The sequence below is a fragment of the Mauremys reevesii genome, linkage group 6 (genome assembly GCF_016161935.1).
Source record: "Mauremys reevesii isolate NIE-2019 linkage group 6, ASM1616193v1, whole genome shotgun sequence".
In the NCBI taxonomy this organism is placed as follows: domain Eukaryota; kingdom Metazoa; phylum Chordata; order Testudines; family Geoemydidae; genus Mauremys; species Mauremys reevesii.
In genome coordinates, this window is record NC_052628.1 from 59,834,474 (window position 1) to 59,895,421 (window position 60,948).

Below are 60,948 nucleotides of genomic sequence, written 5' to 3' on the forward strand. Positions count from 1 at the left end.
ATAGCTCTCATCACTGTGGTATCCGATTGCATCACACATACTACAGAATTAACCATCACACACTCTCTGTGGTTGGTACGCTCAGTTTTTGGATGGGGATTTGTGACACAGTGTGTACAGCTTTCCCAAGGTCCTACAAGAAGGCCTTGGTAGATCTGAGAATTGATCCCTGATTTCCCAAGCCCCACACTACTACCTAACAAGACCATCTTTTCCCTTTTAGGAGATATTATTGAATGTACTTTCACTGAAACATTTAATGTTTATTAAATATTAAAGTTTTGTCTCTGGGTTGTTAAACCATTATAAAAGTGGGAGCAAAACTGTTACAGTGTGTAAAAAAATGTGTTCTGAAGTCAACAGGACTACTTGCTTGAGTAAGAATTTGTGTTGCATGACCAAAGGTTTACAGGATTATACCTGAAGTCTGTAACTATGTATAGGCTCAGAGGAAAACTAATCAAATTCTGAAGGCCTTTGCCTTAATGATGGTTTTAAGTGAGTGAAGTGATGCATAGGACTCCTATGTGTCCTCTGCACTCATATGAATTTCACCCTGCATTTGTACTGCAGATATAAATGCCTTTTTAAGTACATTGTGATTGTCCAGAATATATTTCACAGTTGGAAAGATCAATAAGGTATGACAGTGAAAGGAAGTGAGAGGTTATCCTACCAGATTCTTGAGCAATATAATCACTAGAAATGGAAATGTTCTAATTTATTGAGGGGAACTTCTTAAAAAAATGACCCAAAATGTGTGTATGCTTTTTTCTATTCAAATTTATCTTCTACCTGCTCATTGCTATACAAGATTATGCCATCTAAGTATGCATTGGTTGAATTTTTAAAACCTCATGTATATCATATTTAATTGTTGTCGTTCTACTTATGTCATAAATCTACAGTCACTCACCATTTTCTTGTATTTTTGCCCTCATTAAATCTTTGCTTTGTACCTCACCAATGAATCATTGGAGCTGCCTTACTTCATTTCAAGTCAATCAGTAAGACCTTTCAGACTTTTATTCCCTAAATTCCAATATGATCTAAAATGAAGAGAAAGTGCTTTGTAAATTATAATGATGTAAAGAGATGGGATCTCATTCCTGCAAAGACCAGATGCTAAAAAATCTTAGCAGTGGGTTCCTGGATTTTTGGGACAAATTAGATGGATAGTTGAAATTGTTATATGAGTGAGGAATATTCAAGAAATCGCTGTTGTGCTTCTTTCTGAAATGACTTTCATCTGTTTCTTTTAGAATACAATAAAATAACAAGTTTTACTATGAAGAATTTCATTCTAGCTCACCCACATACACAAGACAAACTCTATATTTAAAATGGACACCCATTGAACTAGAAATAGATTAATCAGGTAATTTATAATTAGGACCAACCTGGAGATTTCACATAAAACTTAGACCCAGTCCAACTTGAACAAATCTTTTCAAAACAATGTTAAACTTCTGTACACCTTTGCACTTCCTGGTTCTGGCTGAAAGTAGATGTGCTGAACAAAAAAAAAGAGATGCTGTTTTGCAACATTTATAGCCCAGTGGCAAACAGTAAGCCACAGAAAATTCAAGAGAGAACTACTCTTTCAGCCCAAGAACTTACCCTTTCCCATTGAAATCCATGACAAAGTTTCAAGGACTCTAATAGGAGCAGCAATGCATAATCAAGAGGATCAAATAGTTTTGATGAACATTTAAACACATGGGTGTTTACCCAAACCAAAATGTTGAATCATCTAAATATACAGTATTGTTGTAGTAGTGTTGGTTCCAGAATATTATAGAGACAAGATGGGTGATATCTTTTATTGGACAAATTTCTGCTGGTGAGAGAGATAAGTTTTTGAGCTTACAGGAACTCTCTGTTGGTCCAATAAAAGATATTACCTCACCTACTTTGTCTCTCAAATCATCTAAATGTCATTATCATCATCTAAATGTCATCCATCAAAATTAGAATAGAGAGAACATAATGCTTTTTGAACCTCTTAATGCTTTTTAGACATTTACTAATATTGTGCTGTAGATAAGGCTGTACTATTCTCTGTAAGTTACTGAGGCACAGGCGAAGTAATCATCCAGGTCTGCAGAAGGAACCAGAGTGTGATTAGAAATTAGGAGTTCCTGGCTCCCAGGCCTGTGAACCAGCCTCTAGACCATATTTCTTAAAATATTAATTTGTTTGTTTGTTGAATTCACATGATATACTCTACTTAAATCTAGTTCTTCCAGTTTTAAAAGTCAGGCTTGATTTTGAGCACACATCATAGACGGGTTGGTTTCCATGCTCTATCAGTTCTCTCCATCCCCAACCCACACCTTTCAAGTATTCAAATCCTTAATTTTTTCATTTGAAATTCTGACAATTGGTTGTCCACACAATATCACTAATAGCGGCTTCATTTCTCCTTTTGTAGAAGATAAAGATAAAAAACTTCACTGTAGTCACTTTAAAGAGCTGGCAAAATTCAATACAATAAGGCTGGATCTGAAAGGTCTATGAACGTCTGATGAAGGAAGTTGATGCATCTGTTGTGAAGGAGTTTGCCAGTAGGACATAAACATAAATGATAACTTGTTGGTACTGTACATCTCTGTATACAGTATAAATGCAAAGGGCTAAATTCAACCCTTAATGATCCCAAAGTAAATCTAGAATAACTTAATTGAAATCACTGGAGCTATTCCAGATTTACACTGGAATTGCTGAAAACAGAATTTTTGTCCTATAGTTTTCCTTGAGTAGTGTCACTTGCTTGGTACTATCTGAATGTAAAGAATATAAATCTAGAGCTTTCCACTGCATTAACATATAAAAGGCAAAGAGGATGAAATACTCCTCAGGGATGAGTCATGCTGACAGTTACTAGTATTCAATTATTTAATTAGGTAAGTCTTAGCTCAGCTACTGCCTTGCCTAGCTTTACTTTTAGATATATAGAGCATTCAGGTACTTAAGCCTCAGCTGAGAGTTCATGAAATGGATTTACAAAGGGTTGACAGTCACCTTTGACAGGATTACAGTGCAGGAGTTATTTGTGCTGTTTATAATTTAAAAGATCAAACTCTATGGAGGGCATAAAATAGAAGGATAAATGCACTTTCCACAGACCTTGCTGCAAAGAAAAAGCCACAGCTGTCAAAGCAAAGCTGCTATGCACATCCCTGGTCATTTTTTGCCAAAGAGTGACAATTTGTGAAAACCTACAGCAACATATAGAGTAGTTCCTGTGGGGATACCTTGGATTGAGTCTATGTACCAATTCCTTGTTGATTTTATGTTGTAAATTATGCCTTATATAGCAGCTTTAGCACAGTGATTTACTATTGACTACAGTGACAGGATCCCTATATCTTAACTTGTTAGAAAGCCACAATAAAAGCTTTCTCTTGATAGGGAAAAAGAAAATCAAGTACTTGTGGACTTTATTTAAGAAACATGGAATACGCTGCCTGGTGTGAGCCTTCCAACAAAGATGTAAATAATTGCATTGAAATGAAACAGCCAGAAAGCAAAGCACATTCTTTGTCCTGCAGACTTAAATTGAAATCTAACACTATAGATGTAACTTTGGCTTTCCTGACAGTCTTGCAGATGGATTCTCAGATTACCGGCAGCTGAAGTACAAAATTATTTTGAGTGAAACCCCAGTGTTTGAATGTGGTGAAACCCTAGTATAAATCATCTTGTACAAAGACTTTATAAACACAAGACTAGATGTGTAATACTGCTATGCTGAGGGTTGAGTGAAACCTCGTTGACGCTAATGGGAGTAACAATCAACCACCCTTCACTCTGGTTAAGTGTAAAAAGCAGATAAGCTCTTTATGGATATAGATAGCTGAACCAATAGGAGTCACTCCCTGCAGTTTGAGGGAACTTCCCTGGGGTCTGAATGCAAATACAGGGGTTTGGATATTGTTTGATGGAGCTCTGTATGTGTGGGAGAGAAGCAGCAGAAACACACAGAAGCACACACAGCAAGGAAGACCCAGACACATCCAGAGAACCACTTGTAGTGCGACCTTGAGAAAAAGTTAAGGCCTTTGCTATACTACAGAGTTTTGTCAACAAAAAACATCTTTTGTCAACAAAACAGTGGAGGTGTGCACACTACAATGCTCCTGCCACCAACAAAACTCTCCTGCTTTGCCGACAAAATAAAACCACCTTGATGAGAGATCTAGAACTTTTTGCACCAAAGCTGTATTGACAACATATCAGAGTAACAGGTTTCAGAGTAGCAGCCGTGTTAGTCTGTATCCGCAAAAAGAAGAGAAGTACTTGTTGCACCTTAGAGACTATCAAATTTATTTGAGCATAAGCTTTTGTTGGCTACAGCCCACTTCATCAGATGCATAGAATGGAACATATAGTAAGAAGATATATATACATACATACAGAGAATATGAAAAGGTGGGAGTTGCCATACTAACTCTAAGAGGCTAATTAATTAAGATGAGCTATTATCAGCAAGAGAAAAAAAAACGTTGTAGGGATAATCAAGATAGCCCATTTCAGACAGTTGACAAGAAGGTGTGAGGATACTTAACATGGGGAAATAGATTCAATTTGTGTAATGGCCCAGCCACTTGAATAGAGACTTATTCAAGCCCAAGTTAATGGTATCTAGTTTGCAAGTTAATTCCAGTTCAGCAGTTTCTCGTTGCAACAGAAAAGCTTCAAAAACAGACTCCAAAGAGAAACTGCTGAACTGGATCCGCTCCAGCCGTAGGAACTTCGATAACTAAGGTCAGATTTCTCATGGCATGTTAGATAAGAATGGGACACATGTCAGTGCCGTGCAAAGATAAAGGAGCTGAGACAGGCATACCAGAAGGCAAGGGAGGAGTCAAACTGTCATTCTGGTGCTGGGCTAAAGACCTGCTGCTTTTATAAGGAGTTGGATGTCATCCTCAGCAGTGACCCCACTTCCACCATCAAGATCCCCATGGATACTTGTGGAGGCTGGAGACAGCAGATGAAGTCATGGATGAGCAGGTCGAGTTGGAGAACGATGTGGAGCACACAGCAGGGCCATTTGGTGGTTCAGCTAGTGAGGACCTCTTTTCCTCTCTGGAGTGGTCTAGCCAGTGCCAGCAGTTCATTTCTAGTGCACATGATGCAGGGGAGGGGAGCTCTGGTAAGTGATCTTTTTGAATTGTTGCTGCTTGGTTATAGGAGGCAGAGCTGTCCTTTGCTTTGTATTTTCTATAAGTGGATGAAGGGATAGAAATGTACAAGACCAGCTGTGTTTGTGTGTGCTTCACATTCCCCTGTGCAGCTAAGCAGTGTGGCGGAACAGTGTGTTAATGCACTCTGAGATTTCCTGGGAATCCTCCAAAGAGATCTTTAGGAAACTTTCCTGGAGGTACTCACCAATCCTCTGCTGAAGTTTCCTTGGCAGAGCTGCTTTGTTTCTCCCCACATTGTAGTAAACTTTCCAGTGCCAATCGGCAATCACTTGTGCAGGGACTAAAGCAGCACACAGGTGAGCACCTAGTGACCCGGTCTGAAGCCAGACCCATGCAAAAGATGCACCCTTGCATCCTTGCTTACTCTCCAGAGTGAGATATCATCTTCAGTGACTCCTGTCTGTGAAAAATGGTTGAATTTACCATATTGTGACTAGTCACCTCCAGTGATCCCCTTAAAAAAAACTCCAAGACACTTTGCCCCATCTTGAGTGCCTGTCCCCTACAGGCAGAACTCCCCATGTTTGGGGCATTCACCAAGCTGTGTGCTTGCCAAGGGACAGTGAGAAACTGATTTGTATTTTTAAAAGGTTAATTTTACTATGATTATTTGATGCTGTGTGTGCACTAACAATAATGCTTCTGTTTCTTGGGCTTCTGCAGATGTGGCCTTCAGGGGAAACCCCTACTCCCCAGCAGAGTGCACCCACCTGGTGATGATGTTCGTCCATCGTTTTCGAAGAAGACCTTGACATCTAGCAGGTTGTGAGCTGTCCACAGTGTGTCCACAGGTGGCTGATAAGGCCAATACGGGCACGAAATGTTCTGCCACATCTCGGGCAGACATGTGTGGGCACCACTGTTACAACATTTACAGTGCTGGCTTTACGGAGTGCTCGCTTCTCTTGTGCTATAGTTATCCTTCTGGCTTCAGATGTCTGGCAGCCTTGATGGATCAGCATACGCCATGTCAATTGGTCTTGTGCCAGGGTTTCCCAGGAGGTGATGTCAATATCCAGGGACTTAAGAGAGGCTTTCAGCGTGTCTTTGTATCACTTCTTTTGTCCCCCGTGCGATCGCTTTCCTTGAGACAGCTCACCATGAAAGAGCTGTTTGGGGATGGGGTAGTCTGGCATCCTTACAACATGGCCTGCCCAGCGTGTCTGAGCTTTCATAAGCAGAGTATAAACTGACAGCAGGCCTGCTCTGGAGAGGACTTCTGTATCTGGCACCTTATCCTGCCACCGGATCCTCAGAAGTCTGTGGAGGCAAGTCATGTGGAAGTGGTTCAGTTGCCTAGCGTGCCTCCTGTATACAGTCCAAGTCTCACTGGCATACATCAGGGTAGTTAACACTACTGCTCGGTAGACTTTAAGCTTTGTAGCAAGGCTTATTCCACGGCGGTCCCACACGTTGGTCAACAATCTGCCAAATGCAGAACTTGCCTTAGCGATTCTGCAGTTGACCTCGATGTCAATTGTCACTGCACGAGAAAGGGTGCTGCCAAGGTATGCCAACTGCTTGCAGCTTTTGTCCCTTCACTATGATGGTGGGCTCTTGGTGTTGGGCTTTCGGAGCTGGCTGGTGCATCACTTCGGTTTTCTTTATGTTGATGAAGAGGCCAAAGTTATCGCATGCTGCTGCGAATTTATCCATGCTAGCTTGCATTTCCTGCTCTGATCCAGCATTCAGGGCACAGTCGTCAGCAAAAAGAAGGTCTCTTAGCACAGTCTCCTTTATTTTGGTGACAGCCTGGAGTCTTCGCAGGTTGAACAGTTTCCCATCAGTCCTGTATCTCAGGCTGATTCCCAAGGAACTGTTCTGAAAGGCGTCTGACAGCATAGCTGAAAACATTATGCTGAACAGGGTCGGTGCCAACACACACCCTTGCTTGACGCCGTTTGTGACGGGAAAGGCCTCTGAAGCTTCTCTGTCATCCAGAACATGAGCCTTCATGCCATCGTGGAACTGACATACCATCAGGATGAATCTGTCAGGGCACCCAAACTTCGACATGATGCGCCACAGACCTTCGCGACTGACAGTGTCAAAAGCCTTGGTAAGATCCACGAAGATGGTATACAGTTCACGATTCTGCTCTTGACACTTCTCTTGGAGCTGCACCCACCTGGTAAGGAAGCAACAAAGGAGGAGCAAGGAGGACATGTTTTGAGAAGTCTGCCAATTCTCAGAGGCTGAAAAACAAGAATGCAGGGTGTGGAGAGAGACTTTAAAAGAAAATTATAAAATAGATAGGCAGGACAGAAAGGAGAGCCAGGAGTGGATGATAAAGTGATGGAGGAGCAAACGGAGATGTTGAAGTCCCTTATCATGCTGCAGGAAGAATTCATGCATTTTCAGCCCACCCTGCAGCCACTACAGAATTGCTTTCCGTGCTCTCCCCAAACTCCTCCCACACATTCCTTGTAACTTCCCGGCCCGTCTTGGTACCACGTTCACTCCACCCCTTCGTACAGCTTCCAAAATGACAGCTATGAGAGCCTACCTTGCCCTTCATTGGTATCTCCCTTCCCACTAAAACTTTTGTGTGTTGTTAATTGGTATTTAATAAAAGCATATTCTGTGAAAAATAATCAGTCTTTATTTGTCTCACACACAGTGGCAATTTGTTCATTTGTTGAGTACAAATCATGGTCAGGAATCATCTAAATTTTCATGCAAGGTGCCAAGTTAACAAAGCATGGCACAGTGCTGTATAGAAGAACACACTACTGGAGCTCCTTGTCAAAATGGTGCCTCAAAGCCTCCCTGATTCAAATAGCCCCCTCTTGTGCCCCTCTAATAGCCTTGGTATTTGGCTGCTCAAAATCAGCTGCCAGGAGATCCACCTCTGCGCTCCATCCTAGGTGAAGCTTTTCACTTTTCACCCTTATCCTCACAAATATTATGCAGTGTACAGCAGGCTGCTATGACCACAGGAATATTTTCCTCATTTAGGTCTTACCTGCCATGAAGTCAGTACCACTATGCTTTTAATCTGCCAAAGGCACATTCTACAGTCATTCTGAACCTAATCAGCCTATTGTTGAAGCATACCTTGCTGCTATCCAGGTTTCTCATGTAAAACTTCATGAGTGAGGGGTATGCTGGGTCTCCCAGAATCACTGTGCGCCTTTCAGTATCCCCACTGGAATCTTCTGGTTTATTAAGAAAGTCCCTGCTTGCAGATTTCTGTACACACCAGTGTTCCTGAAGATGTGTGTGTCATGCACCTTCCTGGACCACCGCACATTGATGTCAGTGAAACAGCCATGGTGATTCACAAGTACCCTTTTCTATTGATGTACTCTGCCAAAAGATGGTCTGGGGCCAAAATTATATTGTCCCACTGCAGTTAGGAAATCCCACTGCCATAAAGACATCCACTATTTCATGCACATCGCCAAGAGTCACAGTCCTTTTTAAAAAAAAACAGGAGTATTTGTGGCACCTTAAAGACTAACAAATTTATTTAAGCATGAGCTTTTGTGAGCTACAGCTCACTTCTTCGGATCCTTTTTAGCAATTAATGGCCCTGCACACTTGTTTTAACGCAGCCCCAGTGGTCAACTTCCCAAACTGATTCACGATCAACTGATAGCAGTCTGGAGTTGCCAACTTCAACACAGCAATCGCCACGTGCTTCTCTACCAAGAAGGAAGTTCTCATTTTGTTGTCCTTGCGCCGCAGTGCTGAGGCGAGCTCTGCACACAGTTCCAGGAAGGTGGCTTTGCACAACCAAAAGTTCTGCAGCCACTGCTTGTTATCCCAGACTGGCAATAATGATGCGATCCAGCCACTCAGTGCTTGTTTTCCAAACTCAAAAGCGCCGGTCCACCATGTGCAGCTACTCCGTGAATGCCAAAAGTAATCTGGTGTTGTTTCTTTCCATGGCACACAACAGGCCACCTCTGATTCTTGTTCAGATTGGTGCTCATGATATACTGAATGACCACTCATGATGTGTTCATAACAGTGACCACAACAGTAGAGAGCAGTGCAAGCTCTATCCTTTCAGACAGAGATGGTGGGTGCATAGTAAACAGGGGCCATTGAAAAATGCCACAAAATGCAGTCTGAAGCCCATGGAAAAAACTGCATCATGGGATGTTGAGCCCGTACCCGTGATGCACTGTGATCCATTCTGCCTTCGTAGCTGCAGAAGATGGCAAGTAGCACAGTAGATTAGCTATCCACAGTGCACTGTCATTGCTAGAGCACCAACTGTGGATGTGCTGTGCCAACAGGACTGTTGTGTGAACATGCACAAGCAATGCAATTATACCATTTTTTGATAGTCAGCGTAACTTGCATCAACAAAACTCTATAGTGTAGACAAGGCCTAAGAAACACATAACTTTTGAGTAAACTACAGTAAAAAGAGCCTTGAAACTGTGAGCAAAGTAACTGTCTTTTGTTTGATTCCTAGTGTGTTCAGGGATTCAGGACTGTGTGTATGTTCTCTGTAAATAAACAGGATTGCATCAAAGAAATCCCTGACTCCATCAATTTCTCACCTTAATAGAAACAGCCCACAAAACCGGCTAACTTCTTGGGCTGAAAGGAGTAACAATACCTTGAATTTTTCTGTTAAATATTATGGAACCACTGATATCAACTCTAAAGTTAATGTTATATTGAGTTTTTCACTTTAGATCCCTCTATTTCACAATTCATGATTTAGTCTCTAAATTCAAGACAATTAACTATTCAGAGAATTTGGAGATCAAATGCTATCTTTGCCAGAGAAAACTTGTAAAATATCCATGTTGGAAATGATAAATTAAACTTGTAAAGATAGTGTCAGTGTATTTGTACATAATGGGGTCCTGATTCTGAGTTTTGGACCTTTGGTACTACTGTAATACAAATAGTAAATTTGGCTCTGAGTGTATGTCTACACTACGGGATTATTCCGATTTTACAGAAACCGGTTTTTTAAAACAGATTGTATAAAGTCGAGAGCACACGGCCACACTAAGCACATTAATTCGGTGGTGTGCGTCCATGTACCAAGGCTAGCGTCGATTTCCGGAGTGTTGCACTGTGGGTAGATATCCCATAGCTATCCCATAGTTCCCACAGTCTCCCCTGCCCATTGGAATTCTGGGTTGAGATCACAATGCATGATGGAGCAAAAACAGTGTCGCGGGTGATTCTGGGTAAATGTCGTCACTCAATCCTTCCTCCGTGAAAGCAACGGCAGACAATCATTTCACGCCCTTTTTCTCTGGATTGCCCTGGCAGATGCCATAGCATGGTAACCATGGAGCCCGTTTAGCCTTTTATCACTGTCACTGTATGTGTACTGGATGCTGCTGACAGACGCGGTACTGCATGCTACACAGCAGCATTCATTTGCCTTTGCAAGGTAGCAGAGATGGCTACCAGCCCTATTGCACCGTCTGCTGCTTTGGAAATTGTCGATGATGGTTACCAGTCATATTGTACCGTCTGCTGCTGTCATGAGTGCTCCTGGCTGGCCTCGCTGAGGTCGGCCAGGGGTGGAAGGACAAAAATGGGAATGACTTCCCATGTCATTCCCTTCTTTATGTTTTGTCTAAAAATAGTCAGTCCTGCCTAGAATATGGGGCAAGTGTACTAGAGAACCAGAGAGCACAGCCGCTCCGTGTCAGAGCCCCAGAGATCCCGCAGAAATGATGAGCTGCATGCCATTCTAGGGGGTGCCCCTGCAACAACCCCACCCATTGCTTCCCTCCTCCAACACCCCTCCTGGGCTACCGTGGCAGTTATCCCCCCATTTGTGTGATGAAGTAATAAAGAATGCAGGAATAAGAAACACTGACTGTTTAGTGAGATAAAATGAGGGGGAGGCAGCCTCCAGCTGCTATGATATTCCAGGCAGGACATCTCCATTACTCATTAAAAGGGGGCGGGGAGAGGAGCTCAGCCTACAGCTGCTATGAGGATGGTTACCAGCCCTATTGCACCATCTGCCAGGACTGAATCTCCAGGAAAACAAAGCTTAAAGAAGGGAATGACTGGGAGTCATTCCCATTTTGGCCCAGGCGCCCCCGGCCGACTTCACCGAGGCCAGCCAGGAGCACTCACAGGATGATGACGAGGATGGCTATCAACAGTCATATTATATCGTACCGTCTGCCACTGGGGAGGGGATGGGAGAGGATGCTGCTGCTTAGCGCTGCAGCACCCCGTCTACCAGCAGCATCCAGTAGACATATGGTGACATTGAAAAGAGGCGAGAAATGATTTTTTCCCCTTTTCTTTGAGGGGGGGAAGGGGGGCAAATTGACGACATATTCCCTGAACCACTGGCGACAATGTTTTTGACCCTTCAGGCATTGGGAGCTCAGCCAAGAATGCAAATACTTTTTGGAGACTGCAGGAACTGTGGGATAGCTCAAGTCCTCAGTCCCCCCTCCCCTCCTCCATGAGCGTCCATTTGATTCTTTGGCTTTCTGTTACGCTTGTCACACAGCACTGTGTTGAGTCCCTGCTGTGGCCTCTGTCTATCATAGCTTGGAGATTTTTTCAAATGCTTTGGCATTTCGTCTTCTGGAACGGAGCTCTGATAAAACAGATTTGTTTCCCCATACAGCGATCAGATCCAGTATCTCCCGTATGGTCCATGATGGAGCTCTTTTTGGCTTTGGGACTGCATGGTCACCTGTGCTGATGAGCTCTCCACGCTGGGCAAACAGGAAATGAAATTCAAAAGTTTGCGGGGCTTTTCCTGTCTACCTGGCCAGTGCATCCGAGTTCAGATCGCTTTCCAGAGCGGTCACAATGGTGCACTGTGGGATAGCGCCCGGAGGCCAATACCGTCAAATTGCGGCCACATGAACCCTAATCCTACATGCCAATACCAATTTCAGCGCTACTCCCCTCATCGGGGAGGAGTACAGAAATCGGTTTTAAGAGCCCTTTATATTGATATAAAGGGCTTCGTTGTGTGGACGGGTGCAGGGATAAATCGGTTGAACGCTGCTAAATTCAGTATAAACGTGTAGTGTAGACCAGGCCTGACTCTCCATGTAGCTAAATAAACAGTCACCTTCAGCTCAAAGCTTTACACATTCTCACTACTTTTCAAAAAATGGCTATTTTTCAAATGTTTCAGTTAAGCCAAAGAAAGTTATATCCCTTATTCATCAAAGATTGCCATAAAAAAGATGTCAAGTATCAGAGGGGTAGCCGTGTTAGTCTGGATCTGTAAAAAGCAACAAAGAGTCCTGTGGCACCTTATAGACTAACAAACATATTGGAGCATAAGCTTTCATGGGTGAATACCCACTTCGTCAGACGCATGTCACATGCGTCTGATGAAGTGGGTATTCACCAGGGGCGGCTCTAGCTTTTTTGCCGCCCCAAGCATGGCAGGCAAGGTGCACCTGCGGGAGGTCGCCAGTCCTGCGGATTCAGCATCATGCCTGCAGGAGGTCTGCCAGTCCTGTGGCTTCGGCGTACCCGCCACTGAATTGCCGCCAAATCCACAGGACCAGCGGACCTCCCGCAGGCAAGCCGCCAAAGGCAGCCTGACCTTGGAGCGCTGGTGCCTGGAGCCGCCGCTGGGTATTCACCCATGAAAGCTCATGCTCCAATACGTCTGTTAGTCTATAAGATGCCACAGGACTTTTTGTTGCTTTTTATAAAAAAGATCGAGAAAAGTTGTTCTCTCTTGTCACAGAGAGCAAGACAAGAGGCAACAGAATCAAACTACAGCATAGCAAATTTAGATTAAATCTCAGGGAAAATTTCCTAACTGTAAGAACAGGGGCGTCACACTCGGATACTTTCTATGTGAAAGGGGTCACCAGTACAAAAGTTTGAGAACCATTGCGCTAGCCCCATTTCTCACACACAGAACTGCTGCACTCCCTTTGGGTCAGGCTGATGGTGCAAAGGGAGCAGGAAACCCTCTTAACTGTCACAGCGCAGATTCCAGTTTCACCCCTCCTGCAGACCTCAATATAGGGGACATGTTGGGGTAGAGAGGGAGGGTGGCCAAAATATGAGGAGCTCCAGACTACCGTACACCTTTCAGGAGTCTGATTTGTCCTATGTACCCCCAAGTTTCACCTCACTTAAAAACTACTTGCTTACAAAATCAGACATAAAAATACCAAAGTGTCACAGCACACAATCACTGAACAATTGCTTATGTTCTCATTTTACCCTATAATTATAATATAAATCAATTGGAATATAAATATTGTACTTACATTTCAGTGTATAGTATATAGAGCAGTATAAACAAGTCATTGTCTGTATGAAATTTTAGTTTGTACTGACTTTGCTGGGCTTTTTATGTAGCCTGTTGTAAAATTAGGCAAATATCTGAATGATCTGATGTACCTCCTGGAAGACCTCTGCGTACCCCCAGGGGTACACATACCCCTGGTAGAGAGCCACTGCTCTAGCACACCCTAGATGGCCTCGGGTTCCTGGTTGCTCTAATCTCTGCCTAGCATTAGTCTTAGGTAGAGAATCTGGAAGCAGTAACGAGTCTCTCCCCCATACTTTGTTGCTGCATAAGCTTGGCCTAGCTGATTGGCCCAGTGTTTTAGGTATTATTGCAATTATTGCAATTCCTTATGTTTTAATTTTATTTATTTATCTTATTTATTGAAATTAAGTTGGTGCTGGAGGGTGCTTCAACAGTGAAGACAGAATTGATGGAAGTAAATTGTGAGGGGGGATTTGAAAGAGGTCACAATCCTTTTGTTGTGCCTGATAGTGTGTTGCACCTTAGGGTATGTCTACACTACAAGACTATTTCGAATCAACTTAATTCGAATTTGTGGAATCGACCTTATGAAGTCGAAGTTGTGTATCCACACTAAATACACTAGTTCAACTGTGTGAGTCCACAGTAACGGGGCCAGTGTCGACTTTGGAAGCGGTGCACTGTGGGAAGCTATCCCACAGTTCCCGCACTCCCCACTGCCCATTGGAATTCTGGGATTTCCCCCGCAATGCATGCTGGGGGGGAAAATGTGTCAAGGGTGGTTTTGGGTAACTGTCATCATTGAACCGTCAATCACGCCCTCCCTCCCTCCCTGAAAGCGCCTGCGGGCAATCTGTTCGTGCACTTTTCTGCTCAGTGACAGCACGGGCGCCACAGCACTTTGAGCATGGATCCCGCTGCAGTTATGGCCGTTGTCAACTCCTCGCACCTTATCGTCCACCTCTTCCACAGTCAGCTGCTGAGAAATAGGGCTACTTTTCAATGGAGCAGCGAGCACTGGTGGACCATGGGGGATGTTTTACCAACATCAACGTCGGGTGGCCAGGCAAAGTTCATGACGCGCGTGTTTTTAGGAACTCTGGTCTGTTTAGACGCCTGCAGGAAGGTAGTTTCTTCCCGGACCACAAAATAAGTCTTGGGGATGTGCAGATGCCTATAGTGATCGTCGGGGACCCAGCCTACCCGCTAATGCCCTGGCTCGTGAAGCTCTGTGCAGGCGCCTTGCACAGCGACAAGGAACTCTTCAAGTACCAGCGAGCAGTGAGCAGCGTGACCTGTGACTGTTCAGTTTCTTTACAGAGAAGCTGAACCTGCCCCTGTTTCTTTACCAAGTTACTGTTGACTAGCATCTGTAGTTACATACCCCGCCCACCCCGCTTCCCCAACTTCCAACACACGTTTAAAAATAAAATACATGTTCCACTGTAACTTTACAAAGGTTTCTTTATTGATGACTTTGCGTTACAGGGTTGAAACTGGGACACGGACTGTGCTGGGTAGGGTGTGCAGTGATGTAAAGACCGCCTGTAAACTCGAGGAATGACAGGCTCCTGCTCCCAGAGTGGTCTGCAGTGCCGGACTGGATGTTTCAACGGAGCCTGCCATCCCTCCTTTTTGGGACTCTGTGTGCGGGGGCTATGTGGCCTTTTGGCGGGGGAGGACGGATACAGATTCCTCTGCTGCGTGGCTCTGTGGTCCAGGACAGGGACCGTTGCATGAGATCTGTAACCCCCCTCCCCCGCTACAAAGTCACGTACCCCCCCCACCCACACAGAACCTGCAAACCACCTCCCATACCGACCAGGGTGCCTACTGACTGCACTGTGTGTGTGACCTGCTGCTGATCCTGCCCCCATGTCTGTACCCTGGTAAAGGTGATTGTCCTGTCCAATTACCAACCCCCTTCTCCCCCTTCAAACACAATCTCCTCTAAAAGAACATGACGGAAACAGTAATTAACAGAAAAGTATTTTTTATTATCAACTAGACAGTTAGGGGATGAAACTGGGATGGGGCTTGGGTGAGGCGGGAAGGAAAGGACTTCTCAAATTTTAGGGTATGAGAGCTTTTGGGTACTTGAGCACTCTGCTGGGGTGCAGTGACAGTTTTCACGGCCTCTGGCGCCCCTCCTTCTGGTTATTTTGGGTGAGGGTGGTATGGGACTTTGTGGCGGGGGAGGGCGGTTGCAGATACACTGCAGGGGGGCTCTGTCCTCCTGCCTGAGTTCCTGCAGAACATGCACAAGGTGCCGGAGCATGTCCGTTTGCTCCCTCATTAGTCCAAGCAGCGTTTGAGTCGCCTGCTTGTCTTCCTCACACCACCTCTCCTCCCGTTGGCTGTGTGAGCGCTGCTGCTGAGAGAGGGTCTCCCTCCACTGGCTCTGCTGGTCCGCCTCGGCTCGGGAGCACCCCATAACTTCAGCGATCATCTCGTCCCGTGTCTCTCTCTTTCGCCGCCTAATCTTTGCCAGCCTCTGTGAGGGGGATGCTGTGGCAGGTCAGGAGACAGTCGAAGCTGTGTGATGGGAAAAGGAGTGAATTCCTTGCAAAGATACATTTTTGCGAACAATGAACACAGTCTAGTCTGTCTCTGTGAATTCTGGGTTGAGATCCCAGTGCCTGATGGGGCAAAAACCATTTTCGCGGGTGGTTCTGGGTAAATGTCGTCAGTCATCCCTTCCTCCGGGAAAGCTACAGCAGACAATCATTTCAAGCCCGTTTTCCCTGGATTGCCCTGGCAGACGCCACAGCGTGGAAACCATGGAGCCTGTTTTGCCTTTTGTGTCTGTCTCCGTATGTGTACTAGATGCCGCTGACAGAGGCGGTCCAGCAGCGCTACACAGCAGCATGCTTTTGCATGACAGCAGAGATGGTTACCAGCCATACTGTACCATCTACCATACCATAAATTGGTAATAAGATGGTCATGGTTACCAGTCCTTTTGCACTGCACCATTTGCTGCTGACATAAGTGCCCCTGGCTGCTCTTAGCCAGGGGCGCAAAAGCCAAAATTGGGAATGACTCCCTGAGTCAATCCCTCCTTTTTGGTATCTAAAAATAGAATCAGTCCTGCCTAGACTATGGGCAAGTGTACTAGAGAACCACTGTATCAGAGAACCAGAGAGCACAGCTGCTCTGTGTCAGATCCTGCATAGATTATGAGCTGTATGCTATTCACAGGGGGTGCTCCTGCAACAACCCCACCTGTTCATTCCATTCTTCCCCCAGCCTTCCTGGGCTACCATAGCATTGTCCCCCCACTTGTGTGATGAAGTAATAAAGAATGCAGGAATAAGACACAGTGACTTGTTAGTGAGAAATGAGTGGAAGGCAGCCTCCAGTTGCTATGATAGTCCAGATAGGACATTAAGGAGTGTGGAGGAGAGGAGCCCAGCATCCTGCTGCTAGTCCAGGGGCAATTGAATCTTTTCTTTACACATGAAGGGTGGGGGCTGATGAAGCTCAGCCCCCTGTTGCTATGATGAAGACGGTTATCAACCATACTGCACCATCTACCATGAAAAATTAGGTGCACCTGACATTGGGGGACCTGACAGATGCTAGTCAGCATGGTTACCAGTCCTTTTGCACTGCCCCATGTGCCAATAGGCTGATGATGACGATGGATATCAGTCATATTGTACCGTCAGCCACCCATGGCTGGGGGGGGGAGCAAGGATATTGGTGTTGAGTGCTGCAGCATCGCATCTATCTGCAGCATTCAGTAAAGATACGGTGACATGTAAAAGAGTCAGAGGATTGTTTTCCCTTTCACTTCTGGGGGTGGGGGGGGTGCGTAAATTGCCGAGCTATGCCCTGATCCACCGCGGACACTGTGTTTGACCCTAGAAGCATTTGGAGCTCAGCCAAGAATGCAAATGCTTTTCGGAGACAGCAGGAACTGTGGGATACCTTGCGTCCTCAGTCCCCCCTCCCTCCATGAGCGTCCATTTGATTCTTTGGCTTTCCATTACGCTCGTCACGCAGCAGCGTGCTGAGTCTCTGCTATGCCGTCTGTCCGGAGATTTTTTAAAAATACTTTGGACCAGGCATAACATTACAGTAATTCCCCAAATTAGATGCAGGAGTCTCCGAGCGAGATCACCCTGAGGACGGTCACTGAAGGAGATAGAGAGCGCATGCTGCGTGAAAGCCAGCACAAACCAGAGCCCTATGCAGCCGTCCTCAGGGAGGCAATGCTCCCTGAGTACCTCATGAAAGCCTCGCACGGAAAAGTGTGCTACCACGGAGCACCCAATAAGGCAGCTCTCCCCAGGAACCTCCTGCAGAGGCTTTTCGATTACCTCCAGGAGAGCTTCGTGGAGATCTCCCAGGAGGATTTCTGTTCTATCCCCATATATAGAGAGACCTCCTTTTCACATACTTCAGATTCCTGTTATATTAAGAATAAAAGTTTACATGGTTAAAGCACTTACCGACTGCTCCTTCCCCTGATTCAGGATCCGGGTTAATGGCCGGGGAGGATTGGTAGGGGATCTCCGTGATGGTGATGAAGAGATCCTGGCTGTTGGGGAAACCAGCGTTGTAAGCGCTGTCACCTGCCTCGTCCTCCACAAACCCTTCCTCATCTTCCCCGTCCGTGAACATCGCCGAGGAACTGGCCGTCGACACTGTCCCATCGTCAGAGTCCATGGTCACTGGTGGGGCAGTGCTGGCAGGCTCCGTAGCGTCTGTTTGCCGCTTTGATTTTTTGGTAGCCTTGACTGGGGTCCTTGATTTTCACGCGGCGCTGCGTTGCATCCCGGCTGTATCCTCTGTCTCTCATGGCTTTGGAGACCTTCTCGTAGGTCTTTGCATTCCGTTTTTTGGAGCGCAGCTCCGAAAGCACAGACTCCTCGCCCCACACACCGATCAGATCCAAGAGTTCCCGGTCAGTCTATGCTGGGTCCCTCTTTCTATTCAGAGATTACATGAACTCCTCTGCTGGAGAGCTCTGCATTGCTGCCGGTGCTGCTGAGCTCGCCCCGATGTCCAACCACGAAATGAGATTCTAACTGTCCAGACAGGAAAAGAAATTCAAATTTTCCCGGGACTTTTCCTGTGTGGCTGGTCAGAGCATCCAAGCTCGGACTGCTGTCCAGAGCGTCAACAGAGTGGTGCAGTGTGGGATAGCTCCCGGAGCTACTAAGTTCGATTTGCATTCACACCTAGCCTAATTCGACATAGCCATGTCGAATTTAGCACTACTTCCCTCGTCGGGGTGGAGTACCGAATTTGAACTAAAGAGCCCTCTAGGTTGAATTAAATGGCTTCCTGGTGTGGATGGGTGCGCGGTTAATTCGAATTAACGCTGCTAAATTCGAATTAAAGTCCTAGTGTAGACCAGGCCTTAGAGAATGTGCAAAGTTTGAAATGGACAACTGACATGGAACTGGGAAGTCATAAGAACATAAGAATGGCCATACTGGGTCAGACCAAAGGTCCATCTAGCCCAGTATCCTGTCTTCTAACAGTGGCTTGTGACAAGTGCTTCAGGAGGAATGAACAGAATAGGCAATCAAGTGATCCATCCACTGTCGCCCATTCCCAGCTTCTGGCAAACAGAGGCTAGGGACCCCATCCCTGCCCATCCTGGCTAATAGCCATTGATGGACCTATCCTCCGTGAATTTATCTAGTTATTTTTTGAACCCTGTAATAGTTTTGGCCTTCACAACATCCTCCTCTGGCAAAGAGTCAGGAGAAAAGCCACTAGATTTGCTTGGAGCCTCTTTCATACCAGCTTAAAAGCAAGTTTAATTAAGTCTTTAACCATGGTGACTGTGATGGGTTAGATCACAGAAGCCCCCCTTGGGAGCTGCCACCTGATGTGCCAAGACTACATCTACCCCTGCCTTCCCTGCCAGCTCGGGGCCCCAGCACCCTGTCATGCTGAGCCAGACACTCCCGTCTGCTCCAAAGACCCAGGGTCTGAATTACCCCAAAGCTGCAGGTTGACCGGAAAGCAGCTCACAGAAGCGTGCTTGTCTTTAACACTCAGATGCCCAACTCCCAATGGGGTCTAAACCCAAATAAATCCATTTTACCCTGTATAAAGCTTATGCAGGGTAAACTCATAAATTGTTTGCCCTCTATAACACTGATAGAGAGATCTGCACAGTTGTTTGCTCTCCCAGGTATTAATACATATGCTGAGTTAATTAATAAGTAAAACTTTATTTTATTTTGCTTCGTGAATTACTTTGTTCTGTCTGTTACTACTTGGAACCACTTAAATCCTACTTTCTGTATTTAATAAAATCACAGAAAGTAGGATTTAAGTAGTTCCAAGTAGTAACAGACAGAACAAAGTAATTCACGAAGCAAAATAAAATAAAATGTGCAAATCTATGTCTAATCAAACTGAATACAGATAATCTCATCCTCAGTGATACTTCAGTAAGTTTTTTCCTCAGACTGGACACCTTCTAGGCCTGGCATGATTCTTTCCCCGGTACAGCTCTTGTTCCAGCTCAGATGGTAGCTAGGGGATTCTTCATGATGGCTCCTCCACTCCCTTTGTTCTGTTCCACCCCTTTATATATCTTTTGCATAAGGCGGGAATCCTTTGCCCTCTCTGGGTTCCCACCTCCTCCTTCTCAATGGAAAGACACCAGGTTAAAGATGGATTCCAGTTCAGGTGACATGATCACATGTCACTGCAAGACTTCATTACCCACTTGCCAGCACACATGTATACAGGAAGACTTACAGGTAAATACAGCCATCTGCAGACAATTGTCCTGGTTAATGGGAGTCATCAAGATTCCAAACCACCATTAATGGCCCACCTTTTGCATAATTACAATAGGCCTGAGAGTTATATTTCATATTTCTAGTTTCAGATACAAGAGTGGTATATTTATACAAATAGGATGATCACACTCAGTAGATTATAAGCTTAGTAATGATACCTTACAAGAGACCTTTTGCATGAAACATATTCCAGTTACATTATATTCACTCATTAGCATATTTTTATAAAACCATATAGACTGCAACATCACAGTGACTGTCATCCTATCATGATTAGTCTCCAGCTATCCTTCTGCAGGCCTTGAGTACCAAGGACCAGATTCTGTGAGCAGAGGGTAAAAAGCATATTGTGGCTCATTTCTGCCCTTTCCTGAATGTGTCCTAGTTTTCAGTTGATCAGCAATGTCAATTATGGTAATAAACCAATTCAGATAAAATAACTGATCTGAAACTTCCAAAACTGAACCAAATAAAACTATTTTTTCTAAATTCAAGGAAGCATAGAGCTTTTTGTGTTTTGTTTCCCCCTTTTCTACTTCTCAGTTTGGAAATAACCTGAGAAAGAAGTACCAAAACACTGCAAATAGATGGTATTCCCATATTTTTGACCTGGCATGTACCAGGGAACAGATTAAAATCTCACAAAAATGAGGCATCAGCCCAATTTCTAGACCAAAAAGTTTCAGGTAAACCACAGATGAGCTTATCTGAACTGAGCTTGTGAATGTTTCGACATTCACTTATCACTATTAATATAACATTCAAAAATGGAATGAGAAATGGCAAATTCTAAGCTCTGAATGAAGCCTCCTCTTCTCTTATCTTTCCTTTTCATGTAAATCTGATAGCTCTGCTTATGCAAAACAAAATGGATTTTAAGACTGAGCTCGTACTTTGGAAAAATACCACATTTCAGTTAAAAAAGGACATTTTTAATTATTCTCTGCAACCCACTCCGCAGCGACACAATAATATTAACCTGTCCAAACAAATAGCTGTAAGATGCATATTTTTGTCTTTAAAATAGAATTTATGACAAATTGCTAGTACATAAATTTTAACCTACAATTTAATCCCCAAATTAGCCATGTGGGAGAGGCATTTAAGTGCAGGCTAATTTCAAAATTATTAGTAAAGGTGCATAACTATATCTTTTAGTACACTAGATGTATGTAAGTGAATTGAAAATACTCAAATTTCACATTGTATAATAATGCTTTTCTCTAAATTACTATGACCAGATCCTACGATGATAATAGACAGAAGACAATTATAACAATCTCTATAACTCATCAACCATTATTCCATTCTTAGACTAACTAGAGCTCGATTCTATTTCATGGAACCATCTGAACTGAGGCAAGAGATGGAGTTTAAGTTATTTTGATTGATCACAGTTCTGAACAGGACTCCACATGACTCCTTCTGTCTGTGGTGTGCATCCTCAGCTGGGTTCTTCCATCAACTGAAGAGTGGTGGTATGGGAAGCTGAGAGCCAGGGCTCTCATCTCTGTGTAGCTCTCCACCGGGAGCCCAGATGCCCCCTGGGCTTCTCAGCTCCCTGAGCGTGGAGCTGGGAACCAGGCAGGCCCATGCAGCCTGCCTGGGGGCAGGGGGCCAGGGTCAGCTGGCTCTAACTGCCTGGCTTTCTTGTCAATTTCATGGCTCCAGCATGGAGTCCTGAAATTGACAAGACAGCCAACAACTGATGTAAGTAACACAGTGTCTACACAGACACTGCATCACCCTAGCCACACTGACATGAGCCCACTGAATCTCATGAAAGTGGCATTATTATGTTGGTGTAGTAGGGCACTTACATCAGTGGGATAAGGCTGTAGCGTGTACACTGACATTAGGTTGACATAAGCTGCCTTACGTTGACCTAACTGTATGGTGTAAGCCGAGCCTTAGATTTGCTCTTTCATTCCATATAGATGGAGCTGATGGAACTGTTTGTTATGAATTTGGCTCTTTCTTGTTTAGCAAATTATTTATGAATTGGTCCTAACCTTCTTCACATGGATGCACTAGCAGAATAATTTGGACAAATAACTGTCAGAGTTTGAGGTATTTCTGAATTTGTCACTCGCAATATTCATCGTTCATTGTGTATGGATAGTTTTTCTAAATTACATGATTATGTGTGTGTTCCCTAACTGGATAACCACCACTCCTGTTTGAAACCTATAACTGAAAATAAATAGTGAATAGAGAATAATGAATATCAAATCACTTTAAGTATTTTTAGTTAGTTAGTCACAAATAAGTCCTAAAAGTAACCAGGTTTTTAGGATTCTAGAACATTTTCATGAATACCAGGCAATTTTCACCTTTTTAATAATGATTAATATAACCTCATTAATCTCAAGCTGAAGTCGAGCCTTCTAGTTTTTGTTGTTGTTCTTGTTCTACGGTTCAACTAGTTCTAGTCACAGAGGTGAATGGCTTCTGGAGAAAACTTCTTATTTTGACCATTTAGGGACAGATCAACCAATTGAGGAGAAAGTCATTACAATACTACTTCCAAGACACATGTAACTTTCTTGAAGAAACATGGTATAAATAGATTCAATAGATTCTTGCAGCATTTTACAAGAGTCTGTATTATAATAGGTATTGTTCCCTTCGGTGCTTAACGGTTTATGTTGAAAAGGCCAGAAAGAGGTTACATAAACATTTTTTCCTTACCCACTTATTTGGTTCCTTTTAAACGCAATCTATAAATATGGCTATTTTCATTTCACAGGTCAAACAACAGAGCTGCACCTTAGGCCATGTCTGTACTATAGGGTATATAGAGCATAGCTATCGCACCCTACCTATACCAGCATAACCCTGTAGTGTAGGCAGTCTAGAGTGACAGAGTGGGTTTTCAGTCACTGTATGAACTCCACTTTCCTGAGCAATGGTAGCTAGGTTGACAGAGGCATTCTTTCACCAACCTCGCTGCATCTAGGCAGGTATCGCTACTTTGCTCAGGCATGCGGATTTTTCAAACTCTTGAGCTGTGTAGCTATGTCAGCCTAAGTGTTAAGTGTAGACCAGACCTTAGTTACTGGCAGGAGAACTTCAGCCCACACGTTTTTGCATAAATTAATATATTCACAAACCTTCATGAATGTGTGTGAATTTGATCCACTATTTAACTTTCCTCATTTACTCTCAGGGAGTTAATCTAGTTTAAATTTTGTCAATGTGTGAAAGTTGTAAATATTAACCAAAGATGTGAACTGAAATCTATTTAGTTACACCAATACAACCCCCTGAGTGGACATTTTGGTTTAAATCAGATTTATTTCATCTTTCCTTAAATTAGTTATAAAACACTTTTGAACCAAAATAAGAATGTCCACACAGGTTTGTGCTATTATAACTAAATAGGAATAGATTCACACCTTCGATGAAACTGGTGCCACTTTCTCTTGTGGACAAGGCCTAAATGAAAATGGCAACATTCACCCTTCTGGATAAAACCAAATTTTCATGAATTCTTCCTGAGTAGAAATGATTTATTCTTGTTCTCCCCAAAAGTTGTCATTTCCATATTGAAAATAGCTTTTTTTTTACTGCAAGATGAGTTTTTCACATCCACAAACTACCTTTTCATTTTTGTCAACTATGAGACAAAACATTTCTTGCCTATTTTTCCATTCTATTCCCTTCAGCTTCCCTCTTTGTAGTCATTCTCTATAGAACAAAGCTCGCAACAACCCAACATGCACTTTTCTAAATTGAAAGAATAAACTTCTTACTCTTTCTAAAATGCCATCTTTATGTTACACCAATAGTAAAGTCTGGAAGTTGTTTGGATTCAGCTCAGTGTCAAGATTACTTTGTATAGTTTCCACTAATACACATAGCTATTTCACAACAACATTTTTTTTAAAGTACAGTAATTTGATTGTTGTGGGGAAAAAAAAAGTTGCCAAGAGACTAAAATGCTGCTTAGGGTATAGCTATAGTTGGTACTCCCACCAAATGCAAATCAAGAACTTGCAAAATTGAAAATGTCACAGCATTCCCCAATGGGCAGGGTTTTCCACTTGGTTGGCCACACCAATAAAACCTGTCATGGAAACAGTGCAGGAGACCTCAACCCTGTAAATTATTATCGAGCTAGTAAAGAAAGCCTTTGCCTTAACTTATATTTTAAACCACACTGGGCAGATTCCTTAAATGCTCTGTGCTTCCTTAAATTTAGACATTTGCTGATTTTATTCCCCACAGATATATACAGTAGATCAATTTAAGCAGTTTTTTCTATGTTGTTTTTAGTCTTCTATTGCTTGTATCTTAGATATGCTCACCAGTGACTTTCAATGGCTGTCTACAGGGCAGATTTACTATGTATCTTCTGTGCAGAAGCAGCATACAGTAAATTGGGGCATTTAAAGTCAGTCATTGATTTTCATTAGTTTATAGATGGAAGGATTAGTAGTTCCCCATTCATTTGCCATTTTCTTCATTGTTAGACTTCTAAAGAACCCTGAAGGGTTTAGTTATTCATCTATTTATCACAATAGACCAGTGTCACTTACAGAAACAATTTGTGAACATATTTTGACTTGAAAACTATACTTCACATCCATGTATGAAGTATTCTTTAGATGAAATAAAAGGTTAAGATCATGCAACATATTGATACTGCTGAGAATCAACTCTAATGATATATTTGAGCATTTCGCTGAGATCAAGCCACAGCTTCCATATCTGTCTGGAAATTTCATTCATTATTGTTTTTTTTCTTCAAATTCTTATTTACACAAAGGAAATACTGTAAGGTAAATTTTTATTTTGTCTGGCAAACTGGTTTCAAACTAATTCAATTAAATATTTGGGAGTCTCCTCTATTATTAATTATTATTATTATAGTAATAGATTTGAGTTTAGGACCAGAAGAGACCTTTAGATCATGTAGTCTGACCTCCTGTGCATCACAGGCCATTACATTTCACCATGTTACTGCTGTATTAACACCAACATTTTGTGTTTGATTAAAGCCTTTCAGAAAGACATTCAGTCTTAATGTGAAGAGAGAGAGAATCCACCATTCCGCTTGGTAGTTTGCTTCAGTGATTAATCACCCTCACTGTTAAAAAATATGTGCCCAGTTTCTAATTGGAATTTGTCTGGCTTCAGGTTCTAACCATTACTTCTTGTTAAGCCTGTCTCTGCTAGATTAAAGAGCCTTTTAGCATCCAGTATTTTTTCTCCTTGAATGTACTTATACACTGTAATGACTTCATATTGCTCTCAATCTTCTTTTTGATAAGCTAAATAGATTGAGTCGCTTAATTCTCTCATGTAAGTCATTTTCTCCAGTCCTTGAATCATTTTGGGGTTCTTTTCTGCCACCCTCTCCAGTTTTTCCACATCCTTTAAAAAATATGGACACCAGAACTGCCAATATTCCACGCTAATGCCGTATGTAGAGGTAAAATCACCGCCCTACTCCAATGGTGCATTGCTAAATTTTTATAATGCCAGAGCCCTGCAGAAATTCACCCATCACACATACACTCTTTCTTCCTCTCTGTTCTCTTTACCTGTACCTACTATGGTTGTGTCCTTCTGTCTGCAGAACAGAGTTGAGGCCCATTTATTCTGTTTCTGCCATTTGGAGCATGATGCATGCCAAAGCTCTGTTCTTCCAATTGGAAGCACTGATCCAGAGCAGGAAGGTGGGACAAGGCCGCCATGCTTTTGTTACTGGAAGTAACTTTTCAAATTCCTCAAAGCCTGGCTGGCTCCACCTCCTCACTTAACCTGTCAGTTGGTGCCTCAGCTGTTGTCCCCACCGGGGGCTAGAGCTATCCTGGAGAGGTAAGAGGCGGTGGGGAGAGCAGGGTTGGTGGTGAGAAGACTGGGGAGGGGAGCACTGGTTAACAGACTGGGGGAGCAGGGGAGGGGGTATTGTGGGTAGAGATGGGGCAAGAGGCTAATGGGGAAGGAAGGAGTGGAGCATCATTATTATCAGAGTATTTATGATCATGCCTTCTCTTCGGAAGGGGATTCTGCTTCCCCCATGGAACAGTCAGGAAAGGGGAGACTCCCATGGAGCTGTCCCCCTCTCCTCATAGAGTAGAGCTGTCAGAAAAGTGAGTCTCTCCCCCACATCCCATATAGTAGTCAGGAAGGGAAACTCCTCTTTACCTTAGGGAGTTGTCCTCCCCTCTATGCCAAGATAGCATGATGAGGTGGGAAAAGCGTCTCTGCGCTTGGCTGTCTGTGCACATGCATTGGGGGAGTGTTGGAGGGAGAGGATGCTTTCTGAAGTGCCAGAGCATAGCTCTGTCCTGGATTTGAGGTGCTGGAGTGACACTTCTGGCTACTCTGGCAGCACTACATCCCTCCCTTGTTCACTGCTCCCATATTTGTATATCCAAGGGTTGCATCAGCCCTTTTTTGCTATAGTAATGCACTAGAAGTTCATGCTGCATTGCTTCTTCACTATGCCCCCTGAATCCTTTTCAAATTTCCAGGGTATTAAGACATATTCCGTAAGTATGGCCTGCATTCCTTGTTAGATTCTAACTTTGCATTTGGTTATATTAAAATGCATGTTGTTTAAATGGGCCCAGCCTACCAAATGATCCCAATTGTTCTGAATGACTGCCCTATCCTCATCATTATCTCTGCCAATCTCTGTTATCTGCAAATTTCATCAAAAGTGAGTTCTACATTTACTTCTGGATAACTTCAATAGCATCGGGCCTAGTATTGATCCCTGCAGAACCCCACCAGAAACACTCCATTCAATGTTGATTTCCCATTGACAGTTACTTTGAGATCTGTCAGCCTTGTATTATTATTTTGTTACATATAACTCTTTCCCCCCAAATCCCAAACCAATAAAGAACTAGAAAGGAAAGTAATTTAGCCTGGTACATAAAATTAGCCATAACTGTATGATGGTCATCAATCCATATTTAAATGGATGAAAAGGATCCTTATGGATCCCAATAAGATGAAAGAGTGGAGAAGGAGAAAGAAAGAAATTGAATAGGTAGAGAACACATTAAAGAATCTACTTGATAACATTTCTCATAGGAAAAATAAAACTTTTTTTGTATTATTGACCTGTTTACAATAATCTTTTGGAAAATAAACTTATCTTCCTCCATACTGAAATGACTTCTATCATAAGTAATTTATTGTTATTGAAGCATTACTCTTCAATGATGGGCTGTTGGCACTGGTTTTCTGTTAGAGCTTCTCAATATTAAACTATCTAGAAGTCAGCTGCTTTGCCTATGTGTAATTCATATTTTTCCCCCCCAATACTAAAGATGGGTGGGAACTAGATTTTCTAAGTCCAGGGAAACTCTAATTTCAAAAATGTTTCCATTCCAAACAGAACAAAACCAAACAATTGGAAACTTCCCACAAAATGAAAATCGGAACAAAAATATAGAATATATTAATCAAAACCTGTGTGAAAATTTTTATTGTATATATTTTAAAATCAAAATATTCCCTTCTAAAGAGGTCAAAATAGTCCATTTTGACTTATTGTAATACTCCATTGTTAATGAAATTTTGTCAAGCATCGTGTTTCCGTGAAATGTTTTGCTTTCAATGAATAGGCATTTTCCAACAGAAAAACATTCCATAGGAAAATTTCCAAGCAGCTCTATTGAGTATCTTGTTCATACAGGGTTCAAAAAAGAGCTAGATAAGTTCATGGGGGATAGGTCCATCAATGGCTATTAGCCAGGATGGGCTAGAATGGTGTCCCTAGCCTCTGTCTGACAGAAGCTGAGAATGGGTGACAGGCAATGGATCACTTGATGACTAACTGTTCTGTTAATTCCTGTCTTCTGACCGTGGCACCTGGCATTGGCATGTTCTTATGTAATTATATATTACTATATAGTGTTTATAATCTTCAAAGTGCCTTATCAATCCTCCACTGCCTCTGAGTGTTATTTTGTAAAACTACTCCCATTTTACAGATGGGGAAGTTTACTTCTATGAATAAGAATTAGGCAAATGAGTAAGGGTTATAATTGTATTCACTGCCTGTGCTGTATATTTACTTACCTTTCCAATGCATCCTGTAATCATCTGTACTTACTTTATTAATATTGTTTCTTGTTAATGTATTGCATTGGAATATTACCCTATTCACTCAGTTCCAGAAATACTTAGAATAATAGAACCATAAGGTTAGGAGGGACTGCAAGGGTCATATAGTCTAGCCCCCTGCCAAGATACAGGATTTGTTGTGTCTAAAACCATCCAAGACAGATGGCTATTCAGCCTCCTTTTGAAAATCTCCAGTGAAAGAACTCCCACGACTTCCCTGGCAGTTTGTTCTATTGTCCTACTGTTCTTACAAGTTAGGAAATTTTTCCTGAGATTTTATTTAAATTTGCTATGCTGTAGTTTGATCCCATTGCCTCTTGTCCTGCCCTCTATGGCAAGAGAGAACAACTTTTCTCCATCTTTTTTTATGGAAGCCTTATTTGAAAACTATCATCACGACCCCCTCAATCTCCTCTTTTCCAAACTAAACATACCCGGTTCCTTCAGCCTTTGCTCATATGGCTTACATTCCATTCCTTTGGACATCTATGTCACTCGCCTCTGGATCCTTTCCAGTTTCTCTACATCCTTTCTATATATTGATGATTAATATTGGACACAGAATTCCAGCTGAGGCCTAACCAGTGCTGAGTAGAGCTGTACTATCACCTCCTGTGACTTGCATTTTATGCCTCTTTTAACACAACCCAAAAAAGCATTTGCTTTTTTTGCAAGAACATCATATTGTTGGCTCATGTCTCCCAGATCCTTCTCAGAACTGTTGCTGCTAAGCCTGTTTTCTCCCATTCTGTATTTGTACATTTCTTTTTTCTTCCTTAAGTGTAGCACCTTACATTTTTCTTTGCTGAATTTCATTTTGTCATCAATAGCCCAGTTCTCCAATTTATCAAGATCCCTTTGAATTTTAGCTCTATCTTCTAAAGTGCTTGCAACCTCTCACTAGTTTTGTGGTCATCTGCAGATTTGATCAGTATGCTCTCTATTTCTATATCCAAGTAATTAATAAAGATGTTAAATAACACCAGACCCAGAACAGATCCCTTTTGAACCCCATTTGAGACCTCCTTGCAATCTGAAATCATTCCATTAATAGTTACCCTTTGTTTGTGGTTGTTCAACCAATTATGTAGTGTGGCAAGGCACCTTCTCAGTCTCCCCAGCCTCTGCTGCTTTTAGCCCTGGTGAGACAGGCTTGGATAATGCGGTCCCTCTTGGGACACAGGGGAAGTTTGCTACCTGTGTCTCCACCAGTCCTGTTTAGAGTATTTTTACTCCCTTGTGGGAGAGAGTACTGCCTCTCCTCCTGGTGAGGCTCGCTGTCTTGCTGCTCCAACACTCCTGTCAGTAGGGCTCCTTCCTCCCAGGGAAGGGTTTAAAAAGGTCTCAGGCAGCCCTAATTTGGAATCAGCTGATCCTAATTAACCTCAGGTAGCTCTCCCTCAGCTGATTCTAATTGCTACCTTGGTAACCCTTTCTCAGCTGAATCTGATTGACCTGTAGTTGCCTCCCAGTTGATAAGGAGGAGGGCCTTTTAACCCTCTGGGACTGATTCCTACCCCTTCCTTGCAGCTGTCTGTCCTGAATTTATCATAGTATCCAGGTAATGGTAGTTCCACCGAGCCTGCATTTCTCCATCTTACTTTTCAGAATGTCATGTGGGACTATGTCAAAAGCCTTGCTAAAGTTCAGGTATAGTATGTTCACCACATACCCTCTACACACCAAATCAGTTGCCTTGTCAAAGAAGGAAATCAAATTGGTTTGGTATGATTTGTTCTGAGCTTTGATTCAGTGGTTTGTCTTTGTTGACTGATCCTGAACATTCTCCTTTCTGTGGGGCTTTGTCCAGTTTTTTTTCTGTTTGTGCTAGTTCAGTGTTTGATGTGCTTTGTCTTTATGGGATTTGTTGTTGTAATAGGTTCTCCTTTTTGTGTGAATTTTGTTCAAGGACTGTGTAAAGTTCAGGTGGTGCTTTTAATTTGTCTGGTAAACTATTCCTTGTAGTAATCTTCCTGCATTAATTGATCTGTGTGTTTCTGATGTAGAGCACCCAATTTAATATGTTCAGTTCATTTTCCTTTATCATGCATATGTTGCATCTTATCCACACAGTCAAGGAATACACACATTTCAGGCACTACTCTTTTGGTTATAAGACCAGCCTTTGTACATAGAAGGAAGGAGATCTCTTAATAAAAAGTCTAGCAGGGATTCCAGGAAGCAATAATACTTTAGTCACTGTGTTGTTGGCAACTGTAGTAAGGCCAGAGGAAACAGTGTTAAGTGGGAGGTGAGTTAGGAGCTCTAGATAAGGAAGGTGGCAATGCACCTTCTAAAACTAGCTGGCCTAGTTGTTCAAGCCAAGTCAAGCTTGATTGGACTGCTTTAATTTGCCAGACTTAGGAGAGTTCAGCTTCTAGGCAAGGTGTTGGGCAGAAGATTTGCACCTGTACAGCAAGGTTCAGGGCCAGTCCCTGGGTAGATGGGCGATATGATTCTCCCCGTGACTGGCCATGGAGTATATTTGTGGAGGCTATCTCTGCCCAGTGACTAAAGTATCCTATAGGGGCTTTTAAATGCTCATTCACCTCACCCCCCACAAGAGAAGGCTGGGAATATCTGTTTCCTGACTTAGTCTGTCTGTGGCCTACCCTCTGCATACTGCTGCACAAGGAGAGGTGTTGCACCATAGAGGAGATGCCAATCCTCTCTCCACATCCAGTCCTGCTTGCATAGTGGAACCTCAGATTTACCTACAGTGTGCAGATAGATCATGAGTGGTAGTGTGAAAATGGCTGCATGGAAGCAGCAAATGAGCCATGGAATTAAGACAACATAAATCTAATTCTGCATTTAGTTGTGTTCTTGCAGTTCCACAGGAGACAATGTATATAAATGTAGGCAGACTTTTACCCTTTCTGTTTATAAAATAATAATAAAAGTAACAAGATTTATTGCTACTTGCTGCAAATGCAAACTAACATAGTAGGGTTTTTTGTTCTTTCTATTTTTTGCACTAGATTTTCTAAAAGTTAGAATCACAGCACTGATCTTAACCTTCTTAGAGGTATTTTTTGCATTGTCAAAACATTATAGAAGGTTCTAAATGGAATTTATCAATGGAGAGAGCAAGTCAACCCATTCCCCACCTTCTAACAAGTGCATCTAGAATTCAGCAAGCAATCTGTATGATTCTAAGTTTGGGCAGTATTTGCTTAAGCTCACTTTTGCGATCTGATCCCACAGCATCATAGTAGCCTTTCCTAATGTTTAGCTTGAACTTTTCACAGCTTCTGTTTAAGAGCAGGTGTTATACCCTTTCCAGACTGATAATTCTCCTTGACAGAGATGGGTTATAAATATGCCCATTCATTTAGGGATTATATAGCTGTTCTGAATACACCAGATACCTGTGTCTTAGATTATCTGGCCCTAGATACTTGAGAGACTGTTTCTCATTCTGTAGTCTGTCACAGTACTGTAGTTGAGATTAGTACAATGCTTTTGCTGTTGAATCCTGGTATTGAAGTTTCCAGGACAAGTAGTATGGTTTACTGAGTAAAGGTCTCTGGAGTGATCCCCTTGATCTGCCAGAGCCAGGATTTGGTAGTCTTCAGAGTATGGTGTAAGGCACACTTAATTCAGAATCTGGATGAGGTTTTTGTTCCTTCAGCTCAATTGTTGATATATTGTTAGCTGCAGAAGTACAAGTAGTTTTAATGCCACCTGTGATGGGGTGGACTAGACCCAGAAGCCCCTTGCTGGAGGCCTCAGGGATCTGCCACACCTATCCCAGGAAAGGAGCAGTGGAGCTGTCCTCCAAGCAGCCTAGAGAGACTGAGCAGGAAGCAGCCAGTCAGGAGGGGAGGCTGCAAGGGCTAGATAAAGCAGAGGGTTGCAGGCTACTATAAAAGGAGCTGCAGTGCAGCCTTCAGTCAGTGCTGCTTGGAACTTGAGGAATGCAGGTGTTACTCATGGCTGGCCAATGGGAACTGCAGCACCATGGACAGCTCAGTGCTGGAAGAAACCAGGAGAGTGATAAAGAGCTCTAACCCAGGAACCTATCCTTGTAACAACACCCATCCCCAAGGGGGGAGGGATAGCTCAGTGGTTTGAGCATTGGCCTGCTAAACCCAGGGTTGTGAGTTCAATCCTTGAGGGGGCCACTTAGGGATCTAGAGCAAAAATCAGTACTTGGTCCTGCTAGTGAAGGCAGGGGGCTGGACTCCATGACCTTTCAGGGTCCTTTCCAGTTCTAGGAGATAGGTATATATCAATTCTGCCTACATATCTATTCAGGGGACACCATCATAGGACCTAGCCACACTATCAGAGGCTTGTTCACCTGCACATCTACCCATGTGATATGACATCATGTGCTAGTAATGCTCCTCTGCCATGTACATTGGCCAAACCCGACAGTCTCTATGTAAAAGAATAAATGGACACAAATCAGATGTCAAGAATTATAACATTCAAAACCCCATTGGAGAACACTTCAATCTCCCTGGCCACTCAATTACAGACCTAAAAGTCACAATATTACAACAACAAAACTTCAAAAACATTTCCCAATGAAAGACTGCTGAATTGGAATTAATTTGCAAATTGGACACCATTAAATTAGGCTTGAATAAAGACTGGGGGTGGGTGGGTCATTACACAAAGTAAAACTATTTCCCCATATTTATAAACACCCCCCCTCCACACACACACACAGTTCCTCATACCTTCTTGTCAACTGCTGGAAATGGGCCATTTTGATTACCACCACAAAAAGTTTCTTTTCTCTCTTGCTAGTAATAGCTCACCTTAACTGATCACTCTTGTTATAGTGTGTATATAAATCTTCCTACTGTATTTTCCACTGCATGCATTCGATGAAGTGGGTTTTAGCCCATGAAAGCTTATGCTCAAATAAATTTGTTAGTCTCTAAGGTGCCACAAGTACTCCTGTTCTTTTTGCAGATACAGACTAACACGGCTGCTACTCTGAAAAGAGCTCTGGGCTGCCTGAACATAGAAGAGCCATGAGTTAAGGATGGAGCACTGGTGAAGGCTGAGGCTGCAGGGAAGTGGCTCAGGTAACTAAAAGGGATGTGGGTGTGTGGCTGCTATTCTTAGGGTCTCTGGGCTGTGACATGGAGTAGTGAGTGGGGCTGGGTTTTGTGCCCCCTACCATAGGACACTGGAAAAATGGCCTACAATTGGACAGTAATAAAACCTCCAGAAGGGGGTCTGATCTACTTAATGGCCCAGCTGGAGAGCAAAATGGCCCACTTGGCTGTCTGTGGCTCAGACACAGACAGCAAAACCATTGCCTCTAGGGAGGAAGTCCTAGGGGTATGGCTTGATACCAGGTCTGGGACTAGTCAAAGACTGCAGGCACACCTGACCGGAAGCAGGAGCTTGAGAGGTGGGTGCCATGCCATTACACTAGCTTTTGTGAGTAGCTTGTAGTTTACATGTTAAAAAATTATTATAATTCTTAGATGCCATGGCAATCGGGACTTTAAATCAGTAAATAATAAACAGATACTTCAATTGAGAACCGTGATGCATAAAAGATGGTGGCCATGAGTAAGTCTCCAGAGCCACTTTTTAAACATCCAGTAAGTTGTTTTGTAGCTTATAAAAAGTCTGTGAAATGGAAGTGACATCTCAGCTTCAATAGGAACATTGCATTCAAAACTATAGTTAAGGCTCTGCAGATGGTTTTTCAACATTTAAATTCTTTATTTGAAACACTTAAATATTTTCCATACTTAAGTAGGCTGTTTGAAAAAAAGAAAGGAAGTTTAAAAAAGTGCTTTGGTAGTATCAGTGTCTTCTCACACTATATGTTCTTGGTGTTTGTTGGTGAGTCGGTATATGTTGCCACTATGCCCATGCAGTATGGTGCAATATGTTTTGTTTGGTGCAGTATGCTATCATGAATAAGGAAATTGTAACAGGGTGCTTTGCCCTTTTAAGGGCCATATGTTCTAGGGCCACCCAGCTCTGTATGATGAGTAAACCCAACTATATAGGTGTTTTCTATAAATTACTTAGAGGGCTCTTGTGGAAGTATCTGCAGTTGTGGGGAAAGATGCCAGGGGAAAGCTTCTGGGCCTCTACAGCCTTCATGATCAGGGGAATAGCTTTGTTTGGTGAGGCTTGTGTTTGAATAATAAGCTTAGTCCAGACGTTTTTCCTGATCCAGACTCTGGGCATGGTGTCAGTACTTCCTGGGCTGGGGAGACAGATGAGTGGTATACAGACAGATTAGTCAATTGCCTCTTTTTGCCTTGAAAAAGAGAAGTGTGTAATCCTTAGCAATGACTCATGCACCAATAGTTATATACTCTCCTGGAGTAAATTGGCATAGCTCCATTGACTTCAGTGAAGCTGTGCTGATTTATATGACCCATGGATCTGGCACAAAACTATCAGGTTTCTAAGGTCCAGAGAAAGGTTGGGATGGTGCTGTGGAGGTTGCTGACCATTACACTCTGATCCCTGGGGACACGTGTGGATCCTAAGGGTACAATCTAGCACACTATTTGTTTTCCATTTGATTATTCTGTAGAGCTGCAATAGCAGGGTGGGGGAGATGGCTCTGAAGCACAGCTAGTTTTCTATAGTTGAGGTATTTTCAATTTTACCAGGATTAATAGCCTCCCCTGGGTGCTATCAGATATATTAATAGGACTGTGGAGGTGCTGTGGGGCAGCCAGAATCACTAGGAGACTCAGCCACAGCCCTCCTGGGGACTGCCTAGGAGAGCACACTAGCAAACCTGCAGCACCACCCTTGCAGAGGATGCAGTAATGCCATCCACCTCACCTGGCCAGCTTTGGGCATAGCCATGGATATCTTATCTCCCACCTCCTTGTCCCTTTTCAGGCAGCTAGCCCTCTTGGGTGCTCAGCAGAAGAAGGGATTCGGCTCCCTCTCTGGATTCTGGACAGATCCAGAACAGGAGATACCAGAGAGGTAAACAGTTCTTTTGTATCCTCCCTCACAATGTGCCCATGCAAGGGTTGAGCAGAATATGTGCCTCAATGTTGCAGGTTCATCACTTGGACCCTTCCTGCCTCTTATGCCACACATGTTATTTTCTGGAGCTCCAGGGTTCATTAGGAATCATCTACTCTCCCTCAAGCAACCTCTTATTATTCAGCAGGTATCGGCCCTCCCACAATTCTGATTCCTTTTATATTGTACATCTAAATTATGTGACTATGATATAGTATAGTCCCAAGTATAGTGAATAGTTATTTTTAGGTTTCTGAATATTTGATGTTCCTGTTCTTAACTTCATTTTAATGTTAATGAATACTTCTAGTGATATGTAGTGAATTTATGCACCCAAAGGAAATCAGTACTTTATGGATACCAAAAGGTGGTAGTCTCCAGTTAGCTAGCATTCTATAAATATCTACCCATTCAGGAATATCATTAGAATGACTTCTAAAGTTTGAAAGTAGATTGAAAATTGAAAAAGATGACAGACAAAAATCTACTTTAGCCTCTTCACAAATCCAGCTTTTGTAGCCCTACTGTAGACCATGAGATTGATGGAAAAGGAGAGGAGAAAAGAGAGGTTTAGAGTTTGAGTATCCCTGAAAACATATAAGTAGTATTAGCCAACACATGTTATATACAAACCCTATAAACATAAGTATTTTGTGTACTAATATTCTGTACATTATATTAAATATGAATGCTAGGTAGTTATGCTAACTGACTTGTATTGTGTTCTTCCCATAATTCTGTTTACCCATGCCAAGTATCCCACAATGCTTTGCAATGCAGAAGTCAGCTTTGGAACATAGGAAGCCTGTCAAAGGCAATATAGACTTTGTCTGGGTCCAAGATGGGAAGTGCCTTCATGGGCAACTGGTTTGGAATGACAAATCTGAGGAACTGTCCCAAATTGAGGTGTCAGTAGAGGAGGTTTTGGAAGAAATTAATAAATTAAACAGTAATAAGTCACACATAGATGAACACAACTTGTTGGAGAAGAATCAACATGGCTTTTTTAAATGGAAATCATGCCTCACCAATCACTTAGAATTCTTTAAGGGGTCAACAAATGTGAGGACAAGTGTACTTGGACTTCTAGAAAGCCTTTGATAAGGTCCCTCATCAAAGGCTCTTAAGCAAAGTAGGCACTGAGGGGAGAGGGGCGGAGGGAGGAAAGGGAAGGCCCTCTCATGGATCATGGTTAAAAGACAGGAAACAAAGGGAAGGAATAAATGGTCCATTTTCAGAATGGAGAGAGGTGAATAGCAGTGTCCCCCAGGTATCTGTACTGAAACCAGTGCTGTTCAACATATTCCTAAATGATCTGGGCGTAGCTGAAGTTGGCATATTTTAGATCGATTTACCTGGCCATGAGGACGGCAGCAAGTTGACCACTGCTGCTCACCCATCGAGACTGCTTCTGCCTCTCGACGCTGTGGAGTTCCAGAGTTGACGGCAGAGCGATTGGGAATCAATCACTACCCACCAATCCAGTGGGTAGTGTAGACATACCCAAAGATAAGGAGGAAAAGTTCACCATGGTATCAGAAAAAAGCTGAGTGGTAAATTTGAGTCTTGGGTGAGACATGGTGCTTTTAGCTATGATATAAATATGAATAGTTTTGAGGGCATATTTTGGAGCACACATTCTGTGTAAGTTTAACTGCATGCTGCAAGAAACATATTCCTGGAGGAAGTGGCATGTATATTTCCTTTTCATATCTTACTTTGTCTTTTAGACTATAAATTGCCAAAGCATAGGTTTGGTCACTTGAACATTTTTAATATAGAACTGCAAGTAGTCAAAATCAAATTGGCTATACTTTTAGCAATAGTAGCTAGGAGCAGATCTCTAGTATGTTAATCTCATAATGAAGTGACACGAACTCTGTCTAATTCTGAGACTAGTTCTGTCTAAAGCAGCAGTTACCGGGGGTTTCCACAGATGCTACTTGTCTGTCTAATCCTGTGCTCACATTTGTCCTTCTAACAATAGAAGTGTCTTACATTTCACCAGACTTGCTACCTTTTGGCAGTGATGGGACTTCACTGACTCTCAAGTGGTTTTTTTTAAATAAAAGACTAAGTTATTTCAAATTATGTAGTTCTAAAGCAACAATGTGACTTTTCCATGGCTGTAGGATGACCTAGATAAATGTAATATTGTATAAAGGCTGAGGAGACTGTCTGTCTTAAAGCAGAAATTCTCTAATTTTCTTTGTAGTTGAAGAGGGCATAAGCTCCCATATGTTCTGGTGGTGGTTTCTCTTCTATTTTTCTTCAGCACAGCTGTAATTTAAGCATTGACTTGTAAGCACAACCCTCTTTGGTAGTTGAACTTTAAAGTTCCACACGTTCTGCTGAGTATCTTCTGCCCTGTAGCCTGAATAAGTGATATTCACTTTGGGGATAGTTTCATGTTATTTAAAGGGATTCACCCTACACAAACTACATGCATCCATTCAGAATCAGATATTAAAACATTCCCATTTGCTAAAATGAAATTGCATTTACTCATTTGGGATTTCCCACCTCCTGAAAAGTTGTTACATGGCTGCTTTGACACACATTCATTTCTAAAAACAAAACTACCATAAAATTCCTCATTCTCATTTAATGCTGGAGCTGGTTGGGAATCTATGAAATGTCTTTTTGTCAGACAAAGCCAATTTGAGAGTAATACTCTTCACGGGAACATATCAGATTAAAATAAACTTTTGTCAGGAAAGGCCTCTCAGGTCCAGGATGGAATATCTGTCCAAAATGAGAGAGAAAGAGGAAACTCCCCTCCCATAGCCAACGGGCCTGCTCTGCTTGATTTAGAGTGGGGATTTGAACCCAGCTCTCTTCTCTAAAGGTGAACATCCCAGCTACTAGGATATAGGTTATTCTAGGGGCATGTATGGAGGATTGATCGATGTCAGTGTGTCTCTCTGTGTCCATTTCTTGTTGTTTTGCTTTTGGTTGAAAACCTTTGAAAACTCTCAAGTTTGTCTTGATGTGGATGGGAACAACTTCCAAAATTTCTTGCTCAATGGGAAAACTATTTGGTACAGACACCACTTTCAGCTGTCCCAGGCCTATTTGGAGTACTTATTTTAATTCTAAACTTTAAAGCTTCACAGTGGAGGATAATCTCATTAGCAGTGGGATTTAGGTAATGTAGATCTTGTGCTGGCCCTTTGCACTGGGTGAATATTACTGTATCTGAGTTTAGTAGGAGTGGGTTCTGCTATATTTTAAAGAGATGTTCAATTCTGATAAGATAGGGATGTAAAGTTAGGGACTATTTGAAGTTTGTTTCTCATACAGGTCAAACATGCAGTCAACATGAAATAATAATAAATAATATAGTCTGTGACCCAACATATCATCTTTGTTAGATGAGCACCTTTTCAGTAACTCCAGTGTTATCAACTCTTAACTTGCTGCAGGTAATCTGCTTTGTTTTGCTTCCCTCCCAACAGCCACTGGAGCTCTTGTAAGAACACAGATAAACTCCTGCTTTAATGCAATTTTGGGGTAGGAGAGAGTACCTCTCACAATGCCTTATAGTCTAATGGATGGTGCATTGAGCTACATGCTAGGTGACAGGAGTTTGAGTTCCAGCTTTTCCCCTAACTGTTGCTAATATTTCTCTGTGCTCATAACCCTTATTAATATTAGCAATTACTGGTCTGCTTCCACTGATGTCACAGAAAAGTGAAAGATAAGTGCCTCCCAGGATCAAGCCCTAAATGGATCAGAGCCTTCACAAGTTCTGCTAAATCTTTGAGTCTACCCCATAGAGGGAAAAGAGAGACTAGAACTGGGCAGGAAATGGGTTCCCTAGCCTGTGAAAAAATGTTCAAGATTGAAAAATTCTCATTCTGTATTGGGATGAAACTGAGACCTCTTGAAGTTGTTTATGTGACTGTCTCTTGCACCGTCACTCATGGCACTCAGCTCAGGAGGTTGGGTAACCAGGTTTAAGTCCTTGCTTTGTCATTGTCCCACATGGTAAGGAAGTGCCTTGATCACCAGGCTGTTGGCTATTCTGGGATAGGGGTGTCTCATGCTCATGGAATTTCTGGTCCAAATTAATCCTGGATCTCAGAAACACTTTGCAACAAAAATTTAGTCAAAAGGGATAATTCCCTCAATGTTTTGAATTTGATGACCAAAAAAAAAAAATAAAAAAAATTGTCAAATCCCTGACCAGCTCTAGTAGAGACTGAGAGATAGGAAAGAGGTGCTGTGTATTCAGCTCTTCATCCACAATTCTGAAGTCTGTTCTGCTTTAATTGAACTGGGAGAAGCTTTTCTGGAAAACATTACTTCTTAGCCACCCGCTTCTTACAGAAATATAATTAACTGCAATTAGGTTGCTGGTTTGATGAGGTGTAACTGACTCTAGTCTTGCCTTCATCTCTAGAGTGACAATGCAGATAAAATGGGCAGCACAATATTTTTCACTGTTTACTTGGTTATATCAAGGAAGGATTAATGGAGCTAAATGGATTAATGGAGTTAATCCAGTTAATAAAAAAAGCAGTTCTCCCATTTGTAAAATAGCCTTCAATATGTTTTCACTCTTAAAATTCTACTAGTAATAACTATTAGCCATATTTCTTGGTTGGGCACTGCTGTTTCACTTTGCCTGAGCTGTATTTAAATAGGATAGCAATATTTTATGCAACATGACATCTGGATCAATGGATACATTTCCTCAGGGGTTCAATTATGGATGGAACCGGATAACATAATGATAAAATAATAATTAATTTTTACATGTTCAAGTGCTTGTCTATATTCACTAGAGTGCATGAAGAATTTGAAGACAATATATTAAGTTTCCATGAGTGTTCAGTAATGAAACCTGTCTTAAGCAACAATTCAAAAGACAAAGAAAAACCGGTTACTTAATGGAGGTGGCCTTCTTTAGAGATGGAACATCTGGGGGTTACTTTAGGGAAATCTCTAAAGTTCGTAGGCTATCCAACAAGGGTGGGTCACAGGATTAACCACTCCTGTCTTTGTCTAGTATATTTTTGAGTCATGTTAGTTAACATGTTAATTTGAATATTCATTCAAATGTAGACAAGCCCAAAGAGAGCAGAGTCCTAACTCCTTGTGTGAAATTGATCTCCGTGAAAATTTGTCTGGGTTTCTGTGAAACTCTTGAGAGAAATTCAGGTTTCAGGAGGGATTTCTACGTGCATAAAATGGCATTACTCACCTTATCACACTTTTTACAGTTAACTATTTTTAATAGTCCTTTCTAAACTTATTTTTTAGGGTCGTGAAAGTCCAGATGTACTTTTTTGACATCAGAAGAATAGCAGGACAACCTGATTAGCAAAGAGTTGGGGAAATGTGAAGAATAGGTAATTAAAAGGACAGTGAGAAACCCCTGAACTCTTTAGTTCGGGGTTCTTTAAGATAAGGTAGTGTGGGGAAGTCTGCTTTGCCATTATCCATGGTCTGTCTGTTCTTCTCATAAGCAGATTTCACTTCTCCAGTGCTCTGGTTTGCTGCTTTAGCAGGCATTAATTTAATTGAAAAAGGAAATTAGTGTAAGTGTGTAGAGCAATGAAAACTGAGACTTAATAGATCAGTATGGTATTGTCCAGATAGAACAGCTGCCAAAAGAGTTCCTTGAGGAACTCAATATAACGTGTTTTCATGAAAAGGATTTTGTTCCCACCATGTTACAAATGGAAACTTTTGAAAGGGAAAAACCACAACAGCATAGGAAAAGTCATATTCCTCCAGCTTCTAAGGTGTTCTTGCAGAATAAGACCATCTAAAAAGGAGAGGACAAATCTTAAATTTGACAACCCAAATCCAATTCAAGGAGTGTCATATTTGGGCATCTAGTTTCAGATCAGCCCTGAGGTAAACTTTTGGCCTAATTAAAGTCAGTCGTACTCTGGTGTTTTTTGATTTGGGGGTGAGGAACTGTTCCAGATATCATTTAGAAAAAGAAATGTATTATCACTGCTGGCTACTGGGCTCTCCCTAGGCCCACCCTGATTTCCTCAGGTCCCACCTACTTCTGTTGAAGAAGATTGTTCTCTCCTCTCACCCCACCACATTGCCACTGCTGGCCCATGCCTCTGGTGCTCTTCCCTCTGGCTAGCAGTGATTGTTGCCCCTTCTCCCAGAGTGGCACACCTGCCCAAATGGCAATCTGCTTTGGAGCACTTCTTCCATAGACCAAAATCCTTCTTTACTCCAATTGCTTGGGAGAAGCAGGCATGTTGCCTTTAAACCTATCCCACATTTGGGCACAGCCTTTATATTTCCGAAGACAAACGCTTTATTTTTTGTTTTATCTGAATAGACTAATTTTAAGACTCATGTCTTGTATAGTATTGTCCACCTCTGCAAAGATTGTTGCTAAACTTTTATAGCTTTATGCTCTCAAAAGATATTTACTAGGGAGAGTCTGATTTTTGGAATTTGATTGCCCATGGAATAGACAGTTTGAAACCTAATAAATAAGGTAAGACATCGTCTCATGAATAGATATTGAGCACTCCCAAGATATCATATATTAGGAAGAAAATGAACTCTAACATGCATTATTGAACAGCTCATGTGGGCTTTAAATATTACACTCAGTGACATATTTCATTTCCATATTTTATTAGGCTAGTAATACTTCTTACTAAATGCCCACAGTAAGGGGTTACAGCTATGGCAGAGTTTCATTATCACCATGTGGCTATCTCATTAATAAATTAAGCTGTTTGCACTAGAGTGACCACAAAGTTAGAACCCCTTTTTTCCTTTTTATTTTTTAAAGGATTACAAAATGACTGAAGTTGACAGTCTTATTGTTCTCTCTCTCTCTCTCTCTTTATCGTACTTGTCCCCCAAAACTCATTTTTCTTGTAGCTTTCAATTGTCACCAAAGCTCACCATGTAAAGATATCTTAATCAAATACCTGTCAGTTAAATCATAATAGCAGCTGAGTTAGTAGAAAGACTCATCAAGAAGATTTCAGTTGTCAACATTGAGCATTTTCAGCTGAAAAGAAGTAGTGGGCTTGAGCACCATAAGGCCCAGCTTCTTTGCTGGTGTAAATTGGGGCAATTTAATTGGTCCTAAAATACTAGGGGCTTGTTTACACTTACAGTGCTGCTGTTGTGCTTAGTGAAGACCTTCTCCCTGAGAGGCAGTAGCTATGTTGGCAGGAGAAGTCCTTCCATCAACATAGTGCTGTCCACACCGGGGATTAGGTTGGTATAACTGCATCACTTAGGGGTGTGGCTTTTTCACATTCCTGAGTGATGTAGTTATACCAACATAAGTTTGTAGTGTTGACCAGTCCTGGATTTGCAACACTGGAACCACAGCAATGGTTCCTCAAAGTGAAGCCCTGATCCTACAAGATAATCCATGATTGTGTATCCTCTTCCCAGGCAAAGCCCAACTGAAGTCAATAGGGTTTATCATCATGGGCATAAGAGTATCTCATGTGGATTACTTTGCAGGGTTGGGCCTAAGGCACTTATTCACCAAAGTTGTTTTTTTTTTTTTCTTAATTTAATTTAAAAATGTTGACCAACTTTGACCATCTCTGTTACTGTAATTGGTAGACACTCCAGCTATTTCAGTGAAACTCACTTCAAGAAGCTTCTGCAAATTACTATTGTGGTGGGGTGTGTGTGGGGGGGAAGTACATTACTTGGACTGTTGTGTGACAGTCAGGCTGGGCAGCAATGGTAGAAGGCATGAATGTTAGGCCTACAGTGGTAAAGGCCCTTTCCCTATAAGCTGGCTACCTCAGGCCACCTAGGGACACCTAGAGTCAAATTAAGGGCTGCCTGAGACCTTTAAAAACCTCTTTTTTGGGGGTGGGGGGGGGAGAGATAAGACAAGCTGTCGCAGGGCTAGTGGCAGCAGGGAGAAAGACTTCTCCACAGTGGAAAGTTGCTCTTCTCTTTACAGGGGAAGCTACATGATGTTTAGGGGAAGGACTGGCATCCCAGAACTGATAACAATGTGACATATCCTTAGGGGTCGCGGTATGAAAAAGCTATTCCCCTTTGTTTTGTGTTGTGAACTTGGTTTTTTTCAGAGGAGGAATACTCCTTGGGTCTGCCCTGAGGTATACCTGAGCCTGCTATGGTGGAGGAAGTGCCTTGCCACAGTTCTTTTTGAGAAGCAAAATAGTAAGGGGGTGACTATAATAGGAGATGCTATGAAATCCTTGTGATAAATGAAGCAGTTGGTAGCTCCCTTTTATGGACACCCAGCCAACCAGTTACCTATAAAATCCCTGTTGGTAGCTGTTCTCTACTTGCTTTACCTGTAAAGGGTTAAAGTCTGACTGCAGCATAGGTAAAAGGAAGTGAGTGGGCACCTGCCCAAAAGAGCCAATGGGAAGGCTAGAACTTTTAAATATTGAAACAAGACTCCCCTTTCATAGAATATCAAGGTTGAAAGGGACCTCAGGAGGTCATCTAGTCCAACCCCCTGCTCAAAGCAGGACTCAACTAAATCATCCCTAGGGAAGCACTGGAATGGGTTAACCACCCTCCTAGTGAAAAAGTTTTTCCTAATATCCAACCTAAACCTCCCCCACTGCAACTTGAGACCATTACTCCTTGTTCTGTCATCTGGTACCACTGAGAACAGTCTAGATCCATCCTCTTTGGAACTCCCTTTCAGGTAGTTGAAAGCAGCTATCAAATCCCCACTCATTCTTCTCTTCTGCAGACCAAACAATCCCAGTTCCCTCAGCCTCTCCTCATAAGTCATGTGCTTCAGCCCCCTAATCATTTTTGTTGCCCTCTGCTGGACTCTTTCCAATTTGTCCACATCCTTCTTGTAGTGTGGGACCCAAAACTGGATACAGTACTCCAGATGAGGCCTCACCAATGCTGAATAGAGGGTAATGATCACATCCCTCGATCTGCTGGCAATGCTCCTACTTATACAGCCCAAAATGCTGTTAGCCTTCTTGGCAACAAGGGCACACTGTCAACTCATATCCAGCTTCTCGCCCATTGTAACCTATAGGTCCTTTTCTGCAGAACTGTTGCCTAGACATTCGATCCCTAGTCTTTAGCAGTGCATTGGATTCTTCCATCCTAAGTGCAGGATTCTGCACTTGTCCTTGTTGAACTTCATCAGATTTCTTTTGGCCCAATCCTCTCATTTGTCTAGGTCCCTCTGTATCCTATCCCTATCCTCCAGCGTATCTACCACTCATTCCAGTTTAGTGTCATCTGCAAACTTGCTGATGGTGCAGTCCACGCCGTCCTCCAGATAATTAATGAAGATATTGAACAAAACTGGCTCCAGGACCAAACCTTGGGGTACTCCGCTTAATACTAGTTGCCAGCTAGATATGGAGCCATTGATCACTACCAATTGAGCCCAACGATCTAGCCAGCTTTCTATCTACCTTATAGTCCATTCATCCAGCCCATACTTCTTTAACTTGCCGGCAAGAATACTGTGGGAGACCGTATCAAAAGCTTTGCTAAAGTCAAGGAATAACATATCCACTGCTCTCCCCTCATCCACAGAGCCAGCTATCTCATCATAGAAGGCAATTAGGTTAGTCAGGTATGATTTGCCCTTGGTGAATCCATGCTGACTGTTCCTGATCACTTTCCTCTCCTCGAAGTGCCTCAGAATTGATTCCTTGAGGACCTGTTCCATGATTTTTCCAGGGACTGAGGTGAGGCTGGCTGGCTGGCCTGTAGTTCCCTGGATCCTCCTTCTTCCCTTTTTTAAAGATGGGCACTACATTAGCCTTTTTCCAGTAATCCAGGACCTCCCTGGATTGCCATGAGTTTTCAAAGATAATGGCCAATGACTCTGCAATAACATTTGCCAACTCCTTTAGTACCCTCGGATGCAGAGCAGCCAGCCCCATCGACCTGTGCTCGTCCAGCTTTTCTAAATAGTCCTGAACCACTTCTTTCTTCACAGAGGGCTGGTCACCTCCTCCCCATGCTGTGCTGCCCAGTGCAGTAGTCTGGGAGCTGACCTTGTTTGTGAAGACGGAGGCAAAAAAAGCATTGAGCACATTAGCTTTTTCCACATCCTCTGTCACTAGGTTGCCTCCCTCATTCTGTAAGGGGCCCACACTTTCCTTGACTTTCTTCTTGTTGCTAACATACCTGAAGAAACGCTTCTTGTTACTCTTAACATCTTTTGCTAGCTGCAACTCCAAGTGTGATTTGGCCTTCCTGATTTCACTCCTGCATGCCTGAGCAATATTTTTATACTCCTCCCTGGTCATTTGTCCAATCTTCCACTTCTTGTAAACTTCTTTTTTGTGTTTAAGATCAGCAAGGATTTCACTGTTAAGCCAAGCTGGTCGCCTGCCATATTTACTATCCTTACTACACATTGGGTTGGTTTGTTCCTGCAACCTCAATAAGGATTCTTTAAAATACAGCCAGCTCTCCTGGATTCCTTTCTCCCTCCTTTCTCCCTCATGTTATTCTGCCCATCAGTTCCCTGAGGGAGTCAAAGTCTGCTTTTCTGAAGTCCAGGGTCCGTATTCTGCTGCTCTCCCTTCTTCCTTATGTCAGGATCCTGAACTAGACCATCTCATGGTCACTGCCTCCAAGGTTCCCATCCACTTTTGCTTCCCCTACTAACTCTTCTCAGTTTACGAACAGCAGGTCAAGAAGAGCTCTGCCCCTAGTTGGTTCCTCCAGCATTTGCACCAGGAAATTGTCCCCTACACTTTCCAAAAACTTCCTGGATTGTCTGTGCACTGCTGTATTGCTCTCCCAGCAGATATTAGGGTGATTGAAGTCTCCCATGAGAACCAGAGCCTGAGATCTAGTAACTTCTGTTAGTTGCCAGAAGAAAGCCTCGTTCACCTCATCCCCCCAGTCTGGTGGTCAATAGCAGACTCCCACCATGACATCACCCTTGTTGCTCACACTTCTAAACTTAATTCAGAGACTCTCGGGTTTGTCTGCAGTTTCATACCAGAGCTCTGAGCAATCTTACTGCTCTCTTACATACAATGCAACTCCCCCACCTTTTCTGTCTTTCCTGAACAGTTTATATCCATCCATGACAGTACTCCAGTCGTGTGAGTTATCCCACCAAGTCTCTGTTATTCCAATCACATCATTGTTCCTTGTCTGTTCCAGGACTTCCAGTTCTCCCTGCTTGTTTCCCAGGCTTCTTGTGTTTGTGTATAGGCACTCAAGATAACTTGCTGATCATCCCTCTTTCTCCGTATTAGACAGGAGTCCTCCGCTCTTGTGCTCTCCTGCTCATGCTTCCTCCCAGTATCCCATTTCCCCACTTACCTCAGGACCTTGGCTCCTTCCCCTGGTGAACCTAGTTTAAAGCCCTCCTCAGTAGGTTAGCCAGCCTGCTTATGAAGATGCTCTTTCCTCTCTTCGTAAGGTGGAACCCATATCTGCCTGGCATTCCTCCTTCTTGGAACACCATCCGATGGTCAAAGAACCTAAAGCCTTCTCAGCCTTTGTCTGGCTGTTCCTTTGTTCCTTTGTCTGGCAGGAACAGGGCTGAACTATGCTGCAGGAAGCTTTAAACCAGGTATGAAAAATCATCAAATCATACCTAGGAATTGCATATCTGAAACCCCAGATATGTAAGTAAAGCAGGGAATGTCTAGGAAGACGCGATTAGGTTTATTTTATTTTGCAAGGCTTGTGGGCTCATCTGTGTTAATCCCCAAATGCTTTTGTTTTTCTTGTAGCCTTTAAGTTGGACTTCAAAAAGGTTATTCTTGATGTCTAATTTTTGTAAATGGGTTTTTTAAATCTAGCAAAAGCCTAAGTTCCAGATGTATTTTCTTTCTTTTTGTTTTTAATAAAATGTACCTTTTAAAGAACAGGATTGGATTTTTGGTGTCCTAAGAGGTTTGTGCACATGTTTAATTAGCTGGTGGCAACAGCTGATTTTTCTTTGTTTTCTTTCTCAGCTCTTCCCCGGGGTGGGGTGGGGTGGGAGGAGTTTGAGAGTTCCTTACAGAAAGGAATTCCCAAGTGCTCCTTCCTGGGTTCTCAAAGGGGTAGGTTTTTTTGCACATGGGTGATAGCAGCATCTACCCACAAGGTCAGAGAAGCTGTAACCTTGGGAGTTTAATACCAGCCTGGAGTGGCCAGTATTAATTTTTAGAATTCTTGCAGGCCCCCACCTTCTGCACTCTGCCAGAGTGGGGAATCAGCCTTGATATTCCTTGAGCTTGATTTGGAGACAATCTATTAATTGCTGGGGAGTTGTATTTGTCCCACTTAGAAAAAATGGATGCATAGTGGAGTTTAGCATGAATAGCTCAAATACATGTGCCCCGTATTAATACAAAAGCTAAGCAAACATTAACGGTTTTTTTTTAAATACTTAAATTTTATGTATTGTGCTGTTGCTCTTGATGTCGGTGAGTACATTCATGTCTAATTAATTTACTCATGTTACCCTTGATATTTGTTTAGATTTAGACTGGTATTAACTTGTGTCTCTTCTCTGAGCCTCTGGGTACATTTACAGCAATGAAAACCACATCAGATATATAAATTATAACAAATTTGGGCTCTATCAAAACTCAATTCCCAAATTGCCAACCACCACTGTCACAATCTTATTATTAATTGTTATTTACACAGCACTGTAGATGCTTTACAGGCAGATAAAAAGGCAGGTCAATGCCTTACAATCTGACCAGAGTTTATAATCTAAGCATCTGATCCTGCAAGCTGATATGTGCATACAGAGTTTTGTGGTGGCAGGGAGCTATTCCATATGGGTAAAGGGTTCACCTGCATGGAATTGCTTGTGGGAACAGGGCTTAAGTTTGACAGCTCACACCAAGGGATGCCAAAAAGGGGAGTAGCTGTGGTTGTGGTGGTGGTGGTGGTGGTGGCGGGGGGAAGATGGATACCATTGGGGAAAACAAGCAAGAAGCATGTTTTTGATACATACATAACTTGCTGCTTTAAAACACATGCAAATTTACAGGTCCAAACTCTCAACCAAATGTAAATTGGTGCAGTTCTATTGATTTCAAAGAAGCAAGATCCATCTACACCAGCAGCATAGGCAGTGGGTGGTTAGGGCTAAGGGGGCTCAGCTCCCCAAATTTGAGCCATCCCACCACATACATGCACAGCCCTGCTTGGCAGGTGAAGCTCCACCTCCAGTGGCACTAGGGCCAGCTTGGCGCTGAACTGGCTGGCTATCCAGGAACATGAAGAGTCTTAGGAGCCTTCAGTGGGCGAGTCTGAGGGGCCCCAGCATGGTGACCATCATGGACAACCATGGTGAGGTCTGCATCCAAATAAGAAAGGTCACAATGTCCAAGTCAACTGATGAGGAGAAGAAATACTATTGCCCCCCACTGCCATGTAGGGTTCTTTGGAGCAGATGAGGGTCCAAAATTCCTAGGTACAAATCTAAACAGAGCAGCTGAAACAACTTCAATCCAACTATACTGAAGCCTTCCTCCTACTCACTAGCATCATAATTTTGTCAGGACTGACTGTTGTGCAGCTCACTTTCTCTGTGTACCTATCCCAGCCAGGCACTGCAAAAACACTACTTGGGTCTACTGCAAAAGATGTAGAGCTGAGTATAGTCAGCACAGTGTGGCTCTGCAGCCCAAAACCTCTTTGCGCCATCTCCCCAACATGCTAACTAGATCTGGCCATGACATGCTCTTTCCCTGTGTGAACATTTTTTGAAATAACTCATTCCAAAAGCCTGGGGACGTGGGAGCCTGACAGGCCTGGTTGCTAAGGTCCCATCTAGGCAGGGTATTGGGGAGGTGGGAGGATGGACAAGTCTGCAGAAAATCATGAAAATTTGTGTGGAACATTTTGTAAAAAATCAACAGATTCCCATGGGAATGCATCAGTTTTGATTAATCTGTTTTCCAGTGGGAAAAGCTTCCATTGGTAATTTTCTAACCAGCTCTTAGCAAAAAAGGCTAACTAGTCTACTGCTCTTATGTCCTCTTTATTTCCCTAACTTTGATATCTGGAAAGGTACTGAAACAAACTGCACATGTAGCATAATAGGTTTACAAGGAATAACCAGCATGGATTTGTCAAGAACAAATCACACACCAAACCAACCTAATGATACTGGCCTCCTGCATAGGAGGGAAGCAGATGCGTGATATATATATATTAAAGGCTTTAGACAGTAACATATGACATGCTAATAAGCAAATTAGGGAAATGTGGCCTAGATGAAATTACAATATGGTGAGTGCATGTCTGGCTGAATGGTCATACTCAGAGTAGTTATCAATAGTTCATTGTGCAGCTGGGAGGACCTATCTAGTGGGGACTTGCAGGGGTCAGTCCTGGGTCTGGTCCTGGTCAATATTTTCATTAATGATTTGGATAATAGATTGGTGAGTATGCTTATAAAATCTGAGTGACACCAAGCTGGAAGGAGTTGCAAGCACTTTGGAGAACAGGTTTAGAATTCAAAATGACCTTAACAAATGGAAGAATTGGTCTGAAATTAACAAGATGATGAAATTCAATAAAAACAAGTGCAAGATACTGCAGTTAGGAAGGAAAAAATCAAATGCCTGCAAAATGGGAATAACTGGCAAGGCACTAGTATGCAGAAAAAGATCTGGGGGTTATAGTGGATCACACATTGTTTATAAGTCAACAATGTGGTGCAATGCAAAAAAGCTAATATTCTATGGTGCCTCCTTGTGGCTGCCTCTGGGGATTTGCTCATGAACAGTCTGACACCCTCTGCTTTGGTTGTTTGCCATGTGTGTGCGCGCGCGCGCCTCCCTCTGGACTCAGTTGCTCCCTCTTCACAGCTTGTCCCTGCATCCAGGTCACTATGGGGTTTTCTCCTTCCAAAGAATCAGTCTTTCCCTACAAACTGTCTCTGGCAGACTTCCAATTCACACCCAAGACAGTGTCACTTTCCCAGTGGCAGGCACAGGAACCCTGGCCCACCCACTACTCCAGGTTCCAGCTCAGGGACTCTCAAATCAGTGGCCAAGGTCTGCATAATCCCAAACCTTGCTGCCATTTCCCTGAGCCTTTTCCTACTTTGCCTCTCTCAGGCTTCCTTTTGCAACACATCTCTGCATATATCCTTCCCTCAGGGTTTGGATCCCAGGGCTTCTACTTCTCCCCCTGTGTTTCCTCCTTTTCCTCTCTAAGCTCAGAGAGCAGCTGCAGGCTTCCACATTACAGCCCCCTTTTGCCCTCACTGCTTGGCCTTATACCAGCCCTGCCTGCTACTACTCAGCTGGGCTCCATCTGTAATGGGTGCTGGCTCATCGAGTCTAACTGTCTTCACAGGTGCAGCCTACCAGGTGAATTGACCTTAATTTAACCGTCTCCACCTTTTTTGTGTGTGTGTGTGTGTGTGGGGGGGGTATAAAAACCACCCCATCAAAGGAGTATTAACAAGAGTGTCATATGTAAACATGAGTGGGACAACTACCTCCCTATTTGGCACTGATGAGGTCTCCACTGGAGTCCTGTGTTCAGCTATGGGTACCACATTTTAAGGAAGATATGGACAAATTGGAGAGTTCAAAGCAGAGCAGTTCAAAATGACAAGCCCCTGAAAATGAAAAGCTGCAATTGGACCCTTTGAAAGCATAACTTTGTAAAAATGTGATAACTTAAATCACATTTATAGTATTAAAAGAAAAACATATGTAAAATTTAAAGACAAACAGTTGACTCCTGTACAGAAATTTACTCTTTTTTAAAGATTTTTTTAAAATATTTTGGTGCCATTTTACTGATCTATGAGAAATAAAGTGTAGCCAACCACATTACATTATAAATAGTTGAGCTGTTTATTCCTCCATTAAGTCAGGGTTAGGATTATCATTATTAATGATTTAACAGTAGTATTTGTATAGCAGTAATGCTGAGAGACCCTAATCAGCATGAGAGACCCATTCTACTACTGAATTTTTTTCAAGCACAGTGGAAGAAACAAACCCTATCCGAAAGAGCTTTCAATCTAATTTGAAACAAGGCTAAAGAAGTGAATGTAACAAGCAGTAGGAGGGAAGAGGAAGGTGGAGGATAAGGGTAATATTAATAATAAGCTCACACTGTTATGTCCATTGGCCCTGTTTGAAATGATTGGACACCATCAAGTTGTAAAGTTTGTTTATTGTGAATTAACATCAGTTATCACTTAACATAGCCTTAATTATCTATGTCTGTTCTTATATGCCTCCCAATGCCATATTATGTGAGTGCCTTCAAAATAATTTAAAATGAAGTAACAATAGTATTTATTCAAATTGTGGCAGCACCTGGGATCCTGGTCCAGGACTGGGGTTCCTATTGTGCTAGACGCTATACACTAGGGTTGCCAAATGTCTAATCACACAAACTGAAACACCCTGGCCTCACCCTTTCTCTGATGCCCTGTCCTGCTCACTCCATCCCCCGACCCTCCGTTGCTCACTCTCCCCCACCCTCTCTCACTTTCATCAGGCTGTGACAGGGGATTAGGGTATAGGAGGCAGTCTAGGCTCTGGGGTGGGGCTGAAGGGTTTGGAGTGTGGGAGGGGGCTTTGGGTTGAGCCTGGGGCAGGGGGTTGGGGTGCATGAGGGAGTGTGGGTTGCAAGCTCTGGGAGGGAGTTTGGGTGCAGGAGGAGGCTCTGGGCTGGGGTGCTGGAGGAGATGAGGGTCAGAGAGGGAGTTTGGGTGCAGGTGGGGGTGCAGGCTCTGTGGGAGGGAACTCATAACTGAGGCAGGGGGTTGGGAGCAGAAAGGGATGTAGGTTCCAGCTGGGAGGTGCTTACCTTGGGCAGCTCCTGGTCAGTAGTGCAGTGGGGCTAAGGCAGGCTTCCTGCCTGCCCTGGCCCTACAACGCTCCCAGAAGCAGCTGGCATGTCCCTGCAGCTCCTGGGGGTGGGCAGGCAGCTGCGCCTGCAAGCACCACCCCAGCAGCTCCCAGGGGCTTCAGGGACATTCCAGCTAGTTTTGTGACCAGCGCAGGGCCAGGGCAGGTAAGAAGCCTGCCTTAGCCCTGCTGCGCTTCCGGACTCTCTGAGCCTAAAATCTCACAGATTGGTTTCAGTAGCCTCTGGGAGACAGAGCATGATTGTGGGAGACTCCTGGTAAAACCAGGAGGGTTGGCAACCCTACTGTACACACAGAAAAACAGATGGTACCTGCCCCAAATTGCTTATGATCTAAGGCTGTCTACACTATACAGCTTTTAGCGACACGCCTGTGTCACTATAATCGTGCTGCTAAAAGTCGCTCCATGTAGCTGTTGTTTGTCGGCTCTCCTGCTGACAAAAAACTTCCACTCCCAGCGAGCAGGGTTAGCTTTGTCAGCAGGAGAGCACTCCTCCTGGCAACAAAGCGCTGTTCACACAGATGCTTGTCAGCAAAAGGTTTGTGTTTGGGGATTTTTTTTGTAACACCTCTGAAAGACAAGTTTTGTCATTCAATTGCTAGTGTAGAAATAACCTAAGTATAAGATAAACACTAATCTTCCTCCCTCCGTTATTCACTTGGAGAAATGTGTTTTTATAAAAGTACAGCTACACAGCCCATGGGAGCAAGTTTCCCAGCCTGTTTTGACAGAATCATGCTACAACAAGCTATCCCGGACGTGGTGTTACCCCTGGCTTGCTGCCTCAGGTTCCTTGGGAGGGGCTTCTTCTCTGCAGCTGAATGGATAATATGAGGTCTTGGGGAACACTCTTACAGTTATCAGACCTGCTTTTCCCAAAGGAACGGTACACTACAGCTCATTACTTACACCTTTAGACCCCCTCTCTCCCTTCCGTTGCATTGAACACTCAGCACTTAGGTTTGTTTATAGAGAAACAGTATAAATTTGGTAACAAAGAGCAGAGATTCAAATTATAGAGAGTAGGATTATTGGAAACAAATGGTTACAATAAAACAAAATCATAACGTGTTCTAGAGCTTAAACTTAACTAAACTATGACCTCTTGTCTAATAATGCAACTGTGTGAGAGAGACTTTGGTATAGAGTTTTTCAATCAGGATGGCTGAGATTCTTTCATGAGATCAAGTCCACTGGCAATTTGTCTCTCCCAAATGAAGGCTGTCAGGATGTCTTTCTGCATCCTTAGATATCTTAGATCTCTACTTTGTTCTTTACCTGTCAACAAAGGTCCCTCCCTGCTGTTTGCCTCTTCCTGTTAATTTCTTCCCTTGAAATCTCTCCAAACTTTTGGATGCTAAGGGCTTGTCTACATTTACCAGGGATCAGCGTGTGGCGATTGATGCATCGGCAGTCGAAGATCCGCTAAATCGATCAGAGATCGCTCTCTCATCTACTCCTGTACTTCACTGGATCGAGAAGAGTAAGGCGTTGACAGGAGAGCATCTCCCATTGACATCGCGTAGTGTGGGCCCTGCGGTAAGTAGATCTAAGCTGTGTTGACTTGAGTTATGTTATTCACGTAACTCAAATTACATAGCTTAGATTGACTTTTCCCTTTAGTGAAGACAAGGCCTGAGACAGACACTAATGAAATTAACTTCCATTGTAAGACACACAATATACAATGGTCAGCCAGGGAGATGAGTGTCTCCAATGGAACATGCTACCTCTGAATAACCTGCTTTTATTTTCAAGGAGTTAAGAACTTTATTTCTAATATCTACACATCTCCTTCCATAGTATCCTCACATGCATTTGCAAAGATTATGATGATCATTGTGACATGGGCTTTCAGCAGAACCTTTACATGGTGAACTAGAATGTAAATATCAGACACAGGGGTCCCTGTAATCCTTATGCAGCCCTCTTCCAGTTGTTGCCAAGAGGTCCTTGTGTCACAGTGGGTGGACATTTATTTTAATCAGCTAAATAGAATATTTCATTTTTCACCCACAAAATTAGATAGCATTAAATGGGGAGAAGAGAGAACTAGCCAAGCAAATCACTGACTCTGAAAGTCTGTAATCTGCAAAATAGAGTTTGTATTAAAATTGAGATACATCTCTGGGTTCTAGTGTTATTGCTACATATTGATGTTAGAAATTCCATTTCTTGGCATCTTTTCCCCAGGCAAAGGGAATAATGTATGACCCCTTTTGGTGCTCTACATCTCCATTCCAATTTCTGTTCTCTTCCCCTATTCTTTTGGTTACTTTAGTGTTTCCCAAAACCTACGTTATCAAAGACATCTAGATTTGCCACCAAATCAGATCTGTGACAAGAACAGGAAACTGTATAATTGAAGTAAACTTGTATAGCATTTCTCTGACTCAGCAAGACATTTAATCACATGAATAACTTTAAGCATGTAAGTATTAACAATGAAGTCAGTGGGGCTACTCACATGTTATATTAAGTACCTGCTTATATGGCACCTAAATTCTGCTGGCTGCCATTGCTAATGAGCATGAATTGATGTATTCTTCCCTTGCTTCCCTTCCTTATGAAGCTGGAAGGATGATTTTCAGCATTTGAGATGTGATTCTGGATGCTGATTAGCCACATTGTCTATTTGGAATGTTGATCTTGAGAAATAAAATAGCTGTGGTTTCTTTTGAATTTGTTCTATTCTGAATCAAAGATCATGTGTGGGGCTGACTCTTAAAATCAGAAGGGACAATCACCTCAAAATTTATTTAAAGCCCTGAAGAAAGGGAAAAAAAACTACAACCAAAAAGCATCTTTCCCACCATGACTGATTAGGGTTTGAATGATTTAACTTGATAAGTTCTGTGATACCCATACTGCTAAAGACAGCTGAACAAATGAAAGCATTTAGTTTGAATATTTTTCTTTCTAATTGAAGTAATAGTGAAGCTTGTTTACACTACAGTAGGTCTCCTGTTGTTCCTTTAACTGGCAAAAATAGACTGCTTATTCATCTCTGTTTTGACAGTGGTCTTGTCTCCTGTCTCCTCCACAGAACAATTTTTGACTGCTGTTGATCAGTGTGCAAAAGCAGTCTGTCTAGCGCCTGCAAGAGGGGGTTTCTTTGTTGGTTGAGATTTTTTTTTTTTTGCTTTGTCACCAGAGGTGTCAGCCACATGACAAAGAAAAGGCCTGCTGGTCTGAAAGCTGAAATGGAAGGAAATAAATTTTTTATTTTAAATAAGAATGCTTGTTCTAGTGCCTTGTACTGTGATGGTAATTGCATATGTCCACAGGAGACCAAGATGATAAAAGCAAATGTCTGCCAGAAACTTTAGGTCCTCTGGATCGAGGATGAAAAAGGGCCTTAAGAGAGTACATCAAGTTCTTCAAAGCCCTGATGCAGCTTTGAATATTAAATAATCAGTGCTGGACCGAATACTCTCAGAAGCACTGAGCAAGGTGGTAGGAAGCTGACAAAGAATTAGCCTGTGAAGCAACTACTAAACCTTATGAATGGTTTATCTTCAATAATTTTCAGCACTGTTAGACCAAAATTCTGAGTCTGTAGTAATAAAATACTTAATATTGACCATGCAGCTCTGCACAGAATCAAGACCTTGCTTCACTAACCTATCTAGACCTTACCTCAGCATTAACCTCATCTGTATCTTAAAGCCTCAATAACTTTTATAGCTTTCTGCTCTATACATTCTATTAGCTCTTTGAGAACAATTATGGCCCAACTACTCATCATTCAAAGTCAATTTATACTTCTAGATACTCAGCTGCTTCCATTTTTTTGCTGTGGGTTTTTTTGAGTATAGAATGCTTCAAAGCATTCCCGAACCTCTGTCCTATTTCCATACTCGCTAATTCATAATGGTAGTTGCTACACTTATTATACCTTTGTCAAAACATATTCTACAGTAGGGCTATAGCTATGCTGTGAGCTGGGGCGTGATTCCATAGCTCCCATACTCATACTAGAGGTAGTAGTGTAGCTTCAGTAGCATGGCCACTGACAGCAGTGACACAGCTTAGCGGGGCTGAGTACAAATACTCCTGAAAATATTCCTAAAGCCATGCCATCGCTACCTGTGCTATTGCAGATACACCACTATTTATGTTTGTGCTAGCTCACATTGAGCTACCACACAAGTATGTATATATGAGCAGGGGAATCACACATGTAGCTCATGGTGTAAATGTAGCCTAATAGCCCCAAATGCTACATAGGATGGGATTTTCAAAAGTGCTCCACCTTTGCCTAACTCTGCTGCCACTGAATTCAATGGCAAAACTCTCCATTATTTTTAATGGGAGTAGGTTCATGCTCAAGGAGAGTGTGGGTTTAATTTAGGTTGCACCTGTACTTCACTAAGAGGCTGTTTTTAAGAGCTAGTTGAAAAAAAAATGGGGAAATTGTTTGAAATTTCCCCAAGACTGTCCTCCCTTTTTTCAGTCAACTACAGACTAGCAGAAATTTCATCCATAATATCCAAACTAGCAACATCAGTCTAGATAGTAGGTGAGGAAAGAGGCTCTGTTACCAGAATGTTCCCTGCATCTCGCTGCCCAGTTTAAAATCACTTTATTTTTCAAGAAGGAAACCATTATATCCCAAATCTATGTGCTAAATATGATTAGTTCCTACTGCAGATTAAATGGTGTGGAGTCTAGGATGGGGAGGGTCAGAAGAACATATCTGGAAATGGCAGCACTTCTAGAGAAATGGGTGAGAAAGCTGAAGGGTGGTTAGTATGCCTACTCCTGATTGTAATGGGTTGGACCCCCATTCTGGGATGTCACCTGATGTACTGGGATTTCACTGAGCCCACCTGCTCCACTAGTCTGGGCTCCCTGTTTTTCTGAATCAGGATCCCCAACCTCTGGCAGCACACACCCACAGAATGGGATGCACCAGTTGTAGAATCAGAGACTGCAAACAGCTGTCTATAAGAAAGCTCAGCTAGGAAATTGCCTGGCACTGAAGTGCAGCTCCCCTCTGCAAAGTACAGCTAAAATAATATTGTCTTGTGCTGTAGAGAAATCTATACAACATAAGCTCATAAATTCACCCCCTCCCTCAATGTGGAGGAAGATATACACAGCTTCTCCCCCCTCGCCCAGTTATAAATTGCACAAACTGGATTATGTTATAAACAACAAATAAGTTTATAAACTATAAAAGGTAATTTTTAAGGGATAGCAAACAGAACAAAGCAGATTACTAAGAAAATAAAACAAAACATGCAAATTTAGCTTGATTCACTAAAGAAACTGGTTACAAAATGTAATTTCTCACCCTAAATGTTGACTTAAACAGGATGCAGAGTTTCTGTAGGTTAGAGTTCCAGTTTTTTCTCTTTACAGACTAGACTCCTCTGTCTCAGGTCTTGTCTACACTACCACTTTACAGTGCTGAAACTTTCTCGTGATTTTTCACACCCCTGAGCGAGAAAGTTTAAGTGCTGTAAAGTACCAGTGTAGACAGTGCACCAGTGCTGGTAGCCGTGCTCCCAGTGCTGGTAGCTACTCCCCTCATGGGGGTGGTTATTTTGTTTGTTTGGTTTTTTTTTTTTTTTTAAAACAGTGCTGGGAGAGAGTTCTGCTGCTACTACACAGCCATGTTAAAGCACTGCCATGGCACTGCTTTAACGCTGGTAGTGAAGACATGCCCTCAGTCTGGACTCTGCTCTTGTCTTTCTCTCAGCTTAGTTCTATTGTCTCTTTGGGTACTTTTAGCCTTCTTTCTTCTTGGATGGGAAGGTAGTGAAGGAAGAGTCCTGATGGCCTTGCCGCCCAGCCTTAAATTTACATAAGGCAGGAAGCCTTTGTTTCCAGTGGAAAAGTACCAGCAGTGTCCAAAGTGGTATTTTGCATCAGGTGATATTATCCCCTGGCCTTGCAGTGTTGAAGCAACCATGAAACCAGATTTATTTGCAATGTCCACAGGAAGGAACTCCAGGAAGATGAGATCCATGTCTTTAAAGACTTATTGCCTTTTTCTAATGACCCATCAAGGCTGATTGCTTACTATCTGGTGAGCATTTCCCAAGTATAGACACAGTTGTAATTGCTACATAGTTAATATTCCTAACTCCAGATGCAGAAATGATACATACATACAGATTGGATAATCACATTCAGTAAATCATAACCTTTCCAATGATATCTTACATGAGCCATCTTGCATAAAATATATCTTAGGTATGCCATATTCACATGATAAGCATATTTTTATAAAGAATATGAAGCATCATGTTACACTGATGTTCTTTGGCTCTAGTGGGAATTTGCTCTATGTTATGCCCTAACTGATGAAGAGCTTCTGGAAAGAATCAGACAGTTTAATCCCACAGCTCACAGAACACAGCATGCAGCTTCTCTGTTTTTAGCCTACTGTGTGTGTGGGTCTGGAGATTACCTATGAGAAGCACAAAACCAAGTGTTTGGGTACAGGGCCGGCTCCAGCGTTTTTGCCACCCCAAACGGTGGGGAAAAAAAAGAAGCTGTGAATGGCCCTTCTACCGCCACTGCTTCATTCTTCAGCAGCAATTCGGTGGCAGGTCCTTCCCTCCGAGAGAGACTGAAGGACTTGCTGCCAAACAGCCGGACGTGCCTCCCTTTCTGTTGGCCGCCCCAAGCACCTGCTTGCTGAGCTGGTGCCTGGAGCCGGCCCTGTTTGGGTATGAGGTTTTGGTCTATTGTATCAGACGCCTTCTCCCTTGTAAGCTTAATTACTTTGTCAGACTGTATCTCTTCAAGCTCTTCTGGGAAACCTTTGGTGTCTGAAAATCTATAGATTATCAGACATTTAGTTTGATCTAATCTGGAGTCATACTGGTTAAGTGGATGCACTGAAAAGCTCCTCCCTATCCCTACCTTAAGTGATATTTTCCTGCAGAAGAGACTAGTATTGGTTATACAACCTCCACGCTTGTCTTCTCTGGATTTGGGGTGAATATGGACAGTTGGGGTATGCTAAGAACACAGACCTCTGCTTTCAGATAGACAAGCTTCTGTGATGTAGACCAGGGAGGTGAACCTGTTGTTAAAATGATCATGGAATGGGAAGGACTTATCAGTCTTTTGATGGTCAGCAAGAGTTTGTGCTTGGAGCTTGTGTGAGGTTTCTTGTTCATGATTCAGTTAATCAGATGAAGCTGCCTAGGGATCTTCTTTCCAGGCACTCTGTTGATTTCATCCTTTTGTGACCTGGTTTGGGGAAGGAGACAGGTGAGTACATTTCAATGTTTAAGGATTTTTGTTTAAAGTGGAAAACAAAGTAACAGATTCCCTAATCCCGTGTTTCTCCTCACTGCAGCACACACTCCTGGGGCACAGGGTTTGCCATAGGAAAGGGGAAAGATTTTTGTGGGAGGCCCTTGTTAAGCAGTTGTATTATGTAGTTATGGTTGATCAAGGTACCTCTGGGACACACCACTAGTTGACTCCTCCTTTTACAACACCACTTTTCTGAAAACGTGTAGTTTTGATGCTTTTCCACAAAAGTACATTCCGGGCCTGACCTAAAGTCTCTACCAATACAACTTACCCACTTCATATAGCAGCTGGTGTAGAGAGCAGCTGTCACCTTCTTTGAGTGGGGAGTTAGCAGGGAAGCATAATCATTTTACCTACATGGTATACCTGACTTCCAACCGCCCAGGAAGTGAGATATCATCTCCAAAATCATGTCTTCTGTCCCACAGGGCAAAAAACTGCCTTTAGACTGCAAGATTAAAAAGACAAAATGGATACGAATAGACTCAACTTTATTGTTGTTGTGATGGGCCAGGTGCCCCAGCGCCCCCTCGTGGCAGGGGCAGCGCGGCCTAGCGGCCGGAGTCCATAAGCGCCCCCTTCAGGGCGGGGGAGCGCGGCCTAGCGGCCGGAGTCCATAAGCGCCCCCTTCGGGGCGGGGGAGCGCGGCCTAGCGGCCCCTTCGGGGCGGGGGAGCACGGCCTAGCGGCCTGAGTCCATAAATACCCCCTTCGGGGTGGAGTATTACGGGGTGGGGTAGGGGGGCTCGGGCCCTCCCTCTCCACCGAGCCCCGACCCAGGGCCCTGTTTGTGGCAAGTTCTCCTTGCCTCCCGCTCGGCGGGGATCCACCCGCAACACGCCGAGCGGTACTGCAGCTTTAAGGCTGCCAGTCTCTACAATGCCCCTGGGTCACTTCCTACCCTGCCTGGCCGGACATCTGCGTTGTGGGAGCGGCTCCCCCGTAGGTCCGTCACTGCCGGCGTCCCTCCCCGGGGGCTCCGGGTCGGCCCCGGCTCGGCTGGCGCCCCGGTCCGAGCTCCTGGGTTCTCCCTCTGCAGAGGCTGACGGTCTGCGTCCTTCTCCCCCGGTGGCCAGCCCAGACTGAGCAGACCTGCAGGCTTTTATACTGGTCTGCCAGTTGGAGCATGCCCAGCAGAACTTCCTGGGCGTGGCTTTCTCTGCTAGTAGAGAAGAGTTAACCCCTGCTGTACCAGTGCGGGGCTGACCTGCCCCGTCACAGTTATGAATGCATATTTTCAACTATATTAATGAAAGCAAGCACCCAAATCACTACAGGCCTTAAAAAGCTGTAACTAAGCTTATCATGTGTTGCTGAAAAATATATAATTTTTATTAATGACATGCATACAGTAAATAGCCAACCATACACTGTCCCACTTATATTAAATACACGCCTACATATTTTTTATTAGAAGATAGCAAAATATTTTGCTCCATTATGTTCTTCCAGTAACAATAAATAAATGATAAAGGGTCCAAGTGGTTGGAGAAAATGAAATCTGCAGAATTTTTGAGGAAATGAAATAGTAAAACAAGAATCATATGACTACTTTCCATTTGAAGAGTTATTGATACTCCTAGCAAAATATAAATG

General features: G+C 42.9%; 2 long non-coding RNA genes across 3 annotated transcripts; one reads left to right on the plus strand and one right to left on the minus strand.

The window, feature by feature from the left end:
- Positions 1-29,800: 29,800 nt before the first annotated feature.
- LOC120408245 lies at positions 29,801-55,691 on the plus strand. 2 transcript variants are annotated; one of them, XR_005600561.1, is made up of 5 exons: positions 29,801-29,850; positions 33,219-33,334; positions 53,455-53,611; positions 54,354-54,503; positions 55,360-55,691. It is a non-coding gene; the product is annotated as an uncharacterized LOC120408245 (long non-coding RNA). The 2 variants fall into 2 exon arrangements; XR_005600560.1 differs by lacking the exons at positions 53,455-53,611; positions 54,354-54,503; positions 55,360-55,691 and adding exons at positions 35,136-35,240; positions 36,593-37,770.
- Positions 55,692-58,360: 2,669 nt separating this feature from the next.
- On the minus strand, positions 58,361-60,566 carry LOC120408246. Its single transcript, XR_005600562.1, has 3 exons — positions 60,254-60,566; positions 59,711-59,801; positions 58,361-59,284 (listed from the first exon to the last, which is right to left on the minus strand). It is a non-coding gene; the product is annotated as an uncharacterized LOC120408246 (long non-coding RNA).
- Between the last annotated feature and the right edge of the window lie 382 nt (positions 60,567-60,948).